Source organism: Pristis pectinata, chromosome 19, assembly GCF_009764475.1.
Source record: "Pristis pectinata isolate sPriPec2 chromosome 19, sPriPec2.1.pri, whole genome shotgun sequence".
In the NCBI taxonomy this organism is placed as follows: domain Eukaryota; kingdom Metazoa; phylum Chordata; class Chondrichthyes; order Rhinopristiformes; family Pristidae; genus Pristis; species Pristis pectinata.
Genome location: NC_067423.1, coordinates 31,261,690 through 31,333,778, shown reverse-complemented (window position 1 = coordinate 31,333,778; position 72,089 = coordinate 31,261,690). Strand labels below are relative to the sequence as shown.

The 72,089-nt window shown below is 41.4% G+C and overlaps 2 protein-coding genes across 2 annotated transcripts in view; both read left to right on the top strand.

Annotated features, from left to right (window-relative positions):
* The window catches only part of LOC127580572 (mucin-19-like), a 72,944-nt gene extending 70,879 nt beyond the window's left edge, over positions 1–2,065 (top strand). Inside the window, exon 29 of the mRNA XM_052034156.1 lies at positions 2,023–2,065. Coding sequence (XP_051890116.1) covers positions 2,023–2,065 — 43 coding nt within the window. The remainder of the gene's footprint in view (positions 1–2,022) is intronic.
* Positions 2,066–26,755: 24,690 nt separating this feature from the next.
* Positions 26,756–55,747, top strand: LOC127580570 (intestinal mucin-like protein). Its single transcript, XM_052034155.1, has 13 exons — positions 26,756–26,842; positions 27,272–27,431; positions 27,551–27,783; positions 28,087–28,273; positions 28,399–28,612; positions 30,549–30,718; positions 32,321–32,390; positions 34,837–34,937; positions 35,026–35,057; positions 39,435–39,545; positions 42,070–42,121; positions 44,455–44,569; positions 55,412–55,747. Exons 1-13 carry the CDS (start codon positions 26,756–26,758, stop codon positions 55,614–55,616), a joined length of 1,737 nt encoding a protein of 578 aa, XP_051890115.1. The 3' UTR covers positions 55,617–55,747.
* Positions 55,748–72,089: the final 16,342 nt, after the last annotated feature.

Below are 72,089 nucleotides of genomic sequence, written 5' to 3'. Positions count from 1 at the left end.
ACTCACCTTTCTTATCCAAGTACCCGTCCAAATACTTTTAAAACATTGGAATTGTATCTGCTCTACCACCATCCTCTGAATGGAAAAACTTAATCCTTAGAACTCCTTTTAAATTTCTCTCCTTACCTTAAAGCTGTGCCCTGAGAAAAAGGCTCTGATTATCTATTCTATCTATGCCCTCATCATTTTATAAACCTCCATAAGGTCACTCCTCAGCCACCTTCATTCCAGGGAGAATAAACCCAGCCTATTCAATCTCTCCTTATAACTTCAGCCCTCCATTCCAGGCAACACTCTGGTGAACCTCTTCTGTACTTTCTCTGTTGCTCCAACACCCTTTCTGTTGTGTGGTGACCAAAACTACACACAAAACTCCAAGTGCAGTCTAACCAATGTTTTGTGGAGCTGTAACATGACGTCCCAACTCTTACTTTCAATGCCTCAGCCTATGAAGGCTTGCATACCAAATGCCTTTTTCATGACCCTATCCACCTGTGTTCCCACTTTCAGTAAGCTGTGCACTTGCACCCAAAGGTTCCTTTGTACATCAACACTCCTATGGTACCTGCCATTTTTTAAATATGTCCTACCAGAATTTGGCTTACCAAAGCGCAATCCCTCATGCTTGTCTGGATTAAAATCCATCTGCCACTGCTCTTCCCATCTTTCCTGCTGATCTATGTCGTACTTTATCCTTAGACAACCTGCTTCGCAATCCGTGACTCCACCAATTCTCGTGTTCTCTGCAAACTTGCTAATCATACCCCTATGTTCTCATTGTCTGATTGCAAACAACAAAGGTCCCGGCACTGATCCCTGCAGTACACCACATGTTACAGATTTCCAGCCAGAGAAACACCCATCCACCAATATCCTTTGCCTCCTTGCACAAAGCAAATTTTGGATCCACTTTGCCAACACACCTTAGATGCCTTATACCTTAACCTTCTGGACCAGCCCAGTGGGACCTTGTCAAAAGCCTTACTGAAGTCCATGTAAATCACATCTTCTATTCTGCTTTCATTGTTTGATTGTGCTACCAATAAATAAAACAAATAGTATAAATAAGGTGTTTTGCCCATCTGAGAATAATAGAAATATATCTTTCTCAGGTTGGTGAAAATAAATGACGGTCCTGGGTATTAAGATAGAAGAACTCAAAATGCAGCCCTCCTCTCACCACCCTCATTCACCAGTCCATGTGCACATATAATGGCCAAGTTGCAGTTTAAATATTTTCTCAAATGCTTTGGGTTTTGCACAGACTATAATACAAGTGAAAATGATACAAAACAAAACTCAAACTACACCGGTCCAATCTGTTAGAGAAGTGTACTCTTTAAAATATGTTTTCAGTTCTTTCAGTGTCAACTGAAAAGTAATTTTATTGATGAGAAAATGTTAATGACTCTTGGATACAATTGGGTAGGTGTGCAAAAAGATTTACAGTATATTTCACTGTTCCACTTCTCTGTTGAACAAATATACCAACCTGTAGCACCTCCTTGGAGTAAGGATGAATGTAGAAGATATGAAAGCTTTATAGAGAATGAAGAATTTTTTTTTGAATTCATAAAAATATATCATCTAACCATTTGATATTTTACAGTCAATGCATTGATGGACAAGTTACATGTGGTGAGTAAACTTCCTTCTTCAATAATGTTACTTGGGTTGGGTTGCTGTTTTCCCTGTAGAATGTCTTATTGTGAAATCGTTGTCCTTAAAACAAGTAATTGAAAGGGAAGCATAACTCATTTTATATGGGTCCAAACATAAGGGGAATATTTTTTTTAGAAATAGCAGGAGCACATCGACATCACTGATAGGTCAGTGAGTATTCCTGCTAAATATATACTCAAGGTTGGCAGTGATCCTGTCCCTATCGCAAAATGATTTACTTTTATCAACTTCTGTTCACGTCAGTTTTAAAAGATGAGGAGAATTTCTAATGCTATAGCCAAAGTGTTGCTAATGTCTAAACACAAAAAAGAATTGAATTTTCTTCTTCTCTCATGCCAGCCCCGAGTACAACCACAACTACAATCAGCACGTCAACAGGTGAAGAATTTTATCTGAATGTTATGTCTGGATTTGTGAAAACACTTCTAAGATACCAATGGCAACTATATGTGCTAAGAATTTTAAGCAAGTTGTTGCTTACAGGCCATTCCCGGGTTATAAACTGCTAATTTATGGACACCTCTACATGTGTACTTTCCAATGAAAGGCAGGACTAGTTTCCCCTCTCTCCACTTTTAGTAATTGTTCTTTCTTATCAGTCTTATGTGCATTTGATGCTATTCATTACAATACTGTAGGGATATGGTTACCATAATCAAGTGAATTTTGTGTAATTGCCAACATGGACAAGATCAATTTATTGATGTCTGTAAAAGCAGAAGCCATTGGTTACCCAGGGACAGCCTGTAATTGGGAATGGACTAAAAATGGAATATTAGAAACGCATGTGGAGGATATCAAAAAGCTAAATATTCACAAAAGAAAACTATTGACGTGAATGGAACCAAAGGTAGCGTTATTGTAGCGTCAGATCTTTGCCTATGATGACCGTACCTTAGTATTATACAGTGATAAACCTGTCTTCACCAGTACTACTGTATCCTAGGGCTATTCTTAAGATACAGTAGTATTATTCTAAAAGACTCTTAGATAGACACATGAATGATAGAAAAATAGGGGGCTATGTGGGAGGGAAGGGTTAGATAGATCTTAGAGCAGGATAAAATGTCGGCACAACATTGTGAGCTGAAGGGCCTGTACTGTGCTGTAGTGTCCTCCTACATTCTATTCGTCGTCAGGTCTGTGCCCACAGACCTGTTCTGTACACCTACGCATGTCTAGAGCTAGATATGAATTGGATTTGTCAGAATAAGCAGCTCTACTAAGCTGTGCCAATGTGCCTTCCAAAGAGGATGAGAAGATTATCTATACTAAATTGGTAGGTTAATATTATGGGGAAATGTAGCATGGTTGAGGCTTAACGGTTTTGTTTATAAATCATTCCTGTAACCCATTCCAGAAAAATAGTGCAACTCTGGGGATATGTTTTCTGAGTTTAGTTCCTGACGTTTATGACAACACTATGAACTAACAAAACACTGTTCTATCAGCAACTATTTCACCTTACCATTTGTTCAGAGCATGGCCATCTAACATACTGTAATGTTAATGACATGGTAGCTTCAAATATTCTTGTTAAACTGTAAAAAGATTTACATTCTACATATCGATTGGCATAGATAGTTTAACCATTTCCTGAACATATTTGATGCACAAAGCAAAATGTATGTTGATTTAATTGTGATTTTTTTTCAGAAACTGCAAGTGTGACAAGTCCAACAACATCTCCAACCTCGCCAATTTCAGCAGTATCAACATCCTCTACAACATCTCCAACAACTCCAACCACCGCGTCGCCATCACCGTCACCAACCACATCGACGTCGCTGTCACCAACCACTCCATCACCAACCACGACATCACCATCACCAACCACGACATCGACGTCACCGTCACCAACCACACCACCATCCACGACATCAACATCACCATCACCAACCACACCACCATCCACGACATCGACGTCACCGTCACCAACCACACCACCATCCACGACGTCACCGTCACCAACCACAACACCGACGTCACCGTCACCAACCACACCACCATCCACGACATTGACGTCACCATCACCAACAACGCCATCAACATCACCATCCACGACGTCACTGTCACCAACCACGACATCACCATCACCAACCACACCACCATCCACGACATCGACGTCACCATCACCAACCACGACATCAACATCACTATCCACGACGTCTCCATCACTATCCACGACGTCTCCATCACTATCCACGACGTCTCCATCACTATCCACGACGTCTCCATCACCATCCACGACGTCGACGTCACCATCACCATCCACGACGTCGACGTCACCATCACCATCCACGACGTCGACGTCACCACCACCAACCACGACTTCGTCACCAACCACGACATCGACGTCTCCATCACTATCCACGACGTCTCCATCACCATCCACGACGTCGACGTCACCGTCACCATCCACGACGTCACCGTCACCAACCACGACATCGACGTCACCAACCACGACATTGTCACTGTCACCAACCACACCATCAACAACCACGACATCGACGTCACCGTCACCAACCACGACATCGTCACCGTCACCAACCACACCATCAACAACCACGACATCGACGTCACCACCACCAACCACGACAGCGACGTCACCGTCACCAACCACACCACCAACCACGACAGCGACGTCACCGTCACCAACCACGACAGCAACGTCACCAACCACGACATCGACGTCACCACCACCAACCACACCACCAACCACGACATCGACGTCACCGTCACCAACCACGCCATCGACGTCACCGTCACCAACATCTCCAACCACATCTACCACAGCATCATCTACAACAACATCGATATTGTCAACCACAATATCCCCAACTTCAACATCTTTAACCACAACCTCAACATGTAAGTATGGGCAAAAAAGTGAATGGTAGTGGGGGAGGAAGCACAGAGAAAGGCAGACATCCTTAGCAGCGGAACCGGTCGTATTTGTGTGGAGCCTGGCACAGCATTCATTTCAATCCCAATTTTGTCAGCTAAAAAACTGATATTAAACTTACTGTGACATGATTTCACCTGCTTCTTTGCCAATTCATATAATTAGAACTTGACTAGCAAGCAAGCGTAAAATATAATAAATAGGAGCAGGAATAGTCATTTGCCCTCTCAAGCATTCTCTGCAATTCAGTAAAACCATGGCTGAGCTGATCTTTGCTCCGGCTCCACTTTCTAGCCTGATCCTCAGAATGTCCAGAAAAAATATCCATCTCAGCCTTAAATATATTCAATTGTTCAGCTTCCACAGCTCTCAGGGTTCAAAAATTCACAATCCACTCAGCGAACTGACCTTCATCTCTGTCATGAATTGGTGACTGTTTAATTAAAGTTATGCCCCCTTGCACTAGAAACCCCAATGACAGGGAAAATCCATTCAGCATTTACCCTGCCAATCCCTCTCAGAATCAAATTTGTTTCAAAGGGATTACTTTCAATTCTTCTAATCACAAATGAATATAGACTCAGTCATTCCTTATAACCCCTTCATGGCAGGAAATGCAGTGGACCTTCTCTGAGCTGTCTCCAATATGAGCATGTCCTTTTTTTTAAATAAGAAGACAAAAACTGAACATAGGTCTCACCAAAACCCCATAGAGTTAGAACATAGAACATTACAACACAGTACAGGCCCTTTGGCGCTCGACGTTGTGCCGACATTTTATCCTGCTCTAATATCTGTCTAACACTTCCCTCCCACAAAGCCCTCCATTTCTCTATCATTCATGTGGCTACCTAAGAGTTTCTGAAATGTCCCTAATGTATCTGCCCCCACAACCTCTACTGGCAGGGCGTTCCACGAACCCACCACTTCCTGTGTGAAAAACTTACCTCTGATATCCCCCTTATATCTTCCTCCAATCACCTTAAAATTGTGTCCCCTCATGTTAGCCATTTTCGCTCTGGGAAAAAGTCTCTGAATGTCAACTCAATCTATGCCTCTCATCATCTTGTAGACCTCGAGCAAGTCACCTCTCATCCTTCTCTCCAGAGAGAAAAGCCCAAGCTTCACAACCTATCCTCATAAGACATGCTCTCCAATCCAGGGAGCATCCTGGTAAATCTCCTCTGCACCCTCTCTCAGGCTTGCACATCCTTCCTACAATGAGACGACCAGACTGAAAACAATACTCCGAGTGTGGTCTAACCAGAGTTCTATAGAGCTGGAACATTACCTTGAGGTTCTTGAATTCAAGACCCCGCCTAATGAAGGCCAACACACCATACGCCTTAACAACCCTATCGACCTGCGTGGCAACCTTGAAGGATCTATGGACGTGGACCCCAAGATCCCTCTGTTCCTCCACGCTGCTAAGAGTCCTGCCATTAACCTTGTATTCTGCCCTCAAATTTGATCTTCCAAAGTGTATCACTTCACATTTTTCCAGGTTGAATTCCATCTGCCATTTCTCAGCCCAGGTCTGCATCCTAACAATGTCCTGTTGTAAGCAACCTTCTGCACTATCCACAACACCACCAACCTTCGTGTTATCAGCAAACTTACTAACCCACCCTTCCATATCCTCATCCAAGTCATTTATAAAAATCACAAAGAGCAGGGGTCCCAAAACAGACCCTTGAAGCAAGACTTCTCTTACTTTTGTGCTGCACCCTCCTTGCAATGAAGGCCATCAGATCATTTGCCTTTCAAGTTACTTGCTGCACCTACTTGCTAAAATTCTGTGGGTTTGTTGGGCACCCAGGTCTTGCTGTGCAGCAGCATTCAGTTGTCTCAATCTATTTAAGTAATATTAGCCAAGAAATTGGATCCATCAGTGCCTATTTTTCATGAGAAATGATGCAAAACATGCAGCAATTTGGAATGGCGATCTGTGGGAAATAAGTGGGCGTACTGCCTGAGAAAAGCCATTGTGGAATGTGATTTGGGGCTCTTGTTGGTGGGAATATCAGTGACCTGAACCTGCACATGAAATAGCTTCTCTGGTGGACGGGGGTCGACAATTGGCTAGCACTCTAACTGTTTTGCATTGCTTCAGTCTCCATAACTGGAGCTGAGGCAGCAGGTAGAGCCTGGTCACTCCAAAGCCAGAGCTCAGCTGGCAAGCCGGCCCTTACTATCTTCTCCTCAGTCGGCTGTCTGAGCATGAAGATGAGGATTGTGTGTACAGTGTTATGGTCTGTGCTCCTGTAGAAAGGTGATGAGATCCCTTGCATGTCACATCTCTACTCGTGCAGGACAACAACCTACTTGTATGTGATATCTCCCTGTTTATGCAAGAAAACAACCTGCTTAATCTGCTTACAATGAGCATTTGTCTGTTCCTGGACAACAGCCTGCAGCGTGACATATAATATCCCTTTGCTCCTATAGTACTGCAAGATGTCCAGAGTGTGGTCCTGTTGTTAATGGAGGACAGCAATCTGCTCATAATTGGCATCTTGCTATGCAATGTGGATATCAAGCTGCTCCTTGGTGACCTTTCTACTGTAACACAAAGATCAAACCATCTCAGGAACAATAATGAAACTGTTCCTACGTGTCTTCATCTACTTCATTTAGGCTAAGGCAGTGAGCAACATTTCTGAGGCCCCAATGCTGATTCCTGTGGCAGTAAAACTTTTATAACATGGCAAACTGAAATGACCCATTTTTTCCTGACTCTCTGCTTCTGTTGGTTGTCTGTCTTCTATCTGTACCCATGCCATGACATTTGATTACACACAGTCATCTTTCACGTGCCATCTTACTGAATACCTTTCAGAAATCAAAATATACCATGTTTTGGTTCCCCTTTTTCCACTTTGCTCGTTATATTCTCTTCCTAAAATAACATTTTACACAGTCTTTGCTGACCCACACCGGAGAATGAGCACATCCAGGCTGATATGTTTGTAGTGTTTTGAGGAAATGTGACTTTTCAGATGTTATCTGAAATTAATTGCAAGTGTGACTTTTCATCTGGAAAGCAAAGATTTGTGAAGAACAGGACAATCCTCCTCGCTTCATTTTCAACGGATACAAACCGGCAATCTGGGCACGTGTTTTCTACAGTGTTGATCCTTGATGTGTGCAAATAGACCAACACCTTTCCAATATTAGAACAGTGGTTGCATTTGAAATTCTCCTTCACTAGACCTAATACTTTCTCCTTTTACTTTGCAGCAATTCCTTGTGCAGGTTATTGGACAGACTGGAAAAATAGCAACAAACCCAATGTGACAAACCCAGGAGATCGTGAATCACCGGAGGGTCTCTGTAATCCCAATCATTCACCCGAAAACGTTCAGTGTCAAGCTATTAAGTACCCCACCAAACCAAACTCCGAAACAAGTAGCAACGTGTCTTGTGCCTTGCCGGAAGGCCTGGTATGCACCCCATCATCCAATCAACTCACGTGCCCTGACTACAGGATTAGAGTATGTTGTGTCTTCATCAGTACAACATCTCCAGCAACCACAACTCCAACAACCAGCACAACTGTTTCAGCTACAACACCAACAACCACAACAGTAACAACCACAACTCCAGCAACCAGCTCAACGACTATTTCAACCACAGCTCCAACAACCCCTCCAACAACTTCAATAACCAGCACAATTGTTTCAACTACAACACCAACAACTCCAACCACAGCACCAACCACAACATATACAACATCAACAAGCACCCCAACCACACCAACAACTGCAACCACAATATATACGACACTAACAACGACTCCAACCTCAACAACAACAACTTCAACTTCTACAACGCCGACCACAACATGTAAGTGTGGGCCAAAAAATGGATGGAAGTGGGGGGAGGAAGCTCAGAGATGGACAGGGCTACTTGGCAACAGAAGGACAGATTATATTTCTGTGGAGCCTGGTACAGTTCCAAGTGTCCCCTTTCATGACTATCAAGTGAGCATAACAACAAAAGAAATAGGAGCAGGAATAGCCAATATGTCTTCTTGAGCCTGCTCTGCCAATCATTCAAATCATGGATGATTTGATCGCTACTTTCCTGCCTGATCCCCAAAATCCTAGATTGCTGTTTTATCCAAAAACGATCTGTCTCAACCTTGAATATATTCAATAATTTAGCCTCCAGAGCTCTCAAGGATAGAAAGTTCCAAAGATTCATAATCTCCCTGGGGGTTTGGCGAGAGCTCTTGCAGAATATCATGTTCCGATCCTACTCTTGTAGCACAGCAATTTACTTGTGTGTGATATCTCGCTGTTCATGCAGTAAAACAACCTGCTCACGTCCTGCATCTATCTGTTGCGGGACATCAGCTGGCAGCAGACATGTGCTATCCCTTTGCTCCAAAATTATTGCCATTTGGTCAAGGGTAGTATCCCGTTGGCTATTTAGGACCTCTTTCTGTGCAGTGAGAACATCATGCTGCTCCCTGGTGATCTTCCTACCGTCACACAAGGGTCAATCCGCCTCATGGTCAATGATGAAACTGTTCGTCAATATCTTCATCTCCTCCATTTAGGTTAATGCAGTGAGCAAGAGGTTTGCGGCCCCAACTCTGATTCCTGTGGCAGTAAACCTTCTCTATCATGGTAACTGAAATAACCCATTTTTCCTGACTCTCTGTTTCTGTTGGTTGCCTGTCTTCTATCTGTACCCATGCCATGAAGTTTTACTCACACAGAAACCTTTCACGTGCCATCGTACTGAATGCCATTCAGAAATCAAAAAATACCACTTCTCCTTGTTCCCTTTTATCCACCCAACCTGTACACTGAATTTCCTTCCTCAAATAACATTGTACATTCTCTTTGCTGATCCATTCTTGAGTATGAGCACATAATCTAGGCTGACACTTCTGTGCTGCAGAGACCATCCCTGGGTTAAGAAAGCCCGATTAATGGACAACCAGACATATGAACGAATTCCCATAACATCATTAAATTCAACAGTCCAACCTATGTACAGATGTTCGTTCCTACGAGCAGTGGAACCAGTTTCCCTTCTCTCCACTTTAAGTAATTGTTCTTCTTTATCAGTCTTATGTGCTTTTGATGCCATTCATTGCAATACTGTTGAGGTCTGGGTCCCATATCGAGTGATATTGGTGTATTTTCTGACTTATGGACAAAATCGACTTATGGGCACCTGGGAAAACAGAACCTTTCCAATACCCTGTTCAGCTTGTTATGAGGAAATGTGATATTTCAGATGTGATCTGAAATTAATTGCAAGCCTCGCTTTACAGCTGGGGGAGAAAGATTTGCAAAGAAGCAAAGGAGATTTCTGCTTGTTTCATTTTCCTTTCAAGCATTAGTAGACTGGCTGCACTTCAAATTCTCCTTCACTAGACCTAATACTTTCTCCTTTTACTTTGCAGCAATTCCTTGTGCAGGTTATTGGACAGACTGGGAAAATAGCAACAAACCCAATGTGACAAACCCAGGAGATCGTGAATCACCGGAGGGTCTCTGTAATCCCAATCATTCACCCGAAAACGTTCAGTGTCAAGCTATTAAGTACCCCACCAAACCAATCTCCGAAACAAGTAGCAACGTGTCTTGTGCCTTGCCGGAAGGCCTGGTATGCACCCCGTCATCCAATGAATTCATGTGCCCTGACTACAGGATTAGAGTATGTTGTGTCTTCATCAGTACAAAACCTCCAGCAACCACAACTCCAACAACCAGCACAACTGTTTCAGCTACAACACCAACAACCACAACAATAACAACCACAACAATAACAACCACCACTCCAGCAACGAGCTCAACAACTATTTCAACCACAGCTCCAACAGCTTCAATCACCAGCACAATTGTTTCAACTACAACATCAACAACACCAACCACAGCATATACAACAACATCAACAACCACCCCAACCACATCATCAACAACTCCAACCACAATATATACGACACTAACAACGACTCCAACCTCACCAACAACAAGTTCAACTTCTACAACGCCGACCACAACATGTAAGTGTGGGCCAAAAAATGGATGGAAGTGGGGGGAGGAAGCTCAGAGATGGACAGGGCTCCTTGGCAACAGCAGGACAGGTTATATTTCTGTGGAGCCTGGTACAGTTCCAAGTGTCCCCTTTCATGACTATCAAGTGAGCATAACAACAAAAGAAATAGGAGCAGGAATAGCCAATATGTCCTCTTGAGCCTGCTCTGCCATTCATTCAAATCATGGATGATTTGATCGCTACTTTCCTGCCTGATCCCCAAAATCCTAGATTGCTGTTTTATCCAAAAACGATCTGTCTCAACCTTGAATATATTCAATAATTTAGCCTCCATAGCTCTCAAGGATAGAAAGTTCCAAAGATTCATAATCTCTCTGGGGTTTTGGTGAGAGCTCTTGAGAATATCATGTTCCGATCCCACTCTTGTAGGACAGCTATCACTTGTGTGTGATATCTCGCTGTTCATGCAGTAAAACAACCTGCTCACATTCTGCATCTATCTGTTGCTGGACATCAGCTGGCAGCAGACATGTGCTATCCCATTGCTCCTATATTATTGCCATATGTCCATCTGTAGTATCCCTTTGGCTGTTTAGGACCTCTTTATGTGCAGTGAGAACATCATGCTGGTCCCTGGTGATCTTCCTACTGCCACATAAGGGTCAAACCACCTCATGGTGAATGATGAAACTGTTCGTCAATATCATCATCTTCTCCATTTAGGTTAATGCAGTGAGCAACAGGTTTGCGGCCCCAACACTGATTCCTGTGGCAGTAAAGCTTTTCTATCATGGTAACTGAAATAACCCATTTTTCCTGACTCTCTGATTCTGTTGGTTGCCTGTCTTCCATCTGTACCCATGCCATGAGGTTTTATTCACACAGTAACCTTTCACGTGCCATCTTACTGAATGCCTTTCAGAAATCAAAATATACCACTTCTCCTGGTTCCCTTTTATCCACCCTACTTGTACACTGAATTTCCTTCCTCAAATAACATTGTACATTCTCTTTGCTGATCCCTTCTTGCGTATGAGCACATAATCTCGGCTGACACTTCTGTGCTGCAGAGGCCGTCCCTGGCTTAAGAAAGCCCGATTTATGGACACCCAGACATATGAACGAATTCCCATAACATCATTAAATTGAACGGTCCAACCTATGTACAGATGTTCGTTCCTAAGAGCAGTGGAACCAGTTTCCCTTCTCTCCACTTTAACTAATTGTTCTTCCTTATCAGTCTTATGTGCTTTTGATGCCATTCATTGCAATACTGTTGAGGTCTGGGTTCCATATCGAGTGATATTGGTGTATTTTCTGACTTACGGACAAAATCGACTTATGGGCACCTGTGAAAACAGAACCTGTCCAATACTCTGTTCAGCTTGTATTGAGGAAATGTGATATTTCAGATGTGATCTGAAATTAATTGCAAGCCTCGCTTTACAGCTGGGAGAAAAAGATTTGCAAAGAAGCAAAGGAGATCTCTGCTTGTTTCATTTCCCTTAAAAGCATTAGTCGACTGGCTGCATTTCAAATTCTCCATCACTAGACCTAATACTTTCTCCTTTTACTTTGCAGCAATTCCTTGTGCAGGTTATTGGACAGACTGGAAAAATACCAACAAACCCAATGTGACAAACCCAGGAGATCGTGAATCACCGGAGGGTCTCTGTAATCCCAATCATTCACCCGAAAACGTTCAGTGTCAAGCTATTAAGTACACCACCAAACCAATCTCTGAAACAAGTAGCAACGTGTCTTGTGCCTTGCCAGAAGGACTGGTATGCACCCCGTCATCCAATGAATTCACGTGCCCTGACTACAGGATGAGAGTATGTTGTGTCTTCATCAGTACAACATCTCCAGCAACCACAGCTCCAACAACCAGCTCAACAACTATTTCAACCACAGCTCCAACAACCTCTCCAACAACTTTAATAACCAGCACAACTGTTTCAACTACAACACCAACAACTCCAACCACAGCATATACAACAACATCAACAACCACCCCAACCACATCATCAACACCACCAACCACAATATATACAACGACACCAACAACGACTCCAACCTCAACAACAACAACTTCGACTTCTACAACGCTAACCACAACATGTAAGTGTGGCCCAAAAAATGGATGGAAGTTGGGGGAGGAAGCTCAGAGATGGACAGGGCTCCTTGGCAACAGCAGGACAGGTTATATTTCTGTGGAGCCTGGTACAGTTCCAAGTGTCCCCTTTCATGACTATCAAGTAAGCATAACAACAAAAGAAATAGGAGCAGGAATAGCCAATATGTCCTCTTGAGCCTGCTCTGCCATTCATTCAAATCATGGATGATTATATCGCTGCTTTCCTGCCTGATCCACAAAATCCCAGATTGCAGTTTTATTCGAAAACGATCTGTCTCAACCTTGAATATATTCAATAATTTAGCCTCCATAGCTCTCAAGGATAGAAAGTTCCAAAGATTCATAATCTCCCTGGGGTTTTGGTGAGAGCTCTTGCAGAATATCATGTTCCGATCCTACTCTTGTAGGACAGCAATCTACTTGTGTGTGATATCTCGCTGTTCATGCAATAAAACAACCTTCTCACGTTCTGCATCTATCTGTTACTGGACATCAGCTGGCAGCAGACATGTGCTATGCCTTTGCTCCTACATTATTGCCATATGGTCAAGTGTAGTATCCCGTTGGCTGTTTGGGAACTCTTTTTGTGCAGTGAGAACATCATGCTGCTCCCTGGTGTTCTTCCTACCGCCACACAACGGTCAACCCGATTCATGGTCAATGAGGAAACTGTTCGTCAATATCTTCATCTCCTCCATTTAGGCTAATGCAGAGAGCAACAGGTTTTCAGCCCCAACACTGATTCCTGGGCAGTAAAGCTTTTCTATCATGGTAACTGAAATAACCCATTTTTCCTGACTGTTTCTGTTGGTTGCCTGTCTTCTATCTGTACCCATGCCATGAGGTTTTACTCACACAGTAACCTTTCACGTGCCATCTTACTGAATGCCTTTCAGAAATCAAAATATACCACTTCTCCTGGTTCCCTTTTATCCACCCTACTTGTACACTGAATTTCCTTCCTCAAATAACATTGTACATTCTCTTTGCTGATCCCTTCTTGCGTATGAGCACATAATCTCGGCTGACACTTCTGTGCTGCAGAGGCCGTCCCTGGCTTAAGAAAGCCCGATTTATGGACACCCAGACATATGAACGAATTCCCATAACATCATTAAATTGAACGGTCCAACCTATGTACAGATGTTCGTTCCTAAGAGCAGTGGAACCAGTTTCCCTTCTCTCCACTTTAACTAATTGTTCTTCCTTATCAGTCTTATGTGCTTTTGATGCCATTCATTGCAATACTGTTGAGGTCTGGGTTCCATATCGAGTGATATTGGTGTATTTTCTGACTTACGGACAAAATCGACTTATGGGCACCTGTGAAAACAGAACCTGTCCAATACTCTGTTCAGCTTGTATTGAGGAAATGTGATATTTCAGATGTGATCTGAAATTAATTGCAAGCCTCGCTTTACAGCTGGGAGGAAAAGATTTGCAAAGGAGATCTCTGCTTGTTTCATTTCCCTTAAAAGCATTAGTCGACTGGCTGCATTTCAAATTCTCCATCACTAGACCTAATACTTTCTCCTTTTACTTTGCAGCAATTCCTTGTGCAGGTTATTGGACAGACTGGAAAAATACCAACAAACCCAATGTGACAAACCCAGGAGATCGTGAATCACCGGAGGGTCTCTGTAATCCCAATCATTCACCCGAAAACGTTCAGTGTCAAGCTATTAAGTACACCACCAAACCAATCTCTGAAACAAGTAGCAACGTGTCTTGTGCCTTGCCAGAAGGACTGGTATGCACCCCGTCATCCAATGAATTCACGTGCCCTGACTACAGGATGAGAGTATGTTGTGTCTTCATCAGTACAACATCTCCAGCAACCACAACTCCAACAACCAGCACAACTGTTTCAGCTACAACACCAACAACCACAACAGTAACAACCACAACTCCAACAACCAGCTCAACAACTATTTCAACCACAGCTCCAACAACCTCTCCAACAACTTTAATAACCAGCACAACTGTTTCAACTACAACACCAACAACTCCAACCACAGCACCAACCACAACATATACAGCAACATCAACAACCACCCCAACCACATCATCAAAACCACCAACCACAATCTATACAACGACACCAACAACGACTCCAACCTCAACAACAACAACATCAATTTCACCTTCGACTTCTGCAACGCTGACCACAACATGTAAGTGTGGGCAAAAAAATGGATGGAAGTGGGGGGAGGAATCCCAGAGATGGACAGGGCTCCTTGGCAACAGCAGAACAGGTTATATTTTTGTGGAGCCTGGTACAGTTCCAAGTGTCCCCTTTCATGACTATCAAGTAAGCATAACAGCAAAAGAAATAGGAGCAGGAATAGCCAATATGTCCTCTTGAGCCTGCTCTGCCATTCATTCAAATCATGGATGATTTTATCGCTACTTTCCTGCCTGATCCCCAAAATCCTAGAGTGCTGTTTTATCCAAAAACGATCTGTCTCAACCTTGAATATATTCAATAATTTAGCCTCCATAGCTCTCAAGGATAGAAAGTTACTAAGATTCATAATCTTTCTGGGGTTTTGGTGAGAGCTCTTGCAGAAAATCATGTTCCGATCCTATTCTTGTAGGAGAGAAATCTACTTGTGTGTGATATCTCACTGTTCATGCAGTAGAACAACCTGCTCACGTCCTGCATCTATCTGTTGCTGGACATCAGCTGGCAGCAGACACGTGCTATCCCTTTGCTCCAACATTATTGCCATATGTCCATCTGTAGTATCCCTTTGGCCATTTAGGACCTCTTATGTGCAATGAGAACATCATGCTGCTCCCTGGTCATCTTCCTACTGCCACATAAGGGTCAACCCGCCTCATGGTCAATGATGAAACTGTTCGTCAATATCTTCATCTCCTCCATTTAGGTTAATGCAGTGAGCAACAGGTTTGCGGCCCCAACTCTGATTCCTGTGGCAGTAAACCTGCTCTATCATGTTAACTGAAATAACCCATTTTTCCTGACTCTCTGATTCTGTTGGTTTCCTGTCTTCTATCTCTACCCATGCCATGAGGTTTTACTCACACAGTAACATTTCACGTGCCATCTTACTGAATGCCTTTCAGAAATCAAAAACTACCGCTTCTCCTGGTTCCCTTTTATCCACCCTACTTGTACACTGAATTTCCTTCCTCAAATAACATTATACATTCTCTTTGCTGATCCCTTCTGGAGTATGAGCACATAATCTAGGCTGACACTTGTGTGCTGCAGAGGCTGTCCCTTGGTTAAGAAATCCCGATTTATGGACACCCAGACATATGAACGAATTCCCATAACATCATTAATTTCAACAGTCCAGCCTATGTCCAGATGTTCGTTCCTAGGAGCAGTAGAACCAGTTTCCCTTCTCTCCACTTTGAGTAATTGTTCTTCCTTATCAGACTTATGTGCTTTTGATGCCATTCATTGCGATACTGTTGAGGTCTGGGTTCCATATCGAGTGATATTGGTGTATTTTCTGACTTACGGACAAAATCGACTTATGGGCACCTGTGAAAACAGAACCTGTCCAATACTCTGTTCAGCTTGTATTGAGGAAATGTGATATTTCAGATGTGATCTGAAATTAATTGCAAGCCTCGCTTTACAGCTGGGGGAAAAAGATTTGCAAAGAAGCAAAGGAGATTTCTGCTTATTTCATTTTCCTTTCAAGCATTAGTAGACTGGCTGCATTTCAAATTCTCCTTCACTAGACCTAATACTTTCTCCTTTTACTTTGCAGCAATTCCTTGTGCAGGTTATTGGACAGACTGGAAAAATAGCAACAAACCCAATGTGACAAACCCAGGAGATCGTGAATCACCGGAGGGTCTCTGTAATCCCAATCATTCACCCGAAAACGTTCAGTGTCAAGCTATTAAGTACCCCACCAAACCAATCTACGACACAAGTAGCAACGTGTCTTGTGCCTTGCCAGAAGGACTGGTATGCACCCCGTCATCCAATGAACTCACGTGCCCTGACTACAGGATGAGAGTATGTTGTGTCTTCATCAGTACAACATCTCCAGCAACCACAGCTCCAACAACCAGCTCAACAACTATTTCAACCACAGCTCCAACAACCTCTCCAACAACTTTAATAACCAGCACAACTGTTTCAACTATAACACCAACAACTCCAACCACAGCACCAACCACAACATATACAACAACATCAACAACCACCCCAACCACATCATCAACACCACCAACCACAATATATACAACGACACCAACAACGACTCCAACCTCAACAACAACAACTTCGACTTCTACAACGCTAACCACAACATGTAAGTGTGGCCCAAAAAATGGATGGAAGTTGGGGGAGGAAGCTCAGAGATGGACAGGGCTCCTTGGCAACAGCAGGACAGGTTATATTTCTGTGGAGCCTGGTACAGTTCCAAGTGTCCCCTTTCATGACTATCAAGTAAGCATAACAACAAAAGAAATAGGAGCAGGAATAGCCAATATGTCCTCTTGAGCCTGCTCTGCCATTCATTCAAATCATGGATGATTATATCGCTGCTTTCCTGCCTGATCCACAAAATCCCAGATTGCAGTTTTATTCGAAAACGATCTGTCTCAACCTTGAATATATTCAATAATTTAGCCTCCATAGCTCTCAAGGATAGAAAGTTCCAAAGATTCATAATCTCCCTGGGGTTTTGGTGAGAGCTCTTGCAGAATATCATGTTCCGATCCTACTCTTGTAGGACAGCAATCTACTTGTGTGTGATATCTCGCTGTTCATGCAATAAAACAACCTTCTCACGTTCTGCATCTATCTGTTACTGGACATCAGCTGGCAGCAGACATGTGCTATGCCTTTGCTCCTACATTATTGCCATATGGTCAAGTGTAGTATCCCGTTGGCTGTTTGGGAACTCTTTTTGTGCAGTGAGAACATCATGCTGCTCCCTGGTGTTCTTCCTACCGCCACACAACGGTCAACCCGATTCATGGTCAATGAGGAAACTGTTCGTCAATATCTTCATCTCCTCCATTTAGGCTAATGCAGAGAGCAACAGGTTTTCAGCCCCAACACTGATTCCTGGGCAGTAAAGCTTTTCTATCATGGTAACTGAAATAACCCATTTTTCCTGACTGTTTCTGTTGGTTGCCTGTCTTCTATCTGTACCCATGCCATGAGGTTTTACTCACACAGTAACCTTTCACGTGCCATCTTACTGAATGCCTTTCAGAAATCAAAATATACCACTTCTCCTGGTTCCCTTTTATCCACCCTACTTGTACACTGAATTTCCTTCCTCAAATAACATTGTACATTCTCTTTGCTGATCCCTTCTTGCGTATGAGCACATAATCTCGGCTGACACTTCTGTGCTGCAGAGGCCGTCCCTGGCTTAAGAAAGCCCGATTTATGGACACCCAGACATATGAACGAATTCCCATAACATCATTAAATTGAACGGTCCAACCTATGTACAGATGTTCGTTCCTAAGAGCAGTGGAACCAGTTTCCCTTCTCTCCACTTTAACTAATTGTTCTTCCTTATCAGTCTTATGTGCTTTTGATGCCATTCATTGCAATACTGTTGAGGTCTGGGTTCCATATCGAGTGATATTGGTGTATTTTCTGACTTACGGACAAAATCGACTTATGGGCACCTGTGAAAACAGAACCTGTCCAATACTCTGTTCAGCTTGTATTGAGGAAATGTGATATTTCAGATGTGATCTGAAATTAATTGCAAGCCTCGCTTTACAGCTGGGAGAAAAAGATTTGCAAAGAAGCAAAGGAGATCTCTGCTTGTTTCATTTCCCTTAAAAGCATTAGTCGACTGGCTGCATTTCAAATTCTCCATCACTAGACCTAATACTTTCTCCTTTTACTTTGCAGCAATTCCTTGTGCAGGTTATTGGACAGACTGGAAAAATACCAACAAACCCAATGTGACAAACCCAGGAGATCGTGAATCACCGGAGGGTCTCTGTAATCCCAATCATTCACCCGAAAACGTTCAGTGTCAAGCTATTAAGTACACCACCAAACCAATCTCTGAAACAAGTAGCAACGTGTCTTGTGCCTTGCCAGAAGGACTGGTATGCACCCCGTCATCCAATGAATTCACGTGCCCTGACTACAGGATGAGAGTATGTTGTGTCTTCATCAGTACAACATCTCCAGCAACCACAACTCCAACAACCAGCACAACTGTTTCAGCTACAACACCAACAACCACAACAGTAACAACCACAACTCCAACAACCAGCTCAACAACTATTTCAACCACAGCTCCAACAACCTCTCCAACAACTTTAATAACCAGCACAACTGTTTCAACTACAACACCAACAACTCCAACCACAGCACCAACCACAACATATACAGCAACATCAACAACCACCCCAACCACATCATCAAAACCACCAACCACAATCTATACAACGACACCAACAACGACTCCAACCTCAACAACAACAACATCAATTTCACCTTCGACTTCTGCAACGCTGACCACAACATGTAAGTGTGGGCAAAAAAATGGATGGAAGTGGGGGGAGGAATCCCAGAGATGGACAGGGCTCCTTGGCAACAGCAGAACAGGTTATATTTTTGTGGAGCCTGGTACAGTTCCAAGTGTCCCCTTTCATGACTATCAAGTAAGCATAACAGCAAAAGAAATAGGAGCAGGAATAGCCAATATGTCCTCTTGAGCCTGCTCTGCCATTCATTCAAATCATGGATGATTTTATCGCTACTTTCCTGCCTGATCCCCAAAATCCTAGAGTGCTGTTTTATCCAAAAACGATCTGTCTCAACCTTGAATATATTCAATAATTTAGCCTCCATAGCTCTCAAGGATAGAAAGTTACTAAGATTCATAATCTTTCTGGGGTTTTGGTGAGAGCTCTTGCAGAAAATCATGTTCCGATCCTATTCTTGTAGGAGAGAAATCTACTTGTGTGTGATATCTCACTGTTCATGCAGTAGAACAACCTGCTCACGTCCTGCATCTATCTGTTGCTGGACATCAGCTGGCAGCAGACACGTGCTATCCCTTTGCTCCAACATTATTGCCATATGTCCATCTGTAGTATCCCTTTGGCCATTTAGGACCTCTTATGTGCAATGAGAACATCATGCTGCTCCCTGGTCATCTTCCTACTGCCACATAAGGGTCAACCCGCCTCATGGTCAATGATGAAACTGTTCGTCAATATCTTCATCTCCTCCATTTAGGTTAATGCAGTGAGCAACAGGTTTGCGGCCCCAACTCTGATTTCTGTGGCAGTAAACCTGCTCTATCATGGTAACTGAAATAACCCATTTTTCCTGACTCTCTGATTCTGTTGGTTTCCTGTCTTCTATCTCTACCCATGCCATGAGGTTTTACTCACACAGTAACATTTCACGTGCCATCTTACTGAATGCCTTTCAGAAATCAAAAACTACCGCTTCTCCTGGTTCCCTTTTATCCACCCTACTTGTACACTGAATTTCCTTCCTCAAATAACATTATACATTCTCTTTGCTGATCCCTTCTGGAGTATGAGCACATAATCTAGGCTGACACTTGTGTGCTGCAGAGGCCATCCCTTGGTTAAGAAATCCCGATTTATGGACACCCAGACATATGAACGAATTCCCATAACATCATTAATTTCAACAGTCCAGCCTATGTCCAGATGTTCATTCCTAGGAGCAGTAGAACCAGTTTCCCTTCTCTCCACTTTGAGTAATTGTTCTTCCTTATCAGTCTTATGTGCTTTTGATGCCATTCATTGCAATACTGTTGAGGTCTGGGTTCCATATCGAGTGATATTGGTGTATTTTCTGACTTACGGACAAAATCGACTTATGGGCACCTGTGAAAACAGAACCTGTCCAATACTCTGTTCAGCTTGTATTGAGGAAATGTGATATTTCAGATGTGATCTGAAATTAATTGCAAGCCTCGCTTTACAGCTGGGGGAAAAAGATTTGCAAAGAAGCAAAGGAGATTTCTGCTTATTTCATTTTCCTTTCAAGCATTAGTAGACTGGCTGCATTTCAAATTCTCCTTCACTAGACCTAATACTTTCTCCTTTTACTTTGCAGCAATTCCTTGTGCAGGTTATTGGACAGACTGGAAAAATAGCAACAAACCCAATGTGACAAACCCAGGAGATCGTGAATCACCGGAGGGTCTCTGTAATCCCAATCATTCACCCGAAAACGTTCAGTGTCAAGCTATTAAGTACCCCACCAAACCAATCTACGACACAAGTAGCAACGTGTCTTGTGCCTTGCCAGAAGGACTGGTATGCACCCCGTCATCCAATGAACTCACGTGCCCTGACTACAGGATGAGAGTATGTTGTGTCTTCATCAGTACAACATCTCCAGCAACCACAGCTCCAACAACCAGCTCAACAACTATTTCAACCACAGCTCCAACAACCTCTCCAACAACTTTAATAACCAGCACAACTGTTTCAACTACAACACCAACAACTCCAACCACAGCACCAACCACAACATATACAACAACATCAACAACCACCCCAACCACATCATCAACACCACCAACCACAATATATACAACGACACCAACAACGACTCCAACCTCAACAACAACAACTTCGACTTCTACAACGCTAACCACAACATGTAAGTGTGGCCCAAAAAATGGATGGAAGTTGGGGGAGGAAGCTCAGAGATGGACAGGGCTCCTTGGCAACAGCAGGACAGGTTATATTTCTGTGGAGCCTGGTACAGTTCCAAGTGTCCCCTTTCATGACTATCAAGTAAGCATAACAACAAAAGAAATAGGAGCAGGAATAGCCAATATGTCCTTTTGAGCCTGCTCTGCCATTCATTCAAATCATGGATGATTATATCGCTGCTTTCCTGCCTGATCCACAAAATCCCAGATTGCAGTTTTATTCGAAAACGATCTGTCTCAACCTTGAATATATTCAATAATTTAGCCTCCATAGCTCTCAAGGATAGAAAGTTCCAAAGATTCATAATCTCCCTGGGGTTTTGGTGAGAGCTCTTGCAGAATATCATGTTCCGATCCTACTCTTGTAGGACAGCAATCTACTTGTGTGTGATATCTCGCTGTTCATGCAATAAAACAACCTTCTCACGTTCTGCATCTATCTGTTACTGGACATCAGCTGGCAGCAGACATGTGCTATGCCTTTGCTCCTACATTATTGCCATATGGTCAAGTGTAGTATCCCGTTGGCTGTTTGGGAACTCTTTTTGTGCAGTGAGAACATCATGCTGCTCCCTGGTGTTCTTCCTACCGCCACACAACGGTCAACCCGATTCATGGTCAATGAGGAAACTGTTCGTCAATATCTTCATCTCCTCCATTTAGGCTAATGCAGAGAGCAACAGGTTTTCAGCCCCAACACTGATTCCTGGGCAGTAAAGCTTTTCTATCATGGTAACTGAAATAACCCATTTTTCCTGACTGTTTCTGTTGGTTGCCTGTCTTCTATCTGTACCCATGCCATGAGGTTTTACTCACACAGTAACCTTTCACGTGCCATCTTACTGAATGCCTTTCAGAAATCAAAATATACCACTTCTCCTGGTTCCCTTTTATCCACCCTACTTGTACACTGAATTTCCTTCCTCAAATAGCATTGTACATTCTCTTTGCTGATCCCTTCTTGCGTATGAGCACATAATCTCGGCTGACACTTCTGTACTGCAGAGGCCATCCCTGGCTTAAGAAAGCCCGATTTATGGACACCCAGACATGTGAACGAATTCCCATAACATCATTCAATTGAACGGTCCAACCTATGTACAGATATTCGTTCCTACGAGCAGTGGAACCAGTTTCCCTTCTCTCCACTTTAACTAATTGTTCTTCCTTATCAGAATTATGTGCTTTTGATGCCATTCATTGCAATACTGTTGAGGTCTGGGTTCCATGTCGAGTGATATTGGTGTATTTTCTGACTTACGGACAAAATCGACTTAGGGGCACCTGTGGAAACAGAACCTGTTCAATACTCTGTGCAGCTTGTATTGAGTAAATGTGATATTTCAGATGTGATCTGAAATTAATTGCAAGCCTCGCTTTACAGCTGGGGGAAAAAGATTTTCAAAGAGGCAAAGGAGATTGCTGCTTGTTTCATTTTCCTTTCAAGCATTAGTAGACTGGCTGCATTTCAAATTCTCCTTCATTAGACCTAATACTTTCTCCTTTTACTTTGCAGCAATTCCTTGTGCAGGTGATTGGACAGACTGGAAAAATAGCAACAAACCCAATGTGACAAACCCAGGAGATCGTGAATCACCGGAGGGTCTCTGTAATCCCAATCATTCACCCGAAAACGTTCAGTGTCAAGCTATTAAGTACCCCACCAAACCAATCTCCGAAACAAGTAGCAACGTGTCTTGTGCCTTGCCGGAAGGCCTGGTATGCACCCCGTCATCCAATGAACTCACGTGCCCTGACTACAGGATTAGAGTATGTTGTGTCTTCATCAGTACAGCATCTCCAGCAACCACAACTCCAACAACCAGCACAACTGTGTCAGCTACAACACTAACAACCACAACAGTAACAATCACAACTCCAACAACCAGCTCAACAACTATTTCAACCACAGCTCCAACAACCTCTCCAACAACTTCAATAACCAGCACAACTGTTTCAACTACAACACCAACAACTCCAACCACAGCACCAACCACAACATATACAACAACATCAACAACCACTCCAACCACATCATCAACAACTCCAACCACAATATATACAACGACACCAACAACGACTCCAACCTCAACAACAACAACATCTATTTCAACTTCGACTTCTACAATGCTGACCACAACATGTAAGTGTGGGCCAAAAAATGGATGGAAGTAGGGGGAGGAAACCCAGAGATGGACAGAGCTCCTTAGCAACAGCAGGACAGGTTATATTTCTGTGGAGCCTGGTACAGTTCCAAGTGTCCCCTTTCATGACTATCAAGTGAGCACAACAACAAAAGAAAAAGGAGCAGGAATAGCCAATATGTCCTCTTGAGCCTGCTCTGCCATTCATTCAAATCATGGATGATTTTATCGCTACTTTTCTGCCTGATCCACAAAATCCTAGATTGCTGTTTTATACAAAAACGATCTGTCTCAACCTTGAATATATTCAATAATTTAGCCTCCATAGCTCTCAAGGATAGAAAGTTCCAAAGATTCATAATCTCTCTGGGGTTTTGGTGAGAGCTCTTGCAGAATATCATGTTCTGATCCTACTCTTGTAGGACTGCAATCTACTTTTGTGTGATATCTCGCTGTTCATGCAATAAAGCAACCTGCTCATGTTCTGCATCTATCTGTTCCTGGACATCAGCTGGCAGCAGACATGTGCTTTCCCTTTGCTCCTACATTATTGCCATATGTCGAAGTGTAGTATCCCGTTGGCTATTTAGGACCTCTTTCTGTCTTTCATGTCTTTTCTCTAATGGTAACTGAAATAACCCATTTTTCCTGACTCTCTGTTTCTGTTGGTTGCCTGCCTTCTATCTGTACCCATGCCATGAGGTTTTACTCACACAGTAACCTTTTACGTGCCATCTTACTGAATGCCTTTCAGAAATCAAAATATACCACTTTTCCTGGTTCCTTTTTATCCACCCTACTTGTAGACTGAATTTCCTTCCTCAAATAACATTGTACATTCTCTCTGCTGATCCCTTCTTGAGTATGAGCACATAATCTAGGCTGACACTTCTGTGCTGCAGAGGCCATCCCTGGCTTAAGAAAGCCCAATTTATGGACACCCAGACATGTGAACGCATTCCCATAACATCATTCAATTGAACGGTCCAACCTATGTACAGATATTCGTTCCTACGAGCAGTGGAACCAGTTTCCCTTCTCGCCACTTTAAGTAATTGTTCTTCCTTATCAGTCTTATGTGCTTTTGATGCCATTCATTGCAATATTGTTGAGGTCTGCTTTCCATATCGAGTGATATTGGTGTATTTGCTGACTTATGGACAAAATTGACTTATGGGCACCTGTGAAAACAGAACCTTTCCAATACTCTGTGCAGCTTGTATTGAGGAAATGTGATATTTCAGATGTGATCTGAAATTATTTGCAAGCCTCGCTTTACAGCTGGGGGAAAAAGATTTGCAAAGAAGCAAAGGAGATTTCTGCTTGTTTCATTTTCCTTTCAAGCATTAGTAGACTAGCTGCATTTTCAAATTCTCCTTCACTAGACCTAATACTTTCTCCCTTTACTTTGCAGCAATTCCTTGTGCAGGTTATTGGACAGACTGGAAAAATAGCAACAAACCCAATGTGACAAACCCAGGAGATCGTGAATCACCGGAGGGTCTCTGTAATCCCAATCATTCACCCGAAAACTTTCAGTGTCAAGCTATTAAGTACCCCACCAAACCAATCTCTGAAACAAGTGGTAACGTGTCTTGTGCTTTGCCAGAAGGCCTCGTATGCACCCCATTATCCAATGAATTCATGTGCCCTGACTACAGAATTAGAGTATGTTGTGTCTTCATTGGCACAACGCCAACAAGCACAACTCTGTCAACTACTCCAATAATCAGTGTAGCAACTCCAACAAGCAGCTCAACAACAATACCAACCACTTCAACAACCTCAATCACCCCAACAATCCGTTCAAGCTCAATCACACTGACCACCACAACATCCAGCTCAGCAACCTCCACAATCACCCCCACAACAACCAGCTCAACAACCTCCACAATCACCCCAACAACCACCAGCTCAACAACCTCCACAATCACCCCAACAACAACCAGCTCAACGATCTCCACAATCACCCCAACAACAACCAGCTCAACAACCTCCACAATCACCCCAACAACAACCAGCTCAACAACCTCCACAATCACCCCAACAACAACCAGCTCAACAACCTCCACAATCACCCCAACAACAACCAGCTCAACAACCTCCACAATCACCCCAACAACAACCAGCTCAACAACCTCCACAATCACCCCAACAACAACCAGCTCAACAACCTCCACATTCACCCCCACAACCACAACAAGCTCAACAATCACCCCAACATCAACCAGCTCAACAACCTCCACAATAACCCCAACAACCACAAGCTCAACAATCACCCCAACAACTACCAGCTCAACAACCTCAACAATCACTCCAACCACAACAACTAGCTCAACAACCACCAGCTCAACAACATCCACAATCACCCCAATAACCACAACAAGCTCAACAATCACCCCAACAACCACAACATCAACCAGCTCCTCAACAATCACCCCAACAACCAGGTCAGCTGTTTCAACAACACCGTCAATTTCCCCCACAGTCACAACTCCAACCAGCTCAACAACTGTTTCAACAACATCGCCAACAATTACAACCCAAACAATCATCACAACAACCAGCTCAACTACCTCAACCAATACTCCCACAACCACAACTCCAACAACCAGCTCAACAAGTACAACTTCGACAATTACCCCAACAACAACTGGTCCAACCAGCTCAACAACCGCCCCACCGACCCCATGTCTGTGCAATGTAAATAAAGAACAAAAGGTGAGTTTTTGCTCTAAAATGTGTTATTATAGACGTGAATGCAAAGATATTTGAAAGGAAGCTGTCGCTTTTGAATCATTAACTAATTTTGGCCATTGTACATATTCCCTCAGGGAATCAATAATCCTCCTACTCAGTGAAAATATTTATTCACAGCATTTTCTTGAATCAGTTCCTAGTGCCAGCAATATTTCAAAAAGCAGTCAGATTGCACAGACGGTTCTAACTACTTTTCTGTTGTTCCTGCGTACTAGCTGCCACCAGCACAAGCTGAACCTTTCCTATGCTTTCCTAGGTGCTTGCTCCTCATTTTCTACTCGTTTTCCTCTGAACCGTTTCTATCTGATGCACATTTGCTGAAGTATACTTTGTGAGTGCTTCTGATACGATTCCTTTATGTTTCTGCTGGACCTAGCTGTAACACCTTGGAAGTTCACGAGACGTAAAGCAGGTAACATATGACAACATGAACTATGTGGCAAATCCTGTGCACACAGGAGTAGGGCCAATCCAGTGGCTTGCAACTGATAGCCTTACATACTATACAGCCAAGGTATTGGATTTAATTCAATAATGAGATAGAGGGATATGTGGGAGGAAGGGGTTAGATAGTCTTAGGCGAGGTTTAAAGGTCGGCACAACAGTGTCGGCCAAAGGGCCTGTATTGTGCTGTACTGTTCTATGGTTCTATGGTATGTTCAGTTAGATGTTATTTAGTTGTGTGCGACTACTTCTGGCCCATATTTGTGCACAGTACTAGTATTGCTGTTATTACCATATTGTCACAACGTTCTTGATTTATATGCAGTACGTGAAAAACCCAGAAGCCAAAATCAATGTAAAATTTGGACTTTGAAATCAATGAAGGTCTTCACTCTTGTTAGTTAAGTTCTGAATCATTGTTGCATTGAATTAGCATGTGCTGAATGCATATAGTTCAAGCAATCCACTTATTTACAAATCTAATTAACTATAATTCTAGTGTACTGGGACATGGACTGAAGACTGTTCTATTAAACGATGTGACAACGGAACAACTGTAGTTGTAAAAGAATGTAGAAGTGAAAAGCTTACATGTGCCAACAATTTAAAGCCCATTGAAATAATAAATGAATGTGGCTGCCAAGGTTGGGAATGTGGATGTGAGTATCATTTTTTTCTAATTACTGATATTATAATGAATTATTAATACATTAACATTCTTTGTTTTGTTTGCCTCCTCATAAGAACATGCAAACCGTATTGTGCTTACTTTTTTTAGGTGAATGTGAGGTGTACGGTGACCCACATTATATCACTTTCAATCGGCTGTCTTATGATTTTTACAAGAATTGCACATACGTGCTTATGGAAGAACAGAATCCAAAATACAACTTGCGTGTTCTAGTAGACAATTACAACTGCTTTTCATCTGCACCTAATTCATGTTCAAAGGGGTTAGTCATTTTTTACAAAAATGATATTATCACGATTACAACCTCTCATGGCAATCTGGTAAGTATTCTGTCTTTTTTATGGTATTATTGCCCAATACAAATATTCTAATATTTGTAGTAGAAGGTTGTTGGCACCAATAAAACTGCATCTGAATTTGGTGCCTTTGGAGTGGGTATGAGAGAGCAATGAACTTATTTAAATAGATTCCTTTAAGGCAATGTATATTTCTTTCATTGATTTAATGAATAGAGAGAAACACCTCATGGTTAACCAAATCACAGTAACTTCCAACAATGATTAGGCAGTTGTTGCTGTGAAGTATTGACGGTTTAAGTAAAACTCAGTTTTCTAATCTTACAGTTAACGATCAACAGAATTCAACAAAGAATTCCCCACACAAGAGATGGAATAAAGATAACTAAACTGCCCAGTGGAAGTGTAAATATTTACCTCACTAATATTAAAACAACAATCATTGCTGACTGGTCTAATTTTAAGATAAGAGTGCCAGAAAAATTCTTCTTGAATAATACCCAGGGACAGTGTGGTATGTGATTTTACAATTTCATATTATCTTGTTTGTTACTTTTCTGTTTTAATCAGAAACTAAAGGTGTTGATGTTTTGATGTTTGCCCCACAGCAGTTGCAAGGAATGTTTATTTTTCTTTTAGGCACCTGTACAGATATTCCTGATGATGACTGCATGAGACCAAGTGGGACAATAGAGCGTCCTGACTGCTGTCCCATAACAGCATTAGATTGGAAGTATGATGACCACAATAAGCCATATTGTGATTCACCTCCTCCAAAAAAGGCATGCATTGTGGAACCCACTCCCACTCCTTGCATTCCCAACAATTCTTTGTGTGACACTATCCTACAAAAGTATGTAAGCCTTTACATTTTAATATCTTTCAAAGTTTCAAAATGTGTGTGTGTGTGTGTGTGGTAAAACATATGCACATGTGCTTTCATTGGGGAGTGGCATTTTGAGGAAGGCCATGACGAAGTCTTGGGGTCCATAATTCATGATTTTCCAAACAGTAACTTAAACTGTGCTTACTCCAACCGGTAGTCCCAACTGAAGCAGACTCACTGCCATGCAGTTAAATGGACATATTGAAGGCTTATGTGTTTGATGTAATTATTGGTCTTTATCCCAGAGATTGATTTCAAATCTCACAATAACTATTGATCATACTAATTATTTTCCCCTTGAAGAACATTCCATTCATTTTTTTGAACTTTGCTGAAAATAAAATAGCCAGTATATTTGCCTTCTTAACAGCAGCTGAACTTCAAAATAAATTCATTATGTGATGCAATATAAGATCTGTAAGTATTATAGGACTGCATAGAAATTAAGATGGCCATGGCTTAGGTTAAGAATCTATGCCACCTCATCTATTACCATCTCTTCCATTGCTGTTGGCACAAAACACAATCCATTTCTTACACTGTTTACAACCAACAGATTGTGCAACTGGGTTATTCTTCCAACTAAATTCCATCTTGCTGGGTTGTTTGTCTTCCCTTATTGCACGAAGATAAGGGTGAACTCCATTTTCTAGGGAAGTGTGTCCTGGCAAGCTAGGGTGAGAATTCCACTGTCTGAATAATGGATCAAAATCCAGAATATTCAGATTTTCCATCACCCACTCCAGATCCTTAGATTGAAACTAGCCAGTTCATCTGGCGTGGCACATTTGCCTAGAAATTATTCATGCATATATGGTGCACTCCATATTTGATGGATGTAGTTTTGGTGCCATTTGAGCAACATGTGAAAAAAAATCACAGAATTGCTGAAAAGCCTTTTTTAAAATTAGTAAATTTCCCATGAATCCCTCATTGTGTTTCTTTTTTTAAAAAAGGCACAATGGAGGATTCATGGGAAATTTACTAATTTGCAACTGCATGTCCATCGGTAAGATATTTATTAAGATACGGATTTAACTTGGTAAGTCGGTTGATTTAAAAAAAATACTATTTACCTGTATAACTATGAGCATCTCTAGGACTGGCCTGTGATCATGGAGGGCTTTGGTTTCTGTCAGCAGTCTGCCACTGTTGTTACAATTTCACTCGTATAGTAAACCTCATATTGCAGCAATTCCCTATGACTCAAAGTGGGGAATCTGTGCTAATATTTTGCCACTTTCAGTAGCAAGAAAAGACTAGAAATGACTGATGTATGTGAATTTTGATTTTTTTATTGATTTATGTTTAAATACGTTCAAATGTTTTCAAGTATTTTTGGGGTCTTTTATTGTACAATTTTTTGTCGTTTGAATAGTTGTCTATCACTTTGGATATTTTTCAATGTTTGTGAGCCCCTTTCAGGATAGGTGGCCTTAACGACCAGCTTAACCAGAGGGTACGACTAATCTGGCTGTCAGAGATCTCTTCCATGTCCTTGTGGATGAAATACTTTTTCAGTTTCATCACAAGATCCCCATTGTTGGGATAGAACTCATTGTGATGAGATGGACCTAGTTCTGCACCTCAAGGTGCCCATGAGGGAACTATGCAAGGCAAGGTCAATCTTTGTTCAGCAGTTAATGGCAAGTGCAGGCAACCTGCTGCTCCTGCAAATTCTTCACCATTACCTAAAATATAGAGATGGTTTTCACTCCATGACTATTTTCATCATGAAGAAGTTAGAATATATTTTTATATGTCAATAGAAGTAATGGAGTAAGTCCTGTTTTAGTTCTACATGAATGATGCTTATAACTTATCAAATGTATTGTTTGAAATCTGTGTTTGAAAAGATAAAGAGACTTCTTTAGAGCTATTTGTGTTTTTGCCTGCCATACAGACCATTTGAAAACTGCACAAAGGATCAGCTTAAGCCTTATTATGAAAGTTGTGTAAAGGACAATTGTCTAAAAAATTCTACAAAGCTCACCTGTTCCACCATAGAATCTGCTGCTGAACATTGTAGCAAAGACACATGTGTCGACTGGAGATCCACTGTCGATGAATGTAGTAAGTAATCTAATAAATTGGCAAACCTTACTTTATGACAGAGTTCATATAAACATTTTAATTTAATTTGTTTTATAATTTTGATGCAACCTACAGTCATTTTTTAAAATGCACAGACAGCAGGGCTAACTTTAACCCCACGAGTTTGGGTAGGGAGGAGAAAGCAGCATGCTGCTGCCCCAGACTTCCAACCTGGCGTATTTTAATTCCATGGCCTCATCAGTGTGCAGCCAAGTTTCTGCCCTAAATTAGCATTAAGTGGCAGCTGCCCAGCAGCTGAGGAAAGTACTGGTGGCCAGAGGATACGGATTGGGAGCAAAAGAAAGCTTGCAGACAAGCAGGTAAGTTACAGGGAAGATCTTGTGGATACAATATGGCTGGAGTGTCAGGGCAGGAGAAGCTGGTGGGGGCTGGGGCCTGGGGCCTGCACTCCTCACCTTTCTGGCCAGTGGGAGCCTAGTGAGAAAAGGCAGACAGGCAACTCTCTGTAAGAGGAGTGTTTGCAACTCAGCAGGCCATTTAACATCCCTCCCTTTGGAAAGGGAAATTAGGATTGTAATAGTGTACAATGCAATAATAACCAATATAAAGTAGATGTTTTAAAAGTTATAATATTTAAATATAATCATAGTATATAAGAAACAGTAGAAGATGATTTCAGTCCAAAACCACAATCCAAGATTATTAGTTTTGGTGAGAAGAATAATTCTGACCGAAACAACAGTGCTATAATTTCGATTTATGTGTAATTGATAGCCAGATTGTTCAAACATCAGGAAGTCTCCAGCATCTTTCCTGGGATATTAAAATATTCAGAGTTGGAAATGATCACTTTCAAGCCTTCAACTCATTAAAATTAATCAGGTTACCATGGTAGGAAGAAAGTCAGGGAAACTGAAATTAATGGGCTGAACTACACCCAAGGTGACACGCCCCATGAGTGCCCACTCCTAATGAATTGCAGGATTGAATTTACCTTCTGTGGCTGCATGTTTTCCCAGGACACAGCACTGTTACAGCCACCCCGTAAAGTGGAGAGGTCCACAACCAGTGTCAAGGCCTCGGGCATTGACACGAGGCCCTGACTCAAACCACTGATAACCAGAGACATTTGAAAATGGTTGAAGTATATCTTAGCAATCAAAGTGTAAAAAAATTAAACTTATTAATTAAAAGCGCTGGTCTAATTAACATAAGAGAGGCACTTAGTATTACTCATCTTTTCCCTTGTTAGTTGTCCCATTCAAATGAGGAGCCACCCCTGTACACAACATTGAGTCTGGGGGAGAGAAAAATGCTAGATTCAAGTGCATGTCCTCCAGCATGTTCTAGTTGTTTCTGGGTACTCTGTTTTCCTCCCAGATCCCAAAGATGTGCAGGTTGGTAAATTAATTGGCTACTGTAAATTGCATCTATGGTGTAGGTCAATGGTGGAATTTGGGAAAATTGATGGGAATGTGGGATGAATAAAAATGAAAGTGTATGATTAGTAAAAATGGGTGTTTGATGGTCAGTGCGGACTCAGTGGGCAGAAGAGACCTCTTCTGTGCTTTATGACTCTATTCTTACATATTTTAGAACTAACTCTCCAATTTTTTGTAGAAATGAAATGTGATGAAAATTTTGTCTACAAGCCTTGTGCTCAGCAATATGATGATTACTGTGAGAACAAGTAAGTATGGTGCTTTTTTTATATACAGTTTCACTTTTATGCCAATTTGTGTTTTACATTTCTCCTAGAATAAATAATTAACAACAAAATGTATCTATCTCCTCAACACAGCAGGCTGGCATATAGCTGGTATGATAGTATATCTTTCATCCTGGACAAGCCAAAGGTGAACTCAGGGGTTTAAGTCTGAGAAAATTAAAGTACAATAAATAGTTAGGATGCTTACATTTATCTGAAATCCAGTTGCTTCTGATCACGAAACTGTGTTCCGAAATTTTGCAAACTCCTAAAACAACTCTGTGACACCTTATCTGGTTGTTTGCCCAGATAGTATGACTAAATTCTGAACCATAAGATCTTATATCACTGATTGGACCAAAATTTAAGTTACACTGCTGCTCAAGCATGGCAAACCCAACATAGAACAACATCTATTCTACCGCTGATCCAGCTAATAATTGTCCAGTTGGTTGACTCAAGTGATGGAAGCTGTTGATGACAATGCTATCAAGTGGCATTTGTGCATCAGTAACCAGTTCACTGATGCTCGGTTTGGGTTTTGTCAGGATCCCTTGATACCAAATATCATTACAGTCTTATTCCAAATGTGGGAAAAAACAAAGAGTTGAATTTCAGTGGTGAGGTTAGAGTGATTCTTCTTGACACTGAAGAATGACTAAGAATGACATTAAGAAGTCCAGGTAAAACTGAAATCAAATGGCATCAATGATTGGAGTCAGACCTCACAAAATGGAAGATGGTTTGGTTCGTTGGAGGTCAATCATTTCAGCTAGTGGAGCAACCAGACCCACTATCATCTTCAGCTGCTTCATCAAGACTTTACTTCCAGTGGAAATGTTTGCTGATAATTTCACTATGTTCAACACTACTTGCAATTTCTCAGAAAAAGAAGCTGTCCTGCCTGCAGCAAGACCTAGACAATATTTAGGTATGTGCTTACAAATGGCAAGTAACATATACACAACAAAAGTATCAGACAATGATCATTGAAAGAAGAAAGATCCTAACCACTAACTCTGCAATTTAATGCCATTACTATGATCAAGTCCCTCACCATCATTATCCATGGAGAAAACAGGGTTACCATTAACAAGATACTCAACTAGACCAACCACTATAAATTTTGTGCCTACAAGAGCCTGTCAGAGACTTGGGTAGCCTATGGTGAATGGCTCACCTCCTGACATCAAAAACTTTCCACCATCTTCAAGGCATAATTAGAAAATGTGTTGGAATATTCTCCATTTGCCTGGATAACTACAGCTACAACAACATTTAACAAGTTTGATCCCATTCAAAACAAAGCAGCTTGCTTGATTGGCATTTGTACCACCCTTAAGATTGATTCACTCCATCAACATCACAACATGAATGCAATGTGTGCCATCTGTAGAATGCATATAGCTATTGACCTATACAATCTAGTAGCACTTGAGAAACTCACATCCTCTGTCACCAAGAAGGATAAGAGCAACAGGCACATGGGATCACTGCTGCATGCATGTTCTCCTCTTAAACACACATCATCCTAACTGGGACTATACTGCTGTTCCTTCACCTTCAGTGGGTGTAAATCCTACTCCCTACACAATATCAGTGTGGGACTACCTTCACCAGAAGAACAGCAGTGTTTCAAATGGGTAAAGTCTGCAAGTCTCACCTGTTTTTGCCCACCTTGTTTGAATTCTGGAAAATTGTTGAAAAATATAACTGATGTGAAAATTAATGCCAAGCATGGAATTTAACTAAGGTTTGGGTATCAAAAAGAATAGTTGTTATAAAAAAAAGAGTGACATCCAACATTCATTATTTTGGATTAACAATGCAAACCAAATGGGTTTAAATTGACTTTTAATATTTTATCTTTTGCATACTAAATACATTAAAGATCTTGATATGTCCACAAGACTCCAGCAATAACTCCAGGTGGTACTGGGTTTCGTCCCTACTATCACTGAGAATTCTTAGAGAGTATTATAAAGAACAGAGACCTCCACTATTTTGTTGAAGGATTAATAATAGCAAGGAGATAACAGATACCAATCCTACTTCCCCAGATCAATCGGAATCTAATATGTTAATGGAGGGAATCCAGGTGAGATAATGTGTGCGGGCTCTCAGCTGGGTTAGGATAATTCCCATTGGAAGAGTTCAGAAAATAATTCAATTGTTATCCTTATGCAGGGACAGAAAAGGATACATAATGGTGGGCATGGCTTGGGGAAAGCTTTTGGGCCCCAGCTTAGTAGAAAGGGAGATAGCATGGCAACCCATTGTAGTGTATCTCTCTGAACCCAGAACAGGTTTCATCCTAAAAGGTCTGAACAGTTGTACATCTGGCATAAATGCTCTGAGAAGAGCCTTGGAAATCTGGGACGATTAACATCTCCTCCCTAGAGTATTAACTTTGCATTACCATTTTCAGCTCAGTGATGAATGGGATAAAACTAGTCTCATATCAAGAAGGCTGCTTCTGTCCAGATGGAATGATGATATCTGAAGACAAGACCAAATGTGTTTCCACATGTAAGCTCATAGTTATTAATGGACAGTTTTGATCATTGCATCAGTTGAAATCACGGAACTGATGAAGCATTCTTTTTATCAAAATTAGGTTGCCTGGATAATAATGGAGAACGAAGAAAGGTAGGAATTCAAAATTTGACATTCCCTTTGTCCAAAATGTGTATTATAAGAACATGTGTATTTTATCAATGGCAATCACGATAATAAGTACTATATCCTTTGTTTCACTCCATTGTTCCCACTGGAACAAAGTTATTGAAACATTTTGATGAGATGGACAATTCATTTGGACTGGAAAATTGACTCAAAGCAGTTGCCATATTTACCTTGTTCATTGCCAACATACGTCCAATTTGATTGATAAATCAAATGCAGCATTTAGCTTGATTGCAAAAGCACAAGCACCTGACTGGAGGTTCATTTTGCAAAAACAACACAATAAAGTAGTGACCAGTGTTACTGCTTCTTGCCAATATTGCGCAGGTTAGTAAAGCTGTTACCATAGTTTTGATGAGGAACCACTTCACTTGGTGTAAAGCCCTGCGCTAATTTACAGACTGATTTTCTGCATGTGTGTCATGCCAACATGTCTTAACACTAGAAATTGTTACTCTAAGACACTGATGACTTTGTCTGAGGGAAATCCTGCCTCACTAATTTGAGTTTTTTGACGAGGTAACTAAAAAGATTGATGAAGGCAGGTGATAGATGTTATCTGTATGAACATTAGGAATGCATTTGAGAAGGTCCCTCATGGTGGGCTGGTCCAGAAGGTTAAGGCATATGGAATCCAAGACAAGATGTCTAATTGGATCCAAAATTAAACCTGGTGACAGAAAGCAGAGGGTAGTGCTACTTTTCTGTTTGGAAGTCTGTGACCAGTTGTGTACCGCAGAGATCAGTGCTGGGACCCTTGTTGTGATGTACCATTACGATCTGGATGTGAATGTAGGAGGTATGAATAGTATATTTGTGGATGATATGAAAGTTGATGGTGTGAGTTGTGAGGAAGGCAGTCCAAAGCTACAGCAGGATATAGATCATAGTGAAAGTTGGGCAGAGCATTGGTAAATGAAATTTAAACCCGACAAGTGTGAGGTAATGCATTTTAGGAAATCAAATAGAGGTAGGAAATGGAAGGACAGAGGAACCTTGGGATTCAAATCCATAGTTCCCTGAAAGTTGCAACATATTAGAAAGGGCAGTGAGGAAGGTATGTGACATGCTTGCATTCACAGGGCAGGGCAGAGAATATAAAAGTTAGGATGTTATGTTGCAACTTCACAAAACACTGGTTAAATTGCACTTGACAGTATTGGGTGCAGTTCTGGTTGCCAGTCTATTGGAAGGTTATGTATGTGCTGGAGAGAGTGCAGAGAAGATTTAACAGGCTGTTGCCTGGATTGTTATGGGGAGAGATTGGACTGACTAGGTTTGTTTTTCCTGGAGTGAAAGAGGCCAAGGGATGACCCGATAAAGCTATATACATTTATTAGAGGCATGGACAGGGTAGATAATCAGAATCTTTTCCCATGGTTGAGGTATCAAAAACTAGAGGGCATAGGTTTAAGGTGAGGGGAAAGAGTTTTAAAGGGGATTTGAGGGGAAAGCATTTTTTAAAAAAAAGAGTGGTTGAAACCTGGAATTCGTTTTCAGAGGCGGCAGTGGATTCAGATACAATCATTACATTTAAGAGAAACTTATATAAGCACTTAAATAGGCAAAGCAAAGAAGGATACAGACAGTGCAGGCAAACGGGATTAGTGTAGAAGGGCAAAAAGGTCAGCATGGACAAGGTGGGCTGAAGAGCCCACTTTAGTGCTTTACAATTCTCTGGTGGTTTCAGGCTTACAGGTTTGAGTATATCCAAATAAAGAAACAACCCAAGAAAATGCAATTACACTCAGCTTGCAGAGTTTACTTGGAATAATATTGATTCAGCATTCTAGCTGAGACCAGGCCCAACAAACATTTGAAGCAGGGCCAAGATCATAACAGTTTCCTTTCAGCCATGATATGGGCATCCAAGGTACACCTCAAATGGCAAAAGGGTTGAATTGAAGGGATTCATCATCACATCAAAGACTACAGTAAAAGTCATACACAGTATACGTAGCTATTGTCTCCAGCTACCAGGAGATGTATTTTGGAAGAATACACCTGCAAGAACCCACAATATGAAGATGGCTAGAATGCTAAATTAGTTTTGATACCCATAGTTCAGTTGACCTCATTACCAACCAAATCTGGCATCATTGTTCTCAAACCCTCACATACCACCATTACTGGGTCAAAGAATGCATCATTTACACATGAAGTCGGAACACTGTTCATTCCATTAGAATACTGTCAACACAAGAAAATTTCTAACCACATTTGATTTCGCATAATAGAGTTGTACAGCATGAAAACAGGCATTTTGGCCAAATTGTCCATGCCAACTGTATTGCCCAGCAAGCTAGTCCCATCTGCCTGTGTTTAACCCCTAGCTCTCTAAACATCTCCTATCCACATACTTACCTGGATGCCTTCTAAATTTTGCTAATGTGCCCACCTCAACCACTATTTTTGGCAGCTCATTCCAAATACACACCACCCTTTGCATGAAGAAGCTGCCCCTGAAATCCATTTTAAATGTCTTGCCTCTGATATTAAACCTATGCCTTTTTGTTTTTAGCATCCCTCCCTGGAAAAAAGACGACGTGCTTTCACCCTGTCTATGCCCCTCATGATCTTGTATACCTCTATCAGGTCACCCTTCAATCTCCTATGTTCCAAGGAATAAAGTCCTAGTCTATGTAACCTCTCCTTGTAACTCAGGCCCCCAAGTCCAGGCTACATCCTGGTAAATCTTTTCTGCACTTATTTAATAAATCTTTCCTCAACAGGGTGACCAAAACTGTACACAATACTCCAAGTGCAGCCTCACCAACATCTTGCATAACTGCAACATAAATTTCCAACTCCTACACTAATGCCCTGACTGAAGGCGGCCAGGTGTCAAACACCTTCTTCACCACCCTATCTACCTGTGACATCGCTTTCAATGAACAATGTACTTGCACTCCTAGGTGCCTCTGTTCCATAACACTCCCTAGGGCCCTACCATTCACTGTACCAGTCCTATCCTGGTTTGACCTCCCAAAATACAATACCTCACACTTATCTGGATTGAAAACCATTTGCCAATCCTCGGCCTGCATACCTAGCTGATCAAAATCCCCTGTAATTTTTCATATCGTTCTAGACTGCCCACAACACCACCTATTTTAGTATCATCGGCAAACTCACAAACCATGCCTTGTATATTCACATCCAATTTGTATATATAAATTACAAACAGCAAAGGTCCCAGCACTGACCCCTGTGGCACACCACTAGACACAAGCCTCCAGTCTAAAAAACAATCCTTGACCATCACCCTCTGCTTCCTACCAGTGAACCAATCTGCTATCTCCCCCGGATCCCATGCAATCTGACCTTCCAGACTAGCCTGCCATGAGGGACCTTGTCAAAGGCCTACTGAGATCCATATAGACAACTTCCACTGCCCTACCATCATCTACCCTTTTGGTTACCACCTCAAAGAACTTTAAGAGGTCTGTCAGACATGACTTCCCATGCACAAAGCCGTGCTGACTGTCCTGAATCAGACCATCTCTCCAAATGTTGGTAGATCCTGTCCCTCAGAATCCTCTCCAGCAATTTACCCACCACCGATGTCAGATTCACCAGCCTGTACTTTCCTTGCTGGTTTTTCCTACCCTTTTTAAACAATGGTACCATATTAGTCACTCCAATCCTCCAGAATCTTACCTGTGGCCAGAGATGAAGCAAAAATCTCTGCAAGGGCCTCCATAGTTTCTTCTCTAGCTTCGCACAAGGTCCGAGAATGAACTAGGTCAGGCCCTAGGGGTTTATTCACCAAATGCACTTTGAGGCCTCCAATACCTCCTCCCTGCTAATTTGTATGTGGTCCAAGACATCACCACTCATCTCCCCCATCTCCTTACCATTCATTGTTCTCTCCACAGTTAAAACCAAAGAGAAATATTCATTAAAAATCTCTTACGTTTTCTTTGGTTCCACACACAGATGGGCATGCTGATCTTTATGGGGACCTATTCTCTCCCTAGTCATGCTGTTACTCTTAATATGCCAATAGAATCTCTTGGGATTTTGCTTCAGCTTGCCTGCCAGTTGCCTCTCACATCCTCTTTTTGCCCTCCTAACTTCTCTCTTAAGTGCACTCCTACACTTCTTGTAGTCATCTAGTTTGAGACCACAATGGAAATCACATTGGAATGAATGTTCCTCCTGAATACATAGGCACATTATATTTAACAAGTATGTTTATGCTTATTCACAATGCTTATTGTAGGATTACTGCTACTGTCAATTTAATTCAAGTATTGTTGACATAAGTTGTTTGCATTTTTTGTCTGTGAAGCCAGTTGAATGTACTTATTTCGTTGCTGTGTTTTTTGTCTTTCCAAGATAAATGATATATGGTCTGGTTGGAATAACAGTTGTATTACCTACACGTGTACTAAAAGGGGGGTTGTAACACACAAGAAGACCTGTAACAATGAGTCAACTTGCGCAGAGGTTTGTACAATAGATACGTTACATGTATTATGTATTTCTTTACCTTGAGGGATGTGGTTGAATGAAATGTGTCATTGCTTAACTGAAATTAGAAATTATTATAAAGTTAATTTGTTGAATAAACATGGAATTTTAAAGCATAAAAATTGCCAAAGAAACTTAACTACAGAAAGAAATCTGATAAGACTGAGATGCCTTGTTTTATCTTTGAACATCAGGAAAAAATATTATAGAATAAATATACAAAAAGTTTTTTTTAAATGCATGAACGCCAGAATGTTAGTTTTTGAGTGTTGTCAGTTATTTCTTAACTTACTCAAAATAGCCTGATTATCCATAAAAGAAAACTCTTGTTTTGCCATTGTCTTCACATCAATATTAATCGCTTGAATTTAGCTATTAACTGTGAATGTGCGAGACAAGATGCCAACCTCAAAGAAAACTGAGTACAAAGATCTTGCCATCTCTGTATCAATTTCTCCCTTGCCAAAGTCATGAACTGTCAGCTCCAGGGAATTTCTGATATCCAGTTAATCTTATTAAAGATTTCTTACACATAATGAGCCAGGAAGTCAAATGTGCAAGGTCTTAACAATATGTTTAAACCTTGAAATGAAAATTGGTTCATACAGATGAAATTAATTTAGAAATATCAATGAACATTTTTAAGCATACAGTATAAATATTTAAGTCATTTTAAATAGCATAAGACTTTGAACAAATTTAAGATCAAATTATGCCAGAGAGATTCTTAAACAGTAATAATGGCTTAGTTCTCCATTAAAAACCTTCTTGCACTATATTTAACAGAGTGTAATATTTTCATTGTTTTTCTTCCAATATGAATAGTTAAAATTTTTCATCAGTTTACTCATTTCCTATGATTACACTGGAATATCCTACATAGGAACTGGGAATGGTGGCCGGTGACTTCTGGATCTCCACTCTTAACTACACATAGATTTAATCCAGAAGCTGCTGTCAGATTTCCTTCATTGTAACAGTGAAGACTGATGACCTTTCCATTATTCTCACTGCAAATTTTGAGAGATGTAGAAGTAGCTTTTCTGCTCAGCTTATGTTAATGAGGACCTTTGATGAATTTCTGTTATTCAAGACAAAATAATGCCATCATTTCACAGAAAATATAATACTGGCAATGTGTTTATGAATATTACTAAAATTATCCTGTTAGCACATGAATTGATGCAAGAAACAACCTTACATCTGTAGGTTATAACTGTTTGATTTACTCTGTCAGTACTTACAGACAAAAATAATGCCTCATTTTATTTTGATTGGCCATGTTTCTCATTCTCTTAACTCATACCATTTTGAAGTGGATACCCTCTCCTATTTCTTTCTGCTACTTTTTCAGTTTCTGCAAAGCTCTCATACTGTTCCCCACCCACCCCCGCCCCCCCCCCCCCCAACTTGCTTCCTCTTTCCTTGCCCAATGCTTTACATTAATTTTAGGTAGACCACACTACATATATACTCTGCCCAATTTGTTCAAATCTACATTTCTGTTAGGGTTCACGTCATCAACATAACTCCAGTTTATATCTGATAAAGACCTGTACCAGCAGTGCTAACTGTCAAATATTGAAACAGATACTGTATGGAAGAAGGCCATTGGTCGTTCTGAGGCTATCCTTCAAAGGCTATCTACAAGCATTCTGTTCATTCCTATGACTCAGTTCTTTACCCATAGCCCAGATTTACTAGTTACAGGAAAGAAGTGCTTATCTCAGATTTCTCCTGGTTCTCTTGTTAATCACTTTAAATTTATGCCCTCTGATTCATGGTCCTTCCATCACTGGGAATATTTGCTTTGTTTCACTCTGTTTCAACACTTTGAATATCTCCATCAAAGCACCTCTCAACCTCCTCTGCTTTAATTCCATCAATCCCAGTTTTTTCATGTTCAGACTTTATGAAGCCCACATCCCATATCTTTTTTAAGCACTTTCTTAAGCTTTGCCCACTTCAAAAAGTTGTAATCATTTATGCCCACTTCTCTGTTTCTCCACCCCAATGGACCCACTGTGTGACTTCCTGCTTCAAAAAAAACATGTCCTCGACAAAAAAAGAAAAAAAATTCAATTTGAATGCCTTAACCCTCTATGTTCTCCTTCTCTTCCTTTTCTTTCCTAACTCATTCCTTCCTTTAAGCATATATCCACAAGATGGTGGTTCTGGCCTCAACAACTCAAGGAGGCTGCCTACACTGATATCATAAAATTGATTATGTACATAATTGGGGCCTTTGATCCTCAGAGATAAGTTAGATGTGATTCACCGATCTTTTACATAATTTATTTTCAATTGAACACATCATGTGGTAATTTGAGGCATTCCTGAAAGATTTGATTAGCAGTAATACAGAATCTTTAATTTCACTTTTTAAACCATACTTTAATGGATATGATTTTCTCAACATTTTTACATCAACAAGTCTAATCACAATAGAAATGTGGATCATGTATTATATTAACTCTGACTTTAACTTCTCTTTGTTCAGGCTTACAGAGTATGGGACCATGAACACTGCTGCTACACCTGTAACTTTAGTGGTAAACATTATTATACAAAGTCTTACATTTATATAAGATTGCAGATGAATCACGTGAGTGACCACTCAAATCCAACATTCCTCACAGACACAAGAGACTGCAGATGCTGGATAGGGGGCCAAAAATAAACTGCTGGAGGAATCTGTGGAGGCAAAGGGATGGTCAGCGTTTTGGGTTGAGTCCCTGCATCAGGACTGAGAATGTTGAGGGAAGATAGTATAAACAGGTGAGAGGGAGGGGCAAAACAGGGGCTGCTAGGTGATAAGTGGAATTGGGTGAGATGGGATGATGGGCAGATGGAGCCAGGTGGGGGAGGGAAGAGGAGGAGAGTTTAGAGACAAGATGCTGGTGGCAGATAGGTTGAAATGGACCAGGAAATGGGAAGAAGGGGGTTAGGCAGATGGAGCCAGGTGGGGGAGAGGGAAGATAGAGACAAGAGGCTGTAAGGTGATGTGGAATCATATATGGGAGAGGTAATGGGCAGATGGAACTAGGTGGGGAGGATAATAGGGTAGAGGGGGGAAAATGTAAAAGATGGACAAAGGGAGAGAGAACCTAAATGGACTGGGAGGTCTGGGAAAAGGAACTGGGGGTGTGGGTTACCTGGAATTAGTAAATTCATGGGTTCTAGGCTACCCAAGTGGAAGATGAGGTGATGTTCATTCTCGTTTGTGTTTGGCCTCACCAAGGCAGCAGAAAACGACATCAGACAAGTTGGTGTGGGAAGGGGAAGGGGAGTTGAAATGACATGCAATTGGAATCTCAAGATGGCCGATGCAGACAGAGCACAAGTGCTCCACAAAATGGTGCTTAGTCTACGCTCGGTCTCTCCACTGAAGAGGAGGCCACATCGAGAGCACTGAATGCAATAGATGACGTTGGAGGTGCACATGAATCTTAGCCTCACCTGGAAAGACTAGTTAGGTCCCTGCATGGTGTGGTGAGGGAGGTGGTGTTGGGACATATGTTGCACCTCCTATGGTTGCAGGGGAAAGTGCCACATAATGGGGAGGGGTGGATAGGGAAGGATTAGCGGATCTGGGAGTCAATGGAGAGAGTAGTCCCTGTGGAAAGCTGAAAGTAGAGGAAAGGGGAAAATGTGACTGGTGGTGGGATCCCATTGCAGCTCGTGGAAATGGCAAAGAACGATATGCTAGATGAGGAGGTTAGTAGGTTGGAAGGTGAGTACCAACAGTACTAACAAATTTGGTTGTTAGTTATTTTGGTGCATTTACTTTTCTAAATCATGCTTTGGTATATTTGTTCTATGATTTAACACTATACTGTTGCTATGGACTTCTGCAATGGCGTGAAATGATTGTAACATTTGTACCAAGCATTCTGCCAATAAGGTAATAGTTGTATTAACAAGTTATTACAAATTTCAGTCTGTAAGTAAATTATCAGGTGTTCACATATTTGCTAGGTCAGAGTGGTTTACTCTCCTCCCTAAATATTTTACTTTTTGACACCATGAGTAGTAAATTATATCATTCAGTTACTTGAACCATGGACTTCTACTAGTAACCTTAATTCAGATTCAACACAGGAATAAATGTCTTGCCTCTTTTGATGTAAAGGGAGGCTTTCATTCCTATGTTACCCTTTAAACATTAGAAGCTAAGATATGACAACCAACTAAGTACTTTTGACATGCAGTCACTGCAGAAGGGTAGCCACGGCCAATTTGCACAAAGCCAGGTCCAACAAACATCACTGACACTGTTTTAAGTCTTGGTTGTGGACAAATTTTGATCTAAGAGTCCATTCCGAAATTAGTTTTTAGGCAATGTCAACTCAACTTTTGAGGTCATGTGTTCATATCATACCAAATCCCAAACCAAATTAATTTCTGTAAATTGTCAGTCCTTGGATGCTGCACTAGGAAAAAAGATAAATTTGAAAATAAAACACTTATTTAAGAGTCTGTCTGAGCAGTTGAAGAGGGTCATTGTTAGAGCAGAGTCTTAGGAACTTCAGTGTGCACCTCTCCATCCTCCATCTTTCCTGGATATGCTTGAGGTTGAACATGTCTCACCCTAACGATTCTCAATGAGAGATTTAAAAAAATCAGCTTAGAAAGTAAAGCAAAGCTGCAGTGAATCACTTTCAAAATCAGAATTAGCAAGAGGTTTTTGTTACTTATGCAGGCATTCCATGTTATTAGCTATTAAATAACAAAAAGCATTCCAGAAGAAAATCTGCAAATATTAGTTAAGAAATAGCGAAGTGAAATGAATCTGCTCAAAGTCAAGATTGCGTAGTGTCTGAAACATATTAACTATAATGCAAGTCACAAAAATTTAAAAATATTTTTCAATTATTCATTCAAGGTAATTGTAAGCAGAGAAGTCAAACAACCAATGTCACAAAAGTCATCCAGAATACAAGCTGTTCAGCAACAATTGAACTAAATTTCTGTGAAGGGAATTGCCCGTCCTCAGCTCAGTAAGTATTTTCCTTTCTGCTTCTCATTGTGATTAATAAAAATCCTTAAACTCAGTCTCTCAACAGAGAATAAGTAATTATTAAGATTAGGGATATAATCAGGCTTGTACTTTACAGCAATGTGGACTGAAAATAGGCATGTACAAATCTCAACAAACTATTAGCTACATTTGTATACTATTTGAGAAAAGTTGTTGGTAAATGTACATTAGACTTTGCACTGTTGGTCACTGTACTTTTGTTTCTCCTTATATTCCCCACCAAGGTGGTAATTAATATTTTAAGCATTCTTGCATGAAGAACACTTGCCGATAATGAATACAACCAAATTGAAGTAGTTTACTTATTAAGATGTAGTGTTCACTCTACATATCAGAAGAGGTGATTCTTACACTGCTGTGAGGTGGCCAAGATGGGGTCTTTAGCTGCAGTGCCAGTTTGATCATTAGTTGATGCAAATTGGTAAAGATGGTGAATTACACACTAGGAACCATTGTCCTAAGGATGATTGAGGCTCAGCTCAAGAAGCTTGTGCTCACTGAAGATGTTGCTGTCATATTTGTGGCTTTGCTTCAATGAATAGCCTCTCTTAACAGTGATCAGTTGAATTCACGTCAACTAATTATATTACATTTAAAGAATGGCTGATCACATTATTGGAGGCCCATTAGCATTGCAGCTCAACACCCCATTCATTAAGTCCATGCCAGTTTTCAACCAGAACAACTTACTAGTTTAACACCCCGACTCTTTCTCCAAAGCCTTCCAAATTTCCCCCCCCCCCCCAACATGTATTTATCCAGTGCTCTCTAGGAAGTCATAATGGAACCTGCCTCCACCATGTTTTTTTTTCCACATCAATCTTATTTTATATCTTTGGCCTCTAGTCCTTAACCCCTCAGCTGAGGGTACAGTCTTCCACTGTCCACTCTGTCTAGATTCCTCATCATTTTATATCTTTATGTCAAATACTTCTCAGCCACAGTATGACATTTGAGGCCTGTTTAGTGTTTTAAAGGTTCAGGATAACTTCCCTGCTTTTATCCTCTATGACTCTATTGATAAAGACTTAAGTTGTATAGATCTTTTTAGCCTTTTTCTCAACTTGCATTATCACTTTCAGTGACTTGTGCACACATACCCTCAGGTTCCTCTGCTCCTGTACTCCTTTTAGAACAACATAATTTACTCTATATTACCTCCCTTCATTCTTCGAAATGCATCACCTCACATTCTCCTCATTAAATTTCATTTGCCATGTGTCTGCCCATTTTAGTAGCCTCTCTATATCCTGCTACAGTTCTATCACTTTTGTCCTTGCAATTCACAATGCTGCCAAGTTTTGGGTCATTTGCAAATTTAGAAATTTGGCTTGCATCACCAAGTCTGGGTCATTAATATAGATCAAAAAAAGCTTTGCCCCCAACATCAATCCCTGGAGAACATGGCCATTCACCTTCCTCGTGTCTGAATAAACAACTATTCACTAAAACCTTCCATTGCATGTGACCTAGCCAACTTTGTAGCCACACCGCCAATGCCATTGTTATGCCACGTGCTTCAACTTTGCTGGTAAGGCTGTAAAATCATGTATACCACATCAACTTTGTCACCCACATCAATTCTATCCTTACTTCATCAAAAAATTCTATCGAATTAATTGAACACAATTTGCCCTTAACAAATCCATGCTGGCTTGCCCTAATTAATTGACCTCCAAGTGGCTATTAATCCTATCCTGGATCAATATTTCTAAAAGCTTTTCCACCACTAAGGTTAAACTGCCTGGTCTGTTGCTGGGCTTATCCTTACTCATTTTTTTAACAAGGGAGTAATATTTCCTACTCTCCATCCGATGCCCATATCCAAAGAGCATTGAAAGATAGTGGTCAATTTCCCCATGATTTCCTCCCATAGTTCCTGCAAAATCCCAGATACATCTCAATCAGTCTTGGTGATTTACCTACTTAAAGTTTAGCCAACTTTTTTAACAAGTTCATGCTGTAAATTTTTAATATATCCAGTGTTTCAAATGTCTCATCATTTATTATGACTTTGAAAGAACTCTCTTCCAGGTGAAGACAGATGCAACATACTCATTTAGTACCTTAACACTGCCCTCAGCATCCATGCACTGGTTCCTATTTTTATCGATAATATGCCCCATTCTTCTATGTATAACCTCTTTGCTACTTATATGACAAAGCAATTTTGGATTTCCATTAACGTTGGCAACTAATTTTTTTTCTGATATGCTTACTTTGCCTGTTACTTTGATTTTCATTTCCCCTCTGATCTTTTTGCAATCGTCTTGGTACCTGCTGGTACTTACAACCCAACACTTGTCAGATGCATCCACTTTTATTTTGCTTATCTTCCTCTGCATTTCTTCTGTCATCAAGGGAGCTCTGGATTTGTTTGTCCTTCCTTTGACCCTTATGGAAATGTTTCAACTATGCGTGAATTATCTCTTCATTAAAGGCAACCCATTGTTCTGTTACAGTTTTGCCTATCAACTTTTGATTCCAATTTACCTGGGCTGCCTCTCTCATCCCATTGAAATTGGCCTCCCTCCAAATATTTAATTTTACATTGGATTGCTCCTTTTCCTTATCTATACCTAACTTAAATCTCATTGGGAGACTTTCTGGAACATTTTCTCAATACTTGACCAATAATCTATCAACATTTTTGTTGTAAACATTTGGGGATTTTAGCCAGAACAACAAATGCTGTGCTTGTCTATTTTATTAATTACCATGTCGGAGTCACTAGGATAAAATGAATCTTCTGGGATGGCACCTTTCACTTGTGACTCCAGTTCTGCATGAGAAACTAGGGAGAGGAGGTAACACCAGGCAGAACAACATCAGTTGCATCAGAAGATAGGAGGTAGAAACCAGATTGTTAGGAGGTACCTCAGCAGGAGGGATTTTCCAACCAGTGTCTTCAATCTCCTTCAATCACATGATACTAGACCAGTACATGACAAAGCTGCATTTTAGCAAAGAGATCATAACAGAGGTACGTGGCCTTGTAGAAAACAAAACAAATGGCCCTGCACAGCCAGGACAGTATTACCTAAAACAATCAAGGTCCAGGCTGATACTACTGTGCTTACATGTATTACCTTACAATGTGTGCTGACTGTTGGAGAATCCATGACATTTCGGAAGATGACAATCAACCACACAATCCATTTTCCATCACCTCTATCAACTTTTTTGAAGTTTTGGGCTGCAAGTGGGTTTATTAGCTTTTAATCTCATTAATTTCTCCAATACTATTTTGTTTATTAATGCTAATTTCTTTCACATCCTCAATCACTCTGGGCTACTTTACTGCATAATTGCCAGAAGGTTCAGTGATTTCTTCCATGAAGACAGGCACAAAATATTTGCTTAATTTCTCTGTATTTCCTTATTTCCCAATATAATTTCTCCTGTTTTAGTCTGAGAGGGACCCTTATTAATTTTTGCTACTCTTTTCTTTTTGATACATCATTGGAAACATAATCTGTTTGCTTGCTTCTTGTAAACCTACTCTAATATTCTGCTTCCTTCATCTTTTGTGGCTGACATTTTTCTGGTCCTCAGGCTTTCTCCTCTTTCTTGGCAACATTGATATTTTCCTTTTCATCTAATATTAATATTAATTCTTTAAGTAATATCCATTTTGTGTCTTATATCTTCATATTTTGCTTTGTTTACATTTAAGACTTTGGTTTCCCAATGAATTAAATAATTTTCAATCTTTATACATATTTCCATCATATTAATGACCACTTTTACCTAACTTTCCCGCCCCCCCAACAATCTGAATGATGATTAATTAACCCCATCTCATTGCATAATAACAAGATCCAAAATAGCCTATTACCTAGTTGATTGCTCAACATATTCATCCATAAAGCCATCTCGTATCCATGACATTAAATTTGTCCTCAAAATTACCACAACCAACTTAGGTTCCCCAGTTGATGTATATATTTTAGGCATCCAGGCAAACTGAATTAGCATAATTACATGTCCCTGTAATTTCCTGATTTTATTTCTGAATTTTCTTGATTATTCCTGATGATATCCTCACATTACCACTACTTTCTGGGAGCCTATTAGCAATGCCCAGCAATTTTACTGCGCCATGCCATTGCTTAGTCACATCCAGAATGATTCTACTTCTTGATTTGCTGAACCAAAATCTTTGCTCTCTACTTACTGCCTTTATCCCATCCCTTTCCATTTTGCCTTCCTTTTCTATAAGCTGAGTATCCCAGAATATTTAATTGCTAGTTTTGATCACTTCACAACCACATCCCTGTAATGGCTACTATCTTTGACCAGTTTACTTCTTTTTGTGCCCCCAGTTCATCCGTCTTATTGCAAATGCTGCATACATTTGGATAAAGAGCCTTCAGTTTTCCTTTTATTTTAAACCATTTGCTCCACTCTTCTTCTGATCGGAGGTTGCCTCATGTTTTTATGTTCCTTCCCTTTCTAACAGACTCTATCATTATGCATTTTGCCGCTCTGTTCTATTGCCTTGTCCTTTCTCTTCAACTTTCTAAATTTCTTCTCACCTGAAGCTTACCTATTTCCACGAGCCCCATCGCCCTCCTCCCACCCTACCCACCCAATGCACTATTTAGTTTTAACATCATCTGCAAATCTACCTGGGCCCATCCTTATGGAACAGCTCTCCTTTTTGCTTGTACTAACACCTCTGCCCAACAAATTGAAATCCACTTCTCCAAACCAGTCTTTGAGCCACGCATTAAATACTGTTACCTTACTGACTTGAGGCCAATTTGGACATGGCTCAGGCAGTAATCCAGAGATTATTACTTGTGTGATTTGTTTTTTTTTTAATTTTGGAAAAAACAAAGTTAATGAGGACTGCAAGGTAGACAACCTGCACTTCTGTCAGATGCTGATGTCAATTAATTGAAGAGCAACTTCAGAACACTATTGCCTTCCATAACTGAGTATCCATGAGAATGTCCACCATCTTAACTCAGTCCTTTTAGTGGTTTAAAGAACACTATGAAACTACCTCCAACACTGCATGATTACCAGATTCACTTTTACAGTAAACACAAACAATGAAAACATATTACAAGCAACAGCATCTATGAATCCTAAAACTAGTCATCCTGGTAATTGCCCTTTATGACAGTCCTGAAAGAGCTCTTGCCTTCTCTGCTGTGTCAATGATGTACAATACAGTAACATCAGCAGTTGAATTCTGAAGAAGGCAGTTCAGATGCATCCAGCTCTGAACCAATGATAGCTCTGCTTTAAACTGGATGATCTCAGCAGATTGAACCACTTGGCTCACAGAAACTCAAGGCTTTCTGGCAAAATAGCAGTGGAGGGTCAACAACACTGCCATCCAGACGCCATGAAGTTCCTGCTTTATTTTCTATATTACTGCTTCAGGTTGTCATTTCAGCCAGAATATTGGGTTTTGAGAACACTCTACAACACAGAAGTGAGGAGGTCCTTGTTTCCTTAATTCTGTATTTCAACTAAGAAGCCCAGAAGTTTCCATTACAGCTCCTTGTTGTTCTTTGGAAGTTGCAAGTATTGAAATATGAAGTGCTTTGAAGTTTAATTTTAGCACTTTGTCAAACTATACACTGTTTGGCATTCTGGGAACCTCCAATGACTGTCCTCGGGTATTGCACAATTGTGGGCTCTACAGACCACAAGATGGAACCAGCCAGCTTTTCAACCCTGACAGAATAGATACGTAAGAATTAGGGAAAAGGATAGGACATCTACCCAATTTAGCCTGCTCTACCTTTCATTAAGATTCTAGCCAATCTTCTACTTCAGTGTCATTTTCCAGCACTGTACTGGCGGGGGGATGGGAACCAGAGTGATAGGTCAGAAGTTCGTTCATTTAGTGTACAAGTAGATGCAGCGTGTAGAAAGACTGTGAGGAAGGGTAGGCAGTTGAAAAGGCAAAATTGCCGTCAGTTGGATGGGCTAAAGTGTGCCTACTTTAATGCGAGAACTATTAGGAACAAGGCTGATGAACTGAGAGCATGGGTAAGTACCTGGAACTATGATGTGGTGGCCATTACAGAGACTTGGCTGTTGCGAGGGCAGGAATGGCTGCTGGATATTCCGGGGTTTAGATGTTTCAAAATGGACAGGGGCGGAGGTAAAAGAGGTGGGGGAGTAGCTTTACTGATCAGGGACAGGGTCACAGCTGTAGAAAGGGAGGATGTCCTGGAGGAATCGTCCACTGAGTCAGTGCGGGTGGAAGTCAGAAAAAGGAAGGGAGCGATCACTCTATTGCGAGTATTCTACAGACCCCCCCCCCCCCCCCAATAGCAGCAAAGAAGCTGAGGAGCAGACTGGGAGGCAGATTTTGGAGAGCTGCAAAAATAATAGGGTTGTTGTCATGGCTGATTTCAACTTCCCTAATATTGATTGGCATCTCCTTACTATAAAGGGGATAGATGGGGCAGAATTTGTTTGGTGTGTGCAGGAAGGATTCCTGACACAGTATGTGGACAGGCTGGCTAGAGGAGAGGCCATACTAGGCAATGAGCCTGATCAGGTTTCCGATCTCTCAGTGGGAGAGCATTTTGGAGATAGTGATCATAACTCCTTGACCTTCACCGTAGCCTTGGAGAGGGATAGGAGCAGATGATATTGGAAAGTATTTAAACTGGCGGAGAGGGAATTATGATGCTATTAGGCAGGAACTAGGGAGTGTAAATTGGGAACAGATGTTCTTGGGGAAGTGCACAGTGGACTTGTGGAGGTTGTTTAAGAAATACTTGCATGGTCTTCTGGATAAGGGTTTGTTCCATTGAGGCAGGGTAAGGATGGGAGAGTGAAGGAACCATGGTTGACATGAGATGTAGAATATCTCATCAAGAGGAAGAAAGAACTTACCTGAGGTTTAGAAAGCATGGATCAGACAGGACTCTGAAGAGTTACAAGGTAGCCAGGAGGGAGCTTAAAAATGGTCTTAGGAGAGCTAGAAGGGGGGCACAAGAAGGCCTTGGTGAGTAGGATCAAGGGAAAACCCCAAGGAGTGCTACACATATGTGAAGAATAAGAGGATGACTCGAGTGAGGGTAGGACTGATCAGGGATAAAACAGGAAACGTGTGCCTGGAATCGGAAGAGGTAGGGGAGGTCCTTAATTAATACTTTGCTTCAGTATTCACCAGAGAGAGAGAACTTGACGTTTGTGAGGATGGCGTACGACAGGCTGATACGCTAGGGCATGTTGATGTGTGGAAAGAGGATGTGCTGGAACTATTGAAAAACATTAGGATAGATAAGTTACAGGAGCCAGACAGGATATATCCAAGGTTATTACGGGAAGTTAGGGAAGAGATTGCTGTGTCTTTGGCGATGATCTTTGCATCCTCACTGGCCACAGGAGTAGTGCCAGATGATTGGTGGGTGGCATACGTTGTTCCTTTGTTTAAGAAAGGGAGTCGGGATAACCCTGGGAATTACAGACCAGTGAGTCTTACTTCAGTGGTGGGCAAACTACTGGAGAAGATTCTTAGAGACAGGATTTATGGGCATTCAGAGAAGCATAGGCTGATTAGGGACAGTCAGCATGGCTTTGTGAGGGGTAGGTCATGCCTTACAAGCCTGACTGAATTCTTTGAGGATGTGACAAAGCACATTGATGAATGTAGAGCAGTGTATGTGGTGTACATGGATTTTAGTAAGGCATTTGATAAGGTTCCTCATGGAAGGCTTATTCAGAAAATCAGGAGACATGGGATCCAGGGAAACTTGGCTGTGTGGATTCAGAATTGGCTGCTAGATGGAACGTATTCTGCCTGGAGGTCGGTGACCAGTGGTGTTCCGCAGGGATCTGTTCTGGGACCCCTGCTCTGTAATTTTTATAAATGACTTGGATGAGGATGTGGAAGGGTGGGTTAGTAAGTTTGCTGGTGATACAAAGGTTGGTGATGTTGTGGATAGTATAGAAGGTTGCTGTAGATTACAACAGGATATTGATAGAATGCAGAGCTGGGCTGAGAAGTGGCAGATGGAGTTCAACCTGGATAACTGTGAAGTGATGCACTTCGGGAGATCGAATTTGAAGGCAGAATACAAGGTTAATTGTAGGACTCTTAGTAGTGTAGAGGAACAGAGGGATCTTGGGGTCCACATCCATAGATCCCTCAAGGTTGCCACGCAGGTCGATAGGGTTGTTAAGAAGGCATATGGAGTATTGGCCTTCATTAGTCGGGGTATTGAGTTCAAGAGATACAAGGTGATTTTGCAGCTCTGTAGAACACTGGTTAGACCACACTTGCAGTATTGTGTTCAGTTCTGGTCGCCTCATTATAGGAAGCCTTAGAGAGGGTGCAAAGGAGGTTTACCAGGACGTTGCCTGAATTGAAGAGCGTATCTTATGAGGATAGGCTGAGTGAGCTTGGGCTTTTCTCTTTGGAGAGAAGGAAGATGAGAGGTGACTTGATAGGGGTGTACAAGATGATACAAGGCATAGATCGAGTGGACAGTCAGAGACTTTTTCCCAGGGCGATGATGGCTAAACACGAGGGGCCATAATTTTAAGGTGATTGGAGGAAGGTTTAAGGGGGATGTCAGGGGTAAGTTGTTTTTTTTTTACACACAGAGAGTGGTGGATTTGTGGAATGCACTATTTGCAGAGGTTGTGGGGGCAGATACATTAGGGACATTTAAGAGACTCTTAGATAGACACATGAACAATAGAGAAATGGGGAGCTATGTGGGAGGGAAGGGTTGGATGGATCTCAGAGCAGGATAAAATGTCGGCATAACATTGTGGGCCGAAGGGACTGTGCTGTGCTGTAGTGTTCTATGTACAGTTTTCTATTCCTAGACCCCTCAGACAGAGAAAACATCCTCCCTGCATCCAGCCTGTCAGGCCCTTTAAGAATTTTGTTCATTTCAATGAGATTGCCTCTCGTTCTTCTAAACCCTAGAGAATACAGTCCCAGTCTGTTTAATCTCTCCTGTACAGCAATCTTGCCATCTTTGGAACAAGTGGTAGTGAATAATTGCTGAACTCTCTTTGGCAGCTACATCCTTTCTTTGGCAAAGTGCCCAAAGCTGTACACCAAGACACTTTACAATTGCAGTAAAACTTCCTTGCTCCTATATACAAATCCTTTCATAATGAAGGCCAACATACTATTTGCCCTCTTAATTGCTTGCCACAACCTGCATGTTGGCCTTCAGTGACTTGTGTATAACCACACCCAGTTTTCTGTTATCTGCACCAAAGGGGTTAAATTCACATTGTATTCCATCAGCAATGTCCATTCACTCAGTTTGTCCATATCCCCTTGAGGATTTTTTGCATCCTCCTCCAAACTCACAATTCCACTTGGTTTCATCAGGAAACTCAGTAGTGTGACATTCAAATTCCTCACCCAAATCATTGATATGGATTGTGAAAATTTGCAGGCCAAGCACCGATCTCTGCAGTACTCCATAGCCTGCCAACTTGAGAATGATTTGTGTATTCCCACTCTTTGCTTTCACTCAGATAACAATTCTCAATACATATCAGTATATTACCCCCAATACCATGTGCTCTAACCTATTGATCAGCATTTTGTGTGGGACCTGGTTCCCTCTTTTCTGTAGTGGAAGGCACAGGCACAAAAGAACTCCAGTATATAAATCAAACATAAATCTTCTTTCATACATCCATTTTAGTTCAGTTATTACATCCTCCATTAGATTCCTGCATTTTCATTACCACTGAAATTATGCTCAGAGTTTGGTAGTCTCTCTCGTAGTCCTTTTGTATGCCTCTCACTGACCTACTCTCATATTCCGCCTCCTTTGCTGAGTTCTAAACTGCTCCCAATCCTCAGGCCTATTTTTACTTCTGGCAACTCTATAAGCCTGTTATTTGGATTTAATACAACCTTTAATTTCCCTTGTCACTTTTCCTGTTGGGTTTTGTATCTTCAAGGGCCCTTTTTTTCCAATTTTTTAAAAATATTAACCATTGTCATACCTTTTCAAGGTGTCCTCCTAATCAACCTTGGCCAATACTCCTCCAAGCCCTTAACAGTTTTGTTACTTAGAATATTGAATTCTATTATATTATGGTCACTCTTTCAAAAAGATTGCTTTCTCATTGCACAAAACAAGATACAAGTTCTGCATGAAGCCAGAGGACAAGCTGGAAGTAGACATCGATGCATTACCCGCATCTGTAACTTCCTGCTCCCAGTGCAGAACATTGCTGTCCTCGGGGCCTTTGGGATCTACACTTGCACCACTGGTGCTGCAGATCAGAACCCGTGGATCCTCTCCTTTGGTCCTGAAGCCATTCCCAAATGCTCTTTTGCATCAACCCATACACACACCACACCTTCAGTATTTGCTTGACGACTACATGAGCAGCTCCTCAAAAGTTGTTTGTAATTCACACTTGAGCACCAAACAATTTTAGCATTTCCAGGCACATTTTAATCAAGGTAATTATCTATCAGTCCAACGATACAGAATAAAACCAGGCCTTCAATTGACATAACTGGTTGGCACAGAATACATTTAGTGCCTCGATCCACCATTTCATCAAAATAACTCCATATCCTTTCAATTGTGCTCTCTCGTGCACTGTGCACCTGCAAATTATTCAATTGTTATCTGATACAAAATCATATTTTGACTGTGGTAAGATGTCATTTAATGCATTATGGCTTCATTATATGTATTCATCTAAATATTTCAGATCGAATCAGGCATGATATGAAGTATAAGGTGTTCATTGTTATAACTAGTTGTCAGAACTATATACTTTTGTCCCATTGTTTCTGCATTTACCCAACTACATTCTTGTTTTCCAGATATAACACTGAGACACACAACATTAAGCATGAATGTAGTTGCTGCCAAGAAATAGAGACTGAAATTAGGAAGGTGATGCTCACTTGTCAAGATGGTAGAAAAAATGAACAATACAGCTACATTTACTTCAAGTCCTGTGGCTGTCGTACAGACATCTGTCATGATTCTGCTACAAAAAAGCCTCCTGCTGCAATATTTTTCTAGATCTTGAAACCTAATGTTGAATCCAATGTCCTATAAATGTTGATTCAAATTTCCTCCAAATTTCAATTTTACCTGTCTAACTAAATCACTGCACTTAGCTAAATGTTATTTAGGACCAAATGTAATGTAAAATGGGATAAAGGAATCTTTATAATATTATTCAATTGTTTTTTTCTTCAACTTTTCTGCTTATTATAATGGCAAAAACATACCAATAAATAACTACAAGCAAGTGAAATGTGTGAAGTCAGTTACTATCCATTCAGATTGTTTCTACATTTTAGAAATTAAACAAAGATTAGCAGTTTATCCACCTTTAGAACCGAAACACTTTCAAAATATTCCCAGCTGATTTTGCCAGTTTTAAGGCATGAAATGGAGTTGAAAAATCTAGTTAAACTTGCCAACATACAATTGTTACGGACTAGGTTACTATTGGTAAATGTCCCTTTAAGATAGAGCATAGTGGTGTGTGTGTGTGTGGGGGGGGGGGGGCATGGTTACGACAACAGAAGATAAAGGACGTAATGACGTTTTTGAAGCAGTCAGTCGGCATCAATCGGAGGAGAGAGAGAGAGAGAGAGAGAAAAAAAGAAAAGCCTGCTAGTCTCTATCGACGGATGGAAAACAGTAATGTGTCTGTCACTACAATCCATGTATGGATTTCTGGAGTAATCCAGTGGACTCCACTTTGTCGTTAACCTGTAGAGGGAAACAGGTACTTGTGTGGATGGCCACATCTCGGATGCCTTTCGGGGTGGCAGATACTTCGGAACAAAGCAGTGGAGTTCACTTTGTTGTTGACCTGTAGAAGGAAACAGATATTTGTGTGGACGGCCACGATTCGAGAGCTTTTCAGGGTGAGGCAAGATGTGGTGGAGTAGTCACTGCTGAGTAGACACTGAGGTGTCGTATGGCTTCCATCGGGGAACATTTGGATTTCATAATTACTCTCTATTTTCTCTCTACATCTACATCTTATCTTCAGTCAATGGTGATTGTTGAAGAAGCCTTTGCTCACGTTTCACCTTATGACATGCTGAACTGAACTTTGAAAACTATTCCTGGACTTGGAGTTTGGGAGTTTGCCACACATACACTACGAGTTTAGTTTTTGGGGTTAATGTTTAAGATTTAACATTTTTACTTCTAACATTATAACATTTTTACTTTTATTTTTCTTATTATCATAAGTAATTATTAATAAAGTAGTTTTTTAACACTGATACATGACTCGGTGTGTTTCTTTTGTTGCTGGTTCATAACAAAATTGGGGGCTCGTCCGGGATTGTTCCCCAGATTGGCGAGATTCATCCGGGATCGATCCCAAGATTGACGAGGGTGGTCTGAAGTCGAACTCAAGACTGGTACTAGAGGTCTGAGTTTGAACAAATTGGGGTCTTAGTGGACAACTGATTGTGGTCGGTCTGATAAAAATTGTTCTTGATTGGCTTGTGTGTGTGGAAACCAGCAGCAATAGATATTGATGCATTTTTGGAGTCACCAACCCTGGAGGTGGTGAGAAAGGATGATTTGGTAAAAATTGCTACAAAGCTAAACCTTAAAGTAGTAAAGCAGTCTATGAAAAAAGCAGTTATTCATAGAATGATAGTTGACTATTATTTGGAGAAGGAAGTGTTTGAGGTGAGTGAGGTAGTCGAGTTTCCTGAGATTAAATCAGTGATTTCTGATGTGACTTCTCAACCAGAGGAGTTGGGGGAGGAAGAGTTAGAACAGTTTCCTGGGAGGATACCAGAGCTTTCAGAGGCCCAGGTGCAGTTAGCAAAGATAGCATTAGAACAAAGGAAACTAGAGTTAGAGGCTGAACGGGAACAAACTCGGATGAAGTTTGAGGCTGAGGCTGAGGCTGAGGCAGAGCAAAGGAAGATAAATGCCCAGATAGAAATGAGGAAGATGGAGTTGGAACAGAAAAAGATGGAGTTAGAGACGAAGAAGATAGAGAATCAGTTAGCAATGAAGTGAAGGAGTTTTGTTAGAGCTAGAGCTAAAGAATTAGCCAAGGCCAACAGGCCTTTGCAGCCTGATGTTGTTCCCTGTGACAGCCCTAAACAGAAGGAAAATTATGATGACTTGTCTGAGACTTTTCTGTCTTCACTGGAGGATCAAAATCCTCATATTGGGTCTGAATATGAAGATTTATCTCTGTCCAGAAAATAATTTATAGTGGAGCAGACTAAAGACCCTGAGAGTATTGAATTGAGAGAAAAAGCACTCTCAAGTGATGAGATGGTAGAGAAACCGAATCAAGGTTCCCCTGTAGCTCCTTTGAAACCTATTCCTGCTTTTGGTCAACCCTTTTTGAAGGTATGTTACACCATTGCCAGAGGATTGGGATGAAGGAGATCATTTGCTTTTGTTTGCAGTGAGACAGTTAGTGCAGGAAACCTTAGGTTTTGAATTTGTGTCTGGACATTGAGGAAAAGAAATTTTAAAATTGCCAAGAGAACAATCGGTCAATTTGCTGGACTCTGTTCAGAAATTTAAAAACCTGCAGAAAGCCTGCCAAATTGGAACATTTTGTTTTGGAAAACATGGCCTCTCAAGGACTACAGCTGTGGCTGTACATGTTGACCCTGAGAATGGGAAAGTTGAGACTAATGAAAATTATAGTAGTCTAATTTAATAGTAGTCAAAATTTAGTTTTCCTGGTAACAATGTATTTTAGGGATCCCTTTGGTATTCATACAAGCGGTACAGTTTTGTTTGAGCCAGAACAAGTGGTATTTTCCACAGTCCCTTTTGACAGTCTAAGATAATGACAGTAATTCACTTCAGCTGTTTTGTCCCATTGATTTGTTAAGGCTTCCTCAGAAAGTACAATAAGTAGTTTGATCAAGTTGCCTGCATTTTTGTTACTACACTTGGCTGCCGCTGAACTCTCTTCCAACACTGTGGTTATGAATTGATGGAAATTGCATTGATTGCTACTGCAGTCTCTGTGTTTACAGTTCCCAATCCATGCACATACAACAAATAGGATAAAAATCTAGCCTTCATGATTGACAGTACATTCTGAGAATATGCTTAATCAGGCAAAAGAGGTGTTGTGGAATTAGCCACATAAAACAGGAATCGTATGGAGAAGCCTCTCAATGATGTGCCATTTCAGCCCAGTATTTTTAATTAGCCTCTCATTCTTAATTTAGTATTTCAATATTTAGAGGTAGATTTCTTATGCTGAGACATTGAATTGAACACCTGTGTTGTGAAAATGTTGCGTGTGCAAATGTTAGCTCCAGTTCAGATTGCTCTTAAAGAAACATCAAAATGGATGAAAAGTTCATTTTAAAGTGAACTTTCCCATTTCCCAAATGAAAAGAAGTTGTGTGGGAGCTGCAGTGAAAGCATTCAGCTACTGTGTTATTGGCAAACTGTTCACAGGAAAGCATGTCGAACATTAAAGATCCTCTCCGATGGCAAACACAAACTAGCTACATAAAATGCTGTCAAGAAGATGAGAGAAGATGAAGGAGTGAGCGTGTGTATGGCCACCCTCTCTGCAATTGTCTGCCTTGATAGTCTTGTGCAGCACGTGACCTGACACCAGAACGGGACAGTCAGAAAGATAGATTTGGCAGCTTATGACACAGAAGTCAAAAAGATAAAAATGCTGCAAATATTGATAGACCAAAGAATAATCACTTCACAAATACTTTATGCATTGCAAGACTGGGCTATCAGATGCCATAATCAGAACAATGATTAATTCTTTCTCATTGACATTCACAGTTTGTTGTGCTCCTTGTTTCCTTTGTGACATGGGAGATCCAATTTAGTCAGATTGGGATGAAAGGAGCTGTGCTGAATGTTTATGACCTTCATTTCATGTGCATTGAGGCAAGGGCTGTGGTATGGATTGCAACTGGAAGTACCCAGTCTAGTTTTGCAAATGGCATCATGTTGCCTGGAAATTATCACTGGTGATGGTGATCCTGGATAAGAGATTTTGGATTTCACAGCACCAAATAGACAAGGACTGTGCCATCCATTTCTAGGCATCCAGGTTTATAGGTAAATACTTGAATTTCTTTGACAGCAGTGTCTTAGACCTTGAGAATTCATACGTCAAGTGTTTTTGAGGCTGAGTTGACTGCCTAGCATGTTGATCTGGTGGGGATCACTGAGTATACATTCAAGGACATAATGGGTCTGAAGTCCCAAATGTTTTCTCATTTTTTGTTTCAGTTCTTCAAGTAACTCTGCCTTTCCCTTTGAAAAACCTTGTTTCAGTTACAGAACATAGAACAGTGGTCCAGAGGAAACAATCCAAGTTTTTCCAACCTCTTATAGCAAGACCCTCTAATCCAGGCAGAATCCTGGTAAACCTCTTCTGTACCCTCTCCAAAGCCTCCACATCTTTCTTGTAATGGGGCAACAAGAACTGCACACAATATGAGGAGCTCAAGTAGTGACTAGAGTCATTGCAGTACATTGAGAGCATGACACTTTCCTCAAACTTCTGTTCCAAGTCGAAGTTACTCCACAGCTATAGAAAATATGAGAGATAAAGAGAAGGCTCACCACCTTCCCAGGTAATGTGGAAGATACTAGTAGTGTTGGAATTTCAAGACTATGGTACTCATTAACTAATTTTTTAGTTTTGGAGAATGGTGGACTGGGAACTTATGATTCATATCGTTAAAGGGGCTGAAGCTGTACTAAGAGTGACCACCCAGTGTACATTTAGGTTTGATTGCTAATTAAATTACTTGCTAATGTTCATCATGGAAGCAACATGCCATTTTGTTAGGTAATGTTTCAGTTAGCAACCTTTCTTAATAGTGACCATCAGAGTGTGAATAAACAAATCACAACTGAGAATTTCTAAAGGTAACTAAAGCCAGTCTCAGATTTCTCTGTTCACCTGCTGGTTAAGATCAATTGACTACATTGTATTTGAATATGACTCTTGAAATACATCAGGTCACTTTGTCAAGACTTTAATAATACCCAATGCTATTCTCAGAAGTTCTCTCACAACCTCTAAAAGAGGTGATGCTATAAAACCCTACAAGGGAGCTTATAGAGGTCATGTGGAGAAAGGGAGAGTTTGGATATGGGCATCTACCTGGGGCTCCCCATTGTTCCATGTGAGGAGGTTGCAGAGGAGATGAAGGTAGCTGATTTAAAAGGTTGACTGGAGCAACAACAGGTTGACGAAGGGTCTCAGGCCTGGAAGTTTGACCCAACAAGAGTCAGAGGACAACACATCTGCAATCACATGACATATGAACAGTGTTTGAGGAGGCTGTGCCTCATGTAGTGAGGCATATAATGATTTTGCAACAAGACAGCTCTGCATCCCACAGCATCTTGGAACCCAGTGAAACATGTAGAAAGAATAGGTCTTTTTTATGTTGTATTCATTCAATAGAATCATGCTGATCTATGCCTTACCTTCTTACACAATAAAACTCCAATAAACTGGAACTCTTGGGCCCTCGGTAGTGCTGGATTTTCTGGACTATTGGTCACTTTCATAAACACCCAAATACACATTTATTTCACTTTTTTTGTATGTTACACAGTAATATAATTTTTTCAGTGAGCCCACTGAGTTTAAAGGACAAGCACTCTGGAACCTGGCTCCAGCTGCAAACCTACCCACATTCCTGACCCCTGGTGTTCTGAACCAAATCTAGCTCTGGTCGCACATTCTCCCCACTGACTGAACCTCTGGCACTAGCCACACACCCCACTTGCACTCTGGACCCCAGCTCACGTTCCAGACTAATGAGTGGCCCAGGTACTGGAACCATCAGGATTTCTGATCAATAGTATGTTGGATTATCAGAGTTTTATTGCACATGGAATTTTTATGTGGCACTGTGTTCAGTGAATGAAGCAGTCCACACCTACATGCAACAAATACCTAGATACTATTCACACATTGGTTAGTTTAATAAATGGAAAGTCACATTCATATCACAAAAGTGCCAGGCAAGAACATCTCCAGCAAGAGAAGGTCTCACCACCTACCTTTGATGTTCAGTGGAATTTTGCCCATCATGAATTCCTCCACCATAAACATGCTGATAGTCACCATTGAGCCAGAAATTGAATTCAACTAGCTACATGAACACTCTGGCTGTGAGAGCTAGTCATAGGCTGAATATCCTCTGATACGTGACTCACCTGAAAACCCACAGCCTCTCCAGAATCTACAAGGCACATCAGGATCATGATTCTCCGCATGCCAGTATGACAGCAGCTCTGAAAACGTTCAAGAAGCTTTACACCATCCAGGACAAAGTGTGCTCAATTGACATATGATCCACCACGTTAAACATTCATTCCCTCAGCAGCATTCTGTGACCAAAGTGTGCAGTGCACCATCTACAAAATGCTTCGCAGTAACAACCAAACTACTCCAAGAGCATCTCATAAACCTGAAACCCCTGCCACCAGAGGGACAAAGGCAGCTGGTGCATTGTAATACCACCACCTGTAGGTTCCCTTCCAAATCAGGCACCATCCTGACTTGGCAATACATTGCCACTTCATCATTGCTAAGTCAAATTCCTTGAATTCCCACCCAACAGCATCAGGATGTACTTTTGCCAGAAGGACTGAAGTGGTTCAAGAAAACTGCCAACCACCACCTTCATTCTGCTCGGAGCAACTGCAGAGCAGAAGTAGCGGGATATTGAAGAGCAGATATCTTGGCAAATCGCAGAGGCATCTAAAAATAATAGGATAATAGTAGTAGAGGATTTCAACTTCCCCAATCTAACTGGGATCACCTTCGTCTGGATAAAGTTCTCAAACTGTGTTTAGAGGAGCTTTTTCAGCAAGTAGATATATAGTTTGACTTGAGAAAGGGCAGTACCAGACATAATCTTTGGGATTGTAGCATGAAAAGTGGTGGGAGTGTCAGTGAGAGAGTATTTTGGAGACAGTGACTACAATTCTAAGTTTTAAGGTAGTTATGAAGGACAAGAATAGACTGGAAAATAAGATTCTGCATTTGGGGACGGTTGATTACAACATGACAAGGCAGGACCTAGCAAAAGAGGAGCCAGAGCAGCTACTTCAGTTAAGTTTACATGTACTCAGAGTAAGTCATTCAAAAATGAAATATTCAGGACCAACATTTTCCCATTAAGGTGAAAGGCAAGGCCAACAAATCCAAGGAACCCAGTTGTCAAGAGTTAGATAAATAAAAAAGGGTAGTCTGGTGGTTATAGAGCACTGAAAACAAGAGAGGCCCAGCAGAAATATAGAAAGAGTCAGGGATTATTTAAAAATGTAAGTAGGAGGGTGAAAGGGAGGCATGAAATAGCATTGATGGGCAATATTAAGGAAAAAGGTCAGAGTATTGTAAAAGTACATTAGGGGCAAGCAGGTGATCAGGAAAAGTCAAAGGGCCATTACAAATCAAAGTGGCAAACTCTGAGTGAAGCCGGAGAAGGCAGGGAGCTAGATAAAAACTTCTTATCTGTATTCAGCATGGAGAAGGGCATTGCAGGAGGAGAATTGAAAGGGAGATGGGAAAATTCTAGAATAAGTTACCTTTGAAAAGGATAAGGTTTCAGATGTCTTCATAGGATTAAAGGCAGATAAATGCTCAGGCCCTGATAAGATATATACTAGTCTGAGGAACATTGATAGGACTAATGGTAGGATCTACACAATGAATGGTTAGAACATAGGAACTATTGGGGAGCAGAGGGATCATGGTGTACATGTCCAAGAATCCCTAAAGACAGCAGCACAGGTAGATAAAATAGTTAAGGCGGCACCCAGAGTACTTGCCTTCATTAGCTTTGGCACAAGGATATAGGAGCAGGCAACATAGGTTACAACAATATAAAACATTTGTTGAGCCACACTATTGGAGGGATCTCATTTCACTGGACAGGTTCAGAGGAGATTCTCCAGGATGTTGCCTGGGATGGAGCATTTCAGCTATGAGGAGAAACTGAGTTTCCTGGAGCAGAAAAGGCTGAGGGAGGTCCTCAATGAGATGTACAAAATTATGATGGGTGCAGGTATGATAGTGAGAAAATTTACCCTGAGCATAGTAGTCTATAACTAATGTACACAGGTTTAATGTAAGGGGTGCAAGATTTAGAGGGGAATTGAGGAAGAATTATTTCACCCATGGTGGATATCTGGTATGCACTGCCTGTGGGGATAGAAGGAGCAGGAACTCTCGCAACATTCAAGAAGTATGTAGATGAGCATTTGAAGCACCATGGCACAGAAGGCCATGGGCCAAGTACTGGTGAATGGGGTTGGTATAAATAAGTACTTCATAGCCAGCACAGATGCACTGGACCAAATGGCTTATTTCTGTGCTAAATGACACTATAACTCTAGGGCTACTCGGGACTGCTGATAAATTTTGGCCTTGCTTGTGACATATAGACCTTGAAAAATAAATATAATAAAAACACTTGGTTACCCAGAATCCTGATGTATTCATCAGGAATACCTTCCTGATGAACTCAAAGCATGGTATGCGCATTTTGAACAAAAGGGAAGTGGATTGTCACCATCCACCCTGACAGCCACCACTGCAGCTGAACCTGTGATCACAGTGGAGGACGTAAGATCAGTCTTCCGGAGAGTGAACACGAGGAAAGCACTTGGTCCAGATGGTGTCTCGGGCCGCGTGCTCAGATCTTGTGCTGATCAGCTGGCAGAAGTATTTGCGGACATATTCAACTTCTCCCTGCTTCAATCTTAGGTTCCCTCCTGTTTTAAGAAGACCACTATCATCCCAGTACCAAAGAAAAGCAAGGTAACATGCCTCAATGACTACCGACCAGTGGCTCTGACATCCACCATCATGAAGTGCTTTGGGAGGCTGGTCATGGCTCGCATCAACTCCAGCCTACCAGACAACCTGGACCCACTGCAATTCGCTTATTGGCAAAACAGGTCTACAGCGGATGCCACCTCCCTGGCCCTACACTCAGCTCTGGAGCATCTGGACAGTAAAGACACATGTTCGACTATTGTTTATTGACTATAGCTCTGTCTTCAATACAATAATACCAAGCAAGCTTGTCACCAAACTCCAAGACCTAGGACACAACACCTCCCTCTGTAACTGGATCCTTGACTTTCTAACCAACAGACCGCAATCAGTGAGGATAAGCAGCAATACCTCCGGCACGATTATTCTCAACACTGGTGCCCCACAAGGCTGCGTCCTCAGCCCTCTACTCTACTCTACTCTCTATACACTCACGACTGTGTGGCCAGATTCTGCTCTAACTCCACCTACAAGTTTGCAGATGATACCATCGTTGTAGGCCGTATCTCAAACAGCGATGAGTTGGAGTACAGGAAGGAGATAGAGAGCTTAGTGGAATGATGTCATGACAACAACCTTTCCCTCAATGTCAACAAAAAAGAGCTGGTCATTGACTTCAGGAAAGGGGGGCAGTGTACATGCACCTGTCTACATCAATGCTGCTGAGGTCGAGAGAGTTGACAGCTTCAAGTTCCTGGGAGTGAACATCACCAACAGCCTGTCCTGGTCAAATCACGTAAAGCCACGGCCAATAAAGCTCACCAGCGCCTCTACTTCCTCAGGAGGCTAAAGAAATTTGATTTGTCCCCTTTGACTCTCACCAACTTTTACCGATGCACCATAGAAAGCATCCTATCTGGATGTATCACGGCTTGGTACAGCAACTGCTCTGCCCAGGACCACAAGAAGCTGCAGAGAGTTGTGGACACAACCCAGTGCATCATGGACACCAGCCTCCCCTCCTTGGACTCTGCCTTTACCTCTCGTTGTCTTGGTGTTATAAGTCATCAATCTGTACTATTAACTCAGTTTTTCTCTTTCCACTGACACTGACCGGTTGGGTATTTTCTATGGCTCTGATCTGCCATTCACAGCTTTTACACATTGCTTTGTTCTCTCTCTCTCTCTTTTCACTCTCCCTCTCTCTCCCCCCAAATGGCCCTCATTAATCTTTCAATCAAATGGCTCCATCACCAGAGGTTCCCCTTTTTCCTTTCCATTCCACCCCTGCCCATTCTATAACTTAAAATTAACTTCTTTTTCCCCTCTTCCCAGTTCTGAAGAATCTTCAACCTGAAACACCAACTCTGTTTCTCTTTCCACATATGCTGCCTGACCTGCTGAGTGCTTCCAGCATTTTTTGTTTTTATTCCTGCTTTGTTTAATCTCTCCTTGAAGTTTGAAATGTAGAATCCAGGTATTATTCTGGCAGATCTGCATTCTTTGTAAGGTCAATTTATCCTTTCTATCCTTTGTGATGCCCAGAACTGGCCACAGTATCTGAGGTGTTGTCTGATCATAGCCCTCCGGCCCATCTAGTCCATGCCGACCTGAGCTTCTGCCTAGTCCCATCTATCTACACCCAGACCATATCGCTCCAAACCCCTCTCATCCATGTACCTATCCAAACTTCTCTTAAATGCCACAATTGAACCCACATCTACCACTTCGGCTGGCAGCTTGTTCCATGCTCGCACCACTCTCTGACTGAGGAAGTTTCCCTTCAGATTCCCCTTAAATACTTCACCTTTCACCCTAAACCTATGTCCTCTAGTTCTAGTCTCACCCAACCTTGAGGGAAAAAGCCTGCATGCATTCACCCAATCTATACCCCTCATAATTTTGTGTACATCTACTAGATTTCCTCTCATTCTCCTGCACTCCAGGGAATAAAGTCCTAACCTATTCAACCTTTCCCTGTCGCTCAGGTCCTCAAGTCTTGGCAACATCCATGTCAATTTTCTCTGCACTCTTTCAAGTTTATTGATATCTTTCCCGAAGGTAGGTGACCAGAACTGCACACAATACTCTAAACTCAGCCTCACCAACATCTTGCAAAACTTCAACATAACATCCCAACTCCTGTACTCAATACCCTGATTTATGAAGGCCAAAGTGCCAAAAGCTCTCTTTATGACCCTATCTACCTGTGACACCACTTTCAAGGAACTGTGGATCTGTATTCCCAGGTCCCTTTGTTCAACTGCACACTTTAGAGCCCAACCATTCACTGTGCAAGTCTTAACCTGGTTTGTCCTCCCGAAGTGCATCACCTCACACTTGTCTTCATTAAATTCCATCAGGCCATTTTTCAGCCCATTTTCCTAGCCAATCAAGATCACGCTGCAAGCTTTGACAGCCTTCCTCACTCTCCACTATGCCCCCAGTCTCAGTGTCATCAGCAAATTTGCTGATCCAGTTTACCACATTATCATCTATATCATTGATATAGATGATAAACAACAACAGACCCAGCACTGATCCCTGCAGCACACCGCTAGTCACAGGCCTCCAGGTCACCTTATTCACTGAGGTCCTTCAGCATTTTATTTGTTGTCTGATCAGTGCTTACTTGCATAACATCCATATCTTTAAATTCCTGTCCTCCCATATTTCATTGCAATATGAATAACTCACTACTAGGTGGCAATCTGCTGCCACGCCTCATGATTCTTCCTGGAAATCTCCAGACAAGAGATCTAATCTTTAATTCTCAAAATGTATTCAAGCAAACTTTACTAATTGTAATGTGGCATATCTAACAAGGGAGAGGTAGCTCTGGCTTAGTCTGAGCAACAGCAGCTAGGTAAGTGCATGGGAAGGCATTAACAGTCATGATTCACTTGCCTTTTGCAGACCAAGAAAATTACAAAGATAGTGTACTGTATGAGAAAATATCAGCAGGTAAGATCAAGAAAAAACAAAAGATATTTGATAAATAGGCAAGGTGAATTGGGATAACAAAGGATACGGTAGGTCTGATTGGCATCATAATGTTATACAGCACAGAAACTTTCCATGTATCTGTCCAAATGCTTTTTAAAAGCTGGAATTGTACCTGCCTCTACTACCTCCTCTGGCAGCTTGTTCCATATAGCCACCACACCCTCTGTGTCTAAAACCTGCTGCTCAGATCTCCTTTAAATATTTCCCCTCTCACCTTAAACCTATGTCGTCAAGTTTTGGACTCCCTTACCCCTGGACGAATGACTGGTACTCTCTACTTGAGCTATGTCCCTCATAATTTTATAAATTTCTTCCTGATCATCCCTCAGCCTCCCATGCTCCAGTGAGAACAATCCCAACCTATCCAATTTCTCCTTCTAACTAAAGCCCTTCATTCCAGGCAATATCCTGGTGAATCCTTCTGCACTCTTTCAAGCATTACAATATCCTCTGTTGTGTGGTAACCAGAACTGAACATAATATTCCAAGTGTGGCCTAACCAATGTCTTGTATAGCTGTAACATGATGCGCCAACTCTTATACTCAAAATCCCCGGCTATAAAGGCAAACAAGCCAAAAACTGTCTTCACAGCCCTATCCAACTGTGTCACCATTTTCAGGTGTCATGTACCAGCAACAAAAGAAACACTCCGAGTCATGTATAAGTGGTAAAAACTATTTTATTATTAACCACTTATGATAATAAGAAAGATAAAAGTAAAAATGTTAGAACGTTAGAAGTAAAAATGTTAGATCTTAAACATTAACCCCAAAAACTAAACTCGTAGTGTGTGTGTGGCAAATTCCCAAACTCCAAGTCCAGGAATAGTTCTCAAAGTTCAGTTCAGCAAGCCAGAAGGTGAAACATGAGCAAAGGCTTTTGCAAAACCACTGTTGACTGAAGAGGAAATGTAGAGAGAAAATAGAGAGTAATTACGAAATCTAAATGTTCCACGATGGAACCCATGCGACGCCTCAATCACTGATGCTCCATTCCTTTGTTCCTAAGTATCTGCCACCCCGAAAGGCATCCGAGACGTGGCCGTCCACACAAATACCTGTTTCCTTCTACAGGTTAACGACAAAGTGGACTCCACTGGATTATTCCAAAAATCCATACGTGGATTGTAGTGACTGACACAGTTATTGTTTTTCATCCATCAATAGAGAAACAAGCAGGCTGGTCTCCCTCTCTCTCTCTCTCCTCTTCTCTTCTCTGACTGACTGCTCTAAGAACGTCATTAGGTCCTTATCTTCTGTTGATGTAATCACGCCACACACACACACACTACTGTGCTATGTCTTAAAGGGACACTCACCAATAGTAACCTAATCCGTAACATAGGGAGCTATGAAATTTCACCCCAAGGTCCTTCTGTACATCAACACTTCTAAAGGTTCCTGCTGTTTACTGTACATTTTCTGCCAGTATTAGGTGAGCCAAAATGCATTACCTCACACTTGTTTGGATTAAGTTCCATCTGCCACCACTCCACCCAGCTTTCCAGCTGATTTATGACCCTCTGTATCCTTTCACAATCTCTTTTTCTATCTACTACTCTACCAATTTTTGTGCCATCAGCAAACTTGCTTATTAGACCACAAACATAAGATATCTTTATTAGTCACATGTACATCAAAACATACAGTGAAATACATTTTTTGCATAGAGTGTTCTGGAGGCAGCCTGCAAGTGTCACATGCTTCCGGCGCCAACAGAGCATGCCCATAACTTTCTAACCCGTACGTCTTTGGAATATGGGAGGAAACCGGAGCACCCAGAGGAAACCCATGCAGACACGGGGAGAACGTACAAACTCCGGAATTGAACCCGGGTTGCCGGTGCTGCAATAGCATTACGCTAACTGCTACACTACCATGCCTGCCCATACCAAACATTATCATCCAAATCATTTATATATAACAAACAACAAAGATCCCAGTGCCAATCCCTCTGGTACACCACTGGTTATATACACAGTCAGCAAAACAGCCCTTCACACTACCCTCTGTCTCCTGTCACTAAGCCAAATTTGGATCCAGTTTGCCAAAACACCTTAGATCCCATGTGCACTAACTTTTCTGGATCAGCCTACTGTGCAGAGTGCAGAATCTTACAATAATCTAATGTTATTCTCCCCACATTCCCATCAATTCCCCAAAGTTCTACCACTCACCTACATGCTAGGGACATTGCACAGTGGCCAATTAACCTAACAATATGCATGTCTTTTGGATGTGGGAGGAAGCCAAAGCACCAAGAGGAAACCCACACAATCACAGTGAGAAAATGCAAATTCCACACAGATATGATCCTGGGTCACTGGAGCCGTGAGGCAGTAGCTCTGTGAGCTGTGCCAATGTGCCACCCTAATGGAGGGATCTGGGACTGAACACAAATGGTCTTTCAAACAACCAGTATCTGTTCAAATGGGTTCTATGCACCAAAAGATCTCCAACTGTGATATTAGTTTCCATGACTCAAATATAGATCAATGCAAATTAATGTTGCTCTGAGACAGGACTAAAGCTAACAAAACAGTCTCTAGCCAAAAGGTTACCAAGTAAAAGGTTATTGAGCATAACTATAGAATTCAATCTTTCCAACACTTTTCCACATCTGTGTTTATCTGCTTTGTTCTTATTTTCATCCAAATTTAAGGCGGATCTAATGTCCATGACTTTAGTACTTCTTACTTTCCTTTGCTGAGAAATAATACAGCCATTTTTCCACTCTGGGGAAGAGCCGAGGAGTCTCAATATGTTAATTTCATGCTAGGGTGCCCAAATTTGTGTGTTTGGATGGACATTTTCACCTTAATACTGTGACGTAAATTGGTTTTTGACTCTTCCATGAGAGTGCCCCACTGGTACTGAGCAGACACTGGTTTTAAACAATGTTATCGCTTATTTGACATCATTTGCACAAAATTCCATCATACATACAAGGAAACTGAAACAGATGAACTGAAACTGAAAACTGTTGTGTTGTGCCCTTCTTTCATTGTTGATGAAGGGCTAAATCCAACTCTGGCTGCAAGTAGAGATTCCAAGACACAAAACTCCTTCAGGTAGGCATTGCCTTTAACTTTCCAATGTTATTTATCACATCATCTCTCTCACAGCCAAATTCCTCAGCAATTTGATACCACCCACTGATACCACCTCAATATTAGCCTTACCCACTCAAACATCTGGCCAACACAACCCCATCCCATGTGATCTTCTCTCCAATCAGTCCTCCACCTCCAGCAATTGATCTCTAATCCTGAAATTGTGGGGATATCTCAGAGGAAGATATATTTTACTGCAAATATAGCTGTAAACCTTGTGGATGGTGGAATATCCAAGCCTCCCCTTCAGGAGGTGCTGCTCTTCAGCATGCCAAGACTAGAGTTGCCTTAGGAAAAACTTGATCTTCAGACCAGCATTTATGTTTGAACAAAATTTATTCACTTTCAGGTTGTGGATGTCATAAGTAATGCTGCCATTTATTGTCCCTAAGCGCCCCTGAACTGAGGAGACAATTAAAAGTCAACCACATGAGTGCTTCTGGAGTCACTTTCCTTCCCTGGAGAACATTGGTGAACTAGATGAAGTTCATAACAATTCAATGGTTTGGTGGTTATATTTACAACTACTCTTTTGTTTGAATTCCAGATGCATTTATTACATGAATTTAAATTCCCCAGCTACCATGGTGGATTCAAACAACATTCAGCAAGAGTGCAAAACAGGTTCACCAGGATGGTGCATGTATTGGAAAGGGTGGACAAACTTGGGTTGTTTTCTCAGGAGCATTGGAACCTGATAGAAGTACAACAAGATGCATAGATAGGGTAGATAGAGTCTTTTTATCTGGGTGTAAATTTCAAATATTAGAGGGCATTGATTTGAGGGGAGGGCGGAATGTTTGAAGGAGATTTGCAACGCAAGTGTTTTCTCACAAAGAGTGGCAAGTACCTGGAACACACTGCCAGGGGAGGTGGTCGATAAAGTGGCAATATTTAAGAGGCATTCAGACAAACACTTGAAACGGCAAGGAACAGAGGGTTATGGACCGTGTGCAGGCAGATGGAATTAGTTTATATTGGCATCATGGTTGACGCAGACATGGTGGGCTAAAGAGCCTGTTCCTGTACTGTACATCTGAATAGATGTACCATCTGTTTGTTGAAATATGCCAATTCCAGTACATCTGCAGTAATGTTGTCAAATGTGACAATGCTGAAATAATCAACAAGAATATCCATGGAGCCTAGCAAGGTAGCTCAACAAAGTTGAGATCTCCCATCATTTACATCAGTGAATCAATTCATGGATCCTGCCTCAGGTTTGACTTAGTGCAGAATCCAGGACATCATTGATTTCAATGGGGATTGTGGACCTGCAGGAGGTTAACTTGCTTTGCTGAATTATGTGTCTATCTTTTAATGTTTCAATTGTTTTCCAGTGCGACAATGGCTGACACAAGGGGACATAATTTTAAGGTGATTGGAGGAAGGTATAAGGGGGATATCAGAGGTAAGTTGTCTTTTTTACAGAGAGAGTGGTGGGTGCATGGAACATACTGCCTGAGGAGGTTGTGAGGGCAGATACATTAGGAACATTTAAGAGACTCTTAGATAGACACATGAATGATAGAAAAATAGGGGGCTATGTGGGAGGGAAGGGTTAGATAGATCTTAGAGTAGGATAAAATGTCAACACAACATTTTGGGCCAAAGAGCCTGTACTGTGCT

Bases quoted from the DNA above. Each gene is read 5' to 3' on its own strand.
- LOC127580570 (XM_052034155.1), top strand. From the start codon at position 26,756: ATGAACTATGTGGCAAATCCTGTGCACACAGGAGTAGGGCCAATCCAG. The intron at 30,719-32,320 runs GTAAGTAATCTA...AATTTTTTGTAG, and splicing joins ATCCACTGTCGATGAATGTA to AAATGAAATGTGATGAAAAT. The intron at 32,391-34,836 runs GTAAGTATGGTG...TACCATTTTCAG, and splicing joins GATGATTACTGTGAGAACAA to CTCAGTGATGAATGGGATAA.